Genomic DNA, 71,237 nt, shown 5'->3' on the forward strand with positions numbered 1-71,237 from the left:
TTCCTCTGAACTAACTGAATGCTGTCTGTATGTTGGATTGGAGTAAGCTTGTCGGCCCCTTCACCTTGCTTCCCTTGATTAAGCAGATCTGTTCTTTCCCGGTCAACCCCTTCACCTTGTTTCCCTTGGTTAAACAGATCAAAAGAACCTGTGCTTTCCCCGGCGTACCTTACACCCCCTCAGAAGCTGCTAGCCGGATGGTTAAAAACAGCTTCCGTTGGAGCCAGAGACAGCTACAGCTACAGCTGAAGCTGAAACAGGAGCTGCCGGTAGCAGAGCTGACCTACATGTGGATCGAGGAGTGCTGAACAAAGACTTGAGGCCAGTGGGTAATCTTTTTACCATAGAGGGGAAGTATGTATATGATTTTGCTTTATACCATCATGCTTCTCTGTGGCCTCCTGGTTACTCTTGTGAGGAGGACTTATTGGGCCTGGAAGCTTTTGATCAAAATATCAAAATGGGGATGCTGGTTCATGGGTCTGTTACTTTGGAGTTTAAATACATGCTTTGATTCTTCTGCCTCCTATCTAGAGAATTCCTTATATCCTGCAGTTCCGAACCTTTCAGACATATATATGATTCTTTTTGAAATTATAAATTCTGCCCTCATAGAGAGAGAAACAAAAAAGGAAACAAAGAAGGAAGGAAAGAAAGAGAAAGGAAGGAAGGAAGGAAGGAAGGAAGGAAGGAAGGAAGGAAGAAAGGAAGGAAGAAAGGAAGGAAGAAAGGAAGGAAGAAAGGAAGGAAGGAAGGAAGAAAGGAAGGAAGAAAGGAAGGAAGGAAGGAAGGAAGGAAAGAAGGAAGGAAGTAAGAAAGGAAGGAAGGAAGAACATTTTAGCAGAAACTCAATCTGTGGGCAGAGGAAAAAGCAGAGATCAACAGAGGGGAGCCTATCTAAACCTGAATGAGTTAAGTTTTAGGCAGGATCTTGAGAGAGGCAAGGGATGTAGTTTGTCAGACAGGCAAAGTGAGTATTTCAGGTCAGGACAGCATTTTGCAGAAAGACTTTGGGGTGGATGGGAAATGAATTGGGTCTAAAAAGAGGGAGTAACATGGTCTGCAGAGAGGCCAGGGATCTAGAGGAGAAGTTCAGGATCAAAGGTCAAAAAGAAGCAAGGCAACATGACTAATGGGAGATATGATTTGCATGGTTACACATATATGACCTATATAAAGTTGCTTGCTGTCTTGGGAAGTGGGGAGGGAAGAGAGGAAGGGAGAAAAATTTGGAATTCAAAATCTTATAAAGAAAATGAATGTTAGAAATTGTCTTGATTGCATACAGCAGCAGCAGCACAAGTGAGCTGCACAGCCAAGATGAGTGACTTCAGGGAGGATCAGACAGCAGAGTTCAAGGAAGCCTTCCAACTGTTTGACCAAACAGGGGGTAGAAAGATCTTATACAGCCAGCATGGGGATGTGATGCAAGCCCTGGGCCAGAGCCCTACCAATGCTGAGGTGCTCAAGGTCTTAGGGAATCCCAAGAGTGATGAGAAGAATGTGAAGATGCTGAACTTTGAACACTTTCTGCCAGTGCTGTGGACCACAGCAAAGAATAAGGACCAAGGGATATATGAAGACCATGGAGAAGAGCTTTGGGTGTTTGATAAGGAAGGGAATGGCACAGTCATGGGGGCTGAAATATGACACGTCCTCGTTGCCGTGTGTGAGAAGACGACAGAGGAAGAAGTGGAAGTGTTGGTGGCAGGGTGTGAGGACAGCAATAGTTGTATCAACTATGAAGAGCTAGTCTGGATGGCACTGAATGGCTGAGATTTCCATGAAGAACCTCCTAACTTTCTCGGTGTGAAAATCATTCTCTTGCCCCTGAAGCAACTAATTAACACTTTCAGGGTTACCAACATTCTTACTTCCAGCCCCCACCATATGTCTTCTTTGGCCTCCCTGCTTTCACCAAATAAACTTTCTATCTGCTCCTAAAAAAAATAGGAAAAGAAATTGTTTTTATATGTAATTGGAAATATAAATACCATTAAAAATGAAATGAGGATAGGGAAAAAGCTTGTCTATTTCTCTTGATGAGTGAAATAAGATTGAAATGGGCAATTGACACCCTCGGTGGAAAACCTTTCCACATTTCATTCCCATTTCCACATTCCCATTTACCCCGCCTTGAAGGCGACACCTGCAGAAAAGCCAGGACAACAATGCTTGGGAACAGAGCTCCTAGGACAAGGTCCAGGAAAGAAGCAGGATGACCTAGAAAGAGAGGTCCAATCCCAGCCAGATTCCCACAGGGGAAGAGTCAGCTGGGAGAATACTGTAACTGCCTCCCATCTGATAGGCATGCCAGATAAGCTGAGATAATGAAGCCAAGCTACACTCTGCTTTTAACCCTCTGCCCATCTTCGTTCTATGGAAAGCTCTTCATGTTGCTATTCAGCACCTTTCAGGAAACAAATGTTCCTTCTTCTGGGAGAAAGATTATCCCGGATAATGAGGCCTATAGAAAACAAAGACGATTATTATTTCCACTCAAGCAACACACACCACCCCTTAATGGCAGCTTGGTGAGACTTAGGTGCATTAACAACAAGATGAGAGATGCTCTGTGGTTCTTTATGGCCTGTATCAACAGATGCTATGATTCATAGATTCCCTGTGGTGGGAGAGGGTTTCACAAAGCAGCGCTGGAGGAGAACATCCCTCCTGGTCTCATCCTTGAAGAGAAAACCATCTGTAAGGATGTCTCATTGCCTTACTGATTGATGGAGAACCTTACAAGACCATCCTTTGCCAACACTCTTCTGCTAGGCTGTACTTCCTAGGGAGAGGGTGCCAAGAGGTCAGTATTAAAAAAGGCCTATTCTGTGTACCCCATTTCACCCTATGGCAGGATCCAGGGGAGATAAATATAAGGTCTCTTACCCTCAGGGACCTTCCACTCTAATTAGTGACATAAGAAGGGGAAAAGATGAACCTTAAGCTTTAGAACACAGAATTTTGGAAGAGATAAGATTAGAATGAGGAGCAACTTGTCAGAGCGTTAAGACCCTGCTTTAAATCTCAGCTCTACCATTTACTCTGTAGTTTTTCTTTCATCTGTTATATAAGTGGGTTTGATTAGATGATTTGGAAGGTCCCTCCCTATGCTAAATCTGGGGACCTGGGTAATCAAGGAGTTAGTACAGAGAGGCCTCCAGGATGGTAAAGAGAAAAGAACGGAGTTTAGCACTGAATACTTCATGAAGGAGCTAAGTTTTAACTGACATCCAAGAAAATGGATTCAATACTGCCTGACTTTTTATTCAGTGTGTGATCTGGGACAAGTCACTAGCTTCCATTAGCTTTCGTTTCCTCTTCTGCATAATGAGTACCTTTGCACTGGCCATCCATCATACCTGGCAGGCTCTGACTCTACCTTCACCTTATAGATTTTCTCTCTTCCCTTAAGATGCATCTTAGGTCCCATCTTCTGTATGAAGACTTCCTGATTCTCACTCCCTACCCTCAATGGCTGGTGCCCTTTCTTCCAAAGTAGTTTGTATTTAACAACTTTGTGTATATGTGTATATATGTGTAACATGTCTATTGATTAATTTTATTTTAATGTGGTATATATCTTTATATGTACTTGTTTTCTCCCTCATTAAAATGTAAGTTCATTGCAAGTAGGGATTATTTCATTGTTTCGTCTTTGTATCACTGCAGCCTAACACAGTTTCTGGCACATAGTAGGCACTTAATAAATGCTTATTAATGATTAGTTGAAGAGCAGGTTGGATTGGATGGCCCTTGAAGCTCTTAACAATGCTGTGATTTATTGGAAGAGATGATTAGGGAAGATTAGAAATGTACATCTGACCATTCGTCTGATTGTCTTACGATTATCTAGCTTGCTTCCTTAGGGAGATTGTTAACTTCTTGAAGACAGAGACCATGTCTAAGACTTCTTTGGTATCCTTCAAAGCCCTGACCAATGTACTGAACTGAGAAATAGCATTCAGTAGACATACAGCTGATGGCTGGTTTGGAAAGAGAAAACATGGTCTTCATTCTTGAAGCCCATTCATTGTAAGCTGTAATAATGAGATCATAGCTCACACATACAAACACATACAACACGTGTAACTTTTTGGTTTAGCACTTTTCATACTTTATCACACTTTTTTCTTCACAATGACAATGAGACAGGTAGTGCATATATTAACATTCCCATTTTATGAGGAACTGAGGCTCTGAAGAAGGAAGTGAGTTACCCGAGGTCACATAGATGATTAGTGGAAGAACCAGCAAACAAATCTAGGTCTTCTGATTCCCAATCCAGCATTTAGCAGAGGAGCTGTGTGCATGCATGTGCGTATGTGCACATGTATGTGCACATGCACACTCTCCCAAAACTATTTAAAAGAACGACTGATACAAATATGGCAGACAAAGTAAGCCAAATGCGGAGAAGAAGCAATGTTAAATTAGCATGAGAAGAGATCGGTCATTTCCTAGGAAAGGTGAGTGTAGATCAGGGTTTGCGAAGAAGAAAATAAATGTTTGTTCGAAGATAGATTGAAGTGAAGGAAAGAACAGAGTTTGGGATGGGAAAGTGGGTGACCTCCCCCTCCCCAGGTCAGAGGAATTGGGCAGTAAAAGTTAGAAGAATCTTCAGAGATGGGAAGTAGTTCAACAAACAGGAAATAACCAATAATAGTGGCTTGTGTTGACATAGTGTGTTTGAACAGAAGAGAGTCAGCAGCTCAGAAATGAGGCATCTTAGTTGTGTTAACAGTTGTATTTGTTGTCTTCATTATAGAGTGCATGACGGGGACATGACTGAAAGCAATTAGCATGCCTCTTGTTTGTCTGCAGATCATGTTGAGACTGGAAGTCAATTTCCACATGAGGGCAGGATGCCAAGGCACCAATGAGTTTTACACCATTTCTAACCAGAAGTTGGCTGTGAGCTCAGTGCTGGCAAACACCAAGAGGATGCCATAAGCAAGTCCTCCTTCATTTAGCAATAACCCGCCTCCTTCTACTCACCCATAAAAACTGAGGGGACCTCCAGCTTCTCAACCATAGTGTCTCCTCTCTTTCTACTTTTACACTCAGCATTTCTTTTGGCCATCCTATTTCATCCCACCATGTCTCGTCAGTCCACTGTCACCTTTAAGACAGGGAGCCGAAGGGGCTTCAGTGCTGCCTCTGCCACCACCCCTACTGCTGGACGTTCCCGCTTTAGCTCTGTCTCCATGGTTCGTTCATCAGGAGGCCATGGAGGGTTAGGGAGGATCAGCAGTGTGGGGACTGGCTTTGGCAGTCGAAGTCTCTACAATCTGGATGGGTCAAAGCGAATCTCCATCAGTGGGTCCAATAGTGGCTTCCGGAGTGGATTTGGTGAGAGAGTGGGTGGATATGGCTTTGGTAGTAGCATTAAAATTGGACTTGGTTTTGGAGCTGGGGTTGGGGGTGCTTATGGGGGTTCTGCATTCCCTGCCTGCCCACCTGGTGGTATTCAAGAGGTCACTGTGAACCAGAGTCTACTGGCTCCTCTTAACCTGCAAATCGACCCCACCATTCAGAGGGTGAAGAAGGAGGAACGAGAACAGATCAAGACCCTTAACAACAAGTTTGCCTCCTTTATTGACAAGGTAAGATACAAGATTTTGTTCTACTCAGTAAGGCTGGATGAATGCTACAAAAATGACCAGCTGTATCCCCATGGTACTTGGCTACTGAGCAAACTTCTATTGATTCAATAACTACTAATGCTGCTTCCTTTTCTCGGGAAGGTACAAAAATTCAAGTTCATTCATTTAATAAACAGTTATGGAGCACCTACCATATACTTGCCTCATATGCTACTGGGGCAATGCTCCACTGTCTTCCCATCCCACTACCCCATCTCACCATTTAGTCAGTCTATGGAACTTGGTTTCAACTATTTCTGGGTGAAAATCATATGATCAAGATAATGGGAATGGCGGTGGGAGTGTTTGTTGTATGTAGAGCATGAAAACTTCCACAATGTAGAAATATTTCAGGACCTTTGCCCATTGGGGAGAATCAGCTCAACTGATGTACCTGAACTTTCCCCAAAGAATCCAAACAATGCAGTTTCTCCCATAAGCCACTGGGTTCCACATTGGTACTTTCATCCCAGCTCTGCCAAAGTTCTGGAGTTTTTCTTCAAGATCTTCTCTGGGGTTGTGACTAATACATTTTCTCCATGAAGATTTTAGGTGGAAGCTGTCCATCTGTATGGATAGTGCACATAGAAACACTCCCGGCCCTCACTTCACTATACTTAACCTTCTTTGTATGTCCTCCAGGTAAGGTTCCTTGAACAGCAGAACAAGGTGCTGGAAACAAAATGGACACTGCTCCAGGAGCAGGGTGTGAAGACCGTGAAGGAGGATAAAGATTCACTTTTTGAAAGATACATCTATAACCTCCAGAGACAGCTTGACACCATAAAAAGTGGAAGGGGGAGGCTTGATGCTGATCTGAGGAACATGCAGGATGTTGTAGAAGATTATAAGAACAAGTAAGTGAAGACTGTGCTTACAGCCAGCCAACTGGGCACTGTCTTTCTCCTGGGGGAGACCAGAGGCATGTGGCTACAAGATGATGCCATAAAGACTTGAGTAGATCATCCCTATAAGTTTGGGACAGCACCAATGGTGGCTCAATTCTGGGCAACCTTTCTACTAGTCAGCACTGATTGTTAATCATGACTAGAAAGGTGCATTGCTAGTACTACCAGTATTAAAAAATATTAGATAATCTAATCACCATTTTATTCTGACTTTGGGATCCATGAGTGGATTTTGTAACTTTAGCCCATGGCTTCAAAGTTTTGTGGAACATGGGTTATACCATTAAGAGAGTTTTCACAGGTACAGTGGGAAGGGTGCTAGATTTGGAGTCTTGCAGGTAACAATCTTGGTTCTACATCTTGAAACATTTAGAACTTTATAAAACTCACTTGCTGTCTCCACAATTGAGTTCTCTAAACTCTAAAATCAGGGGTTCAAATTAGCAACTCTTTTCTACTTCTCAATCTTGTGGACACAGAAGACAATGAGAGGGCAATGGCTGACATTGATGTATGACAATAACAAAACAAAAAAATTTATACAGAGCTTTAAGATGAAAAAGTGCTTCACAAGATTGTTCTCACTGTATTCCTATTACTCCAATTTTCCAGGCGAGGAAACTAGGTAAAGTGACTTCCCCAGGGTCAAACTGCTCCCTAACCTGACTCTAACCCTAACCCTAACTCTAGCCCTAACCCTAAGCCTAACCTGACTCTAACCCTCGCCCTAACCCTAAGCCTAACCTGATTCTAACTCTAACCCTAACCCTAGGGTTGAACTCAGATCTTCCAGACTCCATATCCAGCTCTCCACTGCGCCACTCAGCTGTGTGGTACGACATCATGGAGGGATGTGTATTCTTTAGAGAAGGAGGTCTCCAGCCAGCTTTGTTTTGTCTATGTTACAAAGGCCACGGGGGATTACTTTAAGGTATCTAGTAACCGCAGTACATTATAACAACAGTATATTCAAGTCTTCCTTCCTGTGGCAAAGGGATCTAGGAGGCCATCTAGTTTGACCTGTAGAAATACCTTGTATCAACCTCAACAAGTACCTGTCCAGCCTTTTTGAATCCTGAGGAACAGGGAGCTCACTATTTGTATGGCTTTTGGCAAGGAAACTTCTCCGGGCCTCAGTTTTTTCATCTGTAAGATAGGGAGGTGGACTAGAGGACCTCTGAAAGTCTCTTCCAGGAGCAGCTGGGTAGTGGAGTAGATCCTGGGGTCAAGAAGACCCAAGTTCAAATTCAGTCTCAGATAGTTCATAGCTGTGGGACCCTAGGCAAGTCACTTCATCTGTTTGCCTCAGTTTCCTCAACTGCAAAATAAGGACAATAGCAGCATCCACTACCAGGTTGAAGATCAAACGAGACGATGTTTGTAGAGCGCTTAACACAATGTCTGGCACATAGAAGGTACTTAATACATTCTTGTCCCTCCCTTCCCCCACTCCTAAGCTAACTCTTTCAGAGAGCTGTTACTGTTTTTTTTTCCTTATATCAAACAGAAACCTGCCTTTCAACATTTTTCCTTCATTGTTCCCAGTGCTGCCATATGAAGTTGAGCAGAAGTCCAATCTGTTTCCCAGATGAGTCTTCTCTCCACTAAGCATCCTTGGTTCAGTTCCTTTAACAGACACTCAACGGAAGTCCCAATTCCTTCCCCAGACACAGCAGGCACTAAGAGGAGAGACCATCCAAAGTGAAAATTGTGCAAGGAGGGTAGATTTCAGCAGGATGAGAAATCACACCTGTGCTTTTAATCCCACGAGCTCCATGAAAATCCTTTCATAAAGGAAGAAACAGGGGATATGTGACTCATCTGGAGTCTCAGATTAAGCTGGCAGCAGACACGACCTGGTTATCAGGCCTGCTGACCCTTCACCCACAGTAACAGTCTGCTGAATGACGCGCAACACCTTCAGATCAGGTCGGTCCACCATCTCTCCTCTTTTCCAACAGGTACGAAACTGAAATTAACAGACGCACTGCTGCTGAGAATGAGTTTGTGGCCCTGAAAAAGGTGAGAGTCAGAATCCTATCTTAAAAAAAGAATAAAACCTAAATTGCTCCTTGAGCTCTAGGGATCCCCTTCCTACCCTCAATACTTGGGAAGCCAACAGATTGTGTAATCTCTTGCATCTGGCCAGATGCCCACTCTTCTAATTGTGTCGGGCACAGCTATACTAAATCAACTCTCCCCCTCTCTCAGTTCAAAGGATGCCAGTGTTCACATTGTGCTCTCTGTACTGTCCCCCCCACACACACACACTATGGAACTCCTTATAAAGGGACACTTAGAATTTTCTTTAGGCATGCAGCCTGACTTCTTTCTTTTCTTTGCCACCTGATTCCTATGAGGTTATGGACCCAGGCCTGTGGCTAAGCATCCAATGGTATCTTTTCAGGATGTTGATGCTTCCTATTTGAACAAGAAAGAATTGAATTCTCGCTTTCACACCTTGACAGATGAGATAAACTTTCTCCAGATGTGTTTTGAGATGGTAAGGAACACTCGTGTGTGTGCATACACACACACACACATATATATTCCAGGTAGAAAAAAATTTGTTTATATATATGTATATATATAATATGTATGCTTATGAATATATGCATATACACATATTTCCTACCTAGGGATGAAGAAGAAGAAGGGAGCATGCTTCAGGAAAAAAGTACTGACGTCAGGGAACTTGAGTTCAAAGCCTATCTATCCCTTTATTAAGTATGCGACCTTGGATACTAAGTCCCTTGGACAGCTTTCTGAGCCTCATTTTCTATTTTTTCTTTTTGGAGGGGGAAAGGCAGGTTGATTGGTGTTAAGTGACTTGCCCAAGGTCACACAGCTATTAAGTATGTCAAGTGTCTGAATCCGGATTTGTACTCAGGTCCTCTGACTCCAGGGCTGTTGCTCTACTCACTTTGCTGTCTAGCTGCCTCCTGGGCCCCATTTTCTACAGATGTAAAATAGATTGGACTAGTTGGCTTCTAAGACCATTCCAGCTCTAAATCTCTGATTCTGAGATCCTAATGAATGAGGCTATAATCCAAATGAATACCCAGGGAACATTATCTCCTCAGTACAGATTGTCTAGCACTTTCCAAGCAGGTACTTGAGACATCCCGGAGAGGATACCTTGAGCCCCTCCTGGACCGTGTTCTAAGTACCTTTCCCTCAAGGTAGGACAATTCCCCAGATGTCAGAATACTGGACATCATTCTGGAGAACTCAGATCCTAGCTACTTCTTCTAGTCACTGGCCTCTGGAAGAGTTCCACTCTAAGCCTCTTTCAGTAGTTAGGCTCCTGAGTGAATAAGCAGGAAAAGAGATGCAGGGCATAGACAGTCTTATCCTGAACATTTTCTGAGAAGAAAAAACCTTCAAAGTAGGTAAAAGCAAGAATATATGGAAATCCCTGTAGTTTAATGCAAATCCTGTTCCCTTGTGAATCTCAGGACCTGTACATGGAAATTACCCTTAAGAATGGGACGGTGGGCACTTTTGTTTTAATTCCAAGAGTGTTTGAAGTCTATCTCCTCCTAATGACAACAATAATTGTAATAATAAGAATAATAAGAATGACATTTATTACCTTAAACTATCAAGTGCTTTATATCTATCTCATTTTAGCCAATGTCCCAGAAAGTTTCTCTGAGCATTTTTGAGACAATGAAGGGACTAGAAATCTTTTTTTAAAATTTTGTTTTATTTTTAATTTATGGAACACAACAAGCATTTCTATAACATGGTATAATAAAAAGATGATTGCACATGGAGCTTCAAATGTATTACATACAACTTACTATTCCTTTTAAACTTATAATAGTTATCATGTAAATTTCATTTTTTTCTTCCCCCCCCCACACTTGAGAGATGGCTACCATTAGACACAAATGGGCATAGATATGTACAATTGCTCTATATATACTTTTATTTATAAGTTCTTTCTCTGGACTAGAAATCTCAAAGGATGACCTTCTGATAGAAAAGTCGTTGACTTGGCATGCAGAATAAGACATATTTTTTGTACATGGTCAATGTGGAAATTTGCATGACTGTATATTTGCTACAAGGATTTTCTTTTCTTTCTTTTTTTAAGTAAGGAGTGGTGGGAAGGAAAGAAAAACAGAATTTTGTTCATTGAAAAAAATTAAAATTGAAAGGAGAAACACATATTCTTAAACATCTGTCATTAGATTCTCTAGTCAAGACTGCGTGACCATCTGTCAGGAATGTTATAAAAGGGAATATTGCACTAGGTTTGAGGACCTCTAGGTCCTTTCTGGTTATGAAATGCTAAGACTTTGGGCTTTCTGGCTTGGCAGGAGTCACAAGAAATGCAAACTCACATCTCAGACACTTCTGTGGTGCTTTCTATGGACAACAACCGACGCCTAGACCTGGATAGCATCATTGCTGACGTGAAAGCCCAGTATGAGGACATCGCCAATCACAGCCGGGCAGAGGCAGAGTCTTGGTACCAGACCAAGGTGAGTAGCAGATGCTTCAGGGTTCTAATGCTTCATGTCCCTCACAGCTTCCATAATAATGAAGCCACAATACGTAGATGACTAATCTAACTCCTTTGGAATCTGGGACCCCTGACTTCCATGACAATGTTGGAAAATATTCTCACCAAAGGCAACCAAATGAGCCATCCTCATTGGGTTCTGCAATTCAGATATGAGCAGCACATAACTATCCATGATGACAGTAGATTGTCTTAAAGTTATTGGGAGCTAGACTGCTATGGGTAGGGGCACTATATCATACATGCTGTGTGAAAGCATAGAGGAAATAAGGACATAGCTTATGGCCTGCTAATAAGTCTGGTTAAAGGGAAGGAAAGGACGGAAATGTGAATCAATAAACCAATCAACAGATACTTATTAAGCACCTACTGTGTGCCAGACACCATGCTAGGCAATAAGAATGCAAGTGTATTTTTAAAAGGCCCACTTGAAAAAAGGGTAACAGTAGGGAGTGCGTATGATGAATGAGTGGTTATAGCTGGGAAGAGATAACCAGAGAAAATGGGAGCTTTCCCTAACATCCATCCTTTCTAGACTTTTTCCTCTAGCAATGGTGTTTGTGGCTTTCTTGTCATTCCTGAATCTGACCTTGTCTCTCTGTGTCTATGTACAGGCTATGCTCATTTCTAGGAGAAAGGGCTGTGTATTCTATTTTTATCTGAGTCTTAGAGAAAGTGTGCTACAAAGCAAAGAGTGCTGGATGTAGAACGAGAGGATCTGGGTTTGAATCTCAGTTCTACTACTTACCACCTGTGTGACATTGGGTGTCCCATTCCTCAACTCTAAAATGAAAGTGTTGGTCCCTTCTAGCTTTAAATTTATGATCCTATGATCCTATTGATGCCCCCCTCCCCAAAGCTCCTCATACAAAGAGTGCTCAGGGCAGGGATGCTGGCTGACAAACTGACTGTTGTGTGACAAGACTGTGTCTTATGTGACAAACTTCTCTCATGGCTTTAGTATGAGGAACTTCAGGTCACAGCAGGACGCCATGGAGATGACCTCCGCAACACCAAGCGTGAAATTGCTGAGATGAATCGGGTGATCCAGAAGCTGAGAGCTGAGATTGACAGTGCCAAGAAGCAGGTAAAGTCTTAGCTGCTCCAAAAGAACCCCTGGCCCACTGGTCAATAATAGGCACGAACTGAACCTCGGTGTAGCCCCTAGGGCTGGATCTCCAGGGCTGGTATTGTCCATGCCACAGGTCATCCCTAAAGAACAACACTAGAGTGGGTAGAAGTCACTCATAGCCACTGTTTCTCCTCCCCCCTGAATTGTACAAGGTTCTCAAGTGGGCTGGGGAAAATCTCCAAAATATTGGAGACCGTATCAAGTCATATTTAGTCTTTCTTTTTTGGGCAAATGCGACTCAATTCAAAACAAGCAATAATTGACCACCTGCTAGACTAAATGGAAAAAAAAATTGCCTTTGAGTATTTTATATTCTACAGGCAAGTCACAAAAAGAGCAGATTTAATATTCCCATAAGCTCCTGCAAAAATGTTGTTTTTTTTCTGGAGTTATCCTAGTCTGCTTATTGGATTTCCATTCAAGAAGCATGAGAGGCTTTGTGAACTAGCCCTCCTTCACTCAAATCAAAGTCAACTTCAAGTTATGTCATCATTTCCCTGATGTCATGGTCCTCTTCAAGAATGAAGGACAAACACAACAAAATAAACAAGTGTGCTCTGCTGAAATGAGTGTGAGCCTCAGAAATGAGGGACCCAGATTGCAATCTCAGCTTGTCCATTAACTTGTTCTGATATCTTGGTTAAGTCATTCACCTCCCTAGGTGAATTTCCTCAACTGCAAAACAAAGAGTTTAGCCTGCTGTTTTTAAAGGTCTCCTGTAGCTCTGAAATTTAATTATACATGCCCCCTGTTCTCCCCCACAGTGTGCCAATTTGCAGACAGCCATCGCTGATGCTGAACAACGCGGTGAGATGGCTCTCAAGGATGCCCGGGCCAAGCTGGTAGACCTTGAAGATGCCCTGCAGAAAGCTAAACAAGATATGGCGCGTCAGCTTCGGGAGTACCAAGAGCTGATGAATGTCAAGTTGGCCCTGGATATCGAGATTGCCACCTACAGGAAGTTGCTGGAAGGAGAAGAATGCAGGTAGGAGAACCTAAAACCTCCTTTGTCCCCAAGGAAGGCTGGACATCACCTGCTAATGCCTGGTGACTAAACAGAGTTTCCAAGGATTCAGATCTCTGCAGCCCTTCTGGAAAATGCCACAGAATGAATACCCATGTATGCAGGCCAGTCAGTGACTAATAGCAATAGTATGTTTTTTATTTCCTTGAGTCCCTTCTAAGGGAAAAAGCTGGGGCTGAGTTCTGTCCTTGATGCCAGGCTGATCTCTTCTTAGCTCTTCAAACCTGGTTGCAACATGGCACAGAATCCAGGCCTCACCTTAGGCCTAATCACTGGCTCTTGGGAAAGGAAAAAAAAATTTCTCCTGGTTGTCTGACAAGTTTCCAGATGTGGGAGGCAGCAAGTATGGAAAGAACAGTGAGATGGAAGTCAAGAGACATGGGTTCCAGCTCAGCCCCTGCCACTGCTACCTGTGTGGCATTGGGCAAATCACTTTCCCATCCTCGGCTTCAGTTTCTTCATCAATAAAATTAGGTGGGTCCCTGGGGATGGTGGAGTGATGACACTCTAGAATTCTAAGCCCTAGTCTCTGAATGGAGGCTGATGCATAGGAGCTCCTTAATGCTCTCATACAGGACCACCCCCATTACTAAAATAAGGGTGTAAACCACCTCAAATCAGGTTTTCCAGAAGGAAAGGGAGCTGTAGTGTGCCTAGTTAGTCTGGTGAGAGTGTAGGTATAGAGACAGAAGGGACAACCTTCTGTGAATGTGCAGAGTCCATCCAAAGGAACAGTGATAAGAAGAGGTGACCAGAGGAAGGAAGAGATAAGGGGAAGGGAGGAGGGAAGGAATAAGCATATATATAATATATATATGTATACACACACACACATATGTATGTATTTATATATACGCACACACACATATATACATGTGTATATATGTGTGTGTGTATATATAATATATACGTATGTATATGTATATATTATATATACATATATATATGTTGAGCACTCTATCAGCATTCTCCCCTATAATCAAAGAAATCATAGGCTGTTTTTGTTTTAAATGAAATAATGGGCTCCATTATATAGGAAGCGCTTGTAATTTACTTTTAGATTTTGTTGTTGCTCAGAGGGTTCTCCTAAGATATTATAGCAGCCTGAACATTCGCCAAGTACCCGACAATAGCTCATTATTAAGACAAAAAGTTCCCTCCTTATGTGACAGGTTTCCAGAAGTCTTACCTTCCGCCTTGATGCCAACATATGACTAATGATCCTTTCCGTGAGATGTTTGACAAGTTTTTATGAAAATAAAATTCCATTGCCCAAATCACAGCCTTTCCTTTTATGTCTTCAATCCACACATTATTTCAATTATTGTTTGATTATTATTATAATTTTAATTGTGATTACTATTATTTGGATCATTCTAGGAGGCTGCCATTTGCTGAACACAAGATAATAACCTTTCTCTCTTTTGTTCTTCTCAGGTTGAGTGGAGAGGGAGTTGCACCAGTTAATATCTGTGAGTATAATCTCTTTTGATATTGCAGTAAATTCCAATCCTTTGCACCACTCTAAGAGATGGTGGTGGAGGCTATTAGCCGGTTAATTAATTTGCACAGGGGTTTCATTTTGCAATATTGTTGCTGCCCTGAAGGTTAGGAGGTTTTGCAAAAGTCAGTATGCTGTAGGTGCCATGCAGAGAGGTGGGAAGAATACTGTCTTTGGAATCCAAAGACTTGGATTCTGCCCTGATCCAACCACGATGAACCTCGGTTGTGTCATCTGTAAAATGGGACTAACCACACTTGCCCTAGAGGTGCTGTGAAGATCACATACAATAAACTGTTTATAAAGTGCTTTATAAATGGGAAAATACTAAATAAATGCTACCCATCATAAGGGATTATGGTATAGTGGAAGGAGTGCTATATCTGGGGTTAAGAAGACCTAGGTTTAAATCATACCTCTGACACTTATCAGTTGTGTGACCATAGGCAATTCACTTAATGTGAACCTCAGTTTATTTGACAGTAAAATGGAAATAGCAATACATTTAGGACCTAACCCCCACAGGATTGTTATGAGGTCCAAGCGAGATAATGTTTGTAAGGCACTTTTCAAGATTTAAAGTGCTATCTAAATGTCTATTATGCCTACTATTATTTAAATAGACTTACTATTTTTAAAATAATATCATTTTAATTATTTAAAATAAATATTATTTATATCATTATTTAATAATAAATAATTATTATTTTTAAAGTAACTGATTCTTTTAGCACCAAGACGTCTTCTCCGGAATCCTTTGTGCCACCAAGGAGCCTCAGCCTAGGGCTAGTTGATGTAGACACCTTCCAGCCTAGAATCAAGCTAATAGATGAGTAAATATCTGAGGTTCCCTTTTAGCCTGGACCCTATAAGATTCAGTTCCAGCTTAGATCTTTTTTCCATAGAACTCAAAGTGAGGTTCAAGGATTTTTAAAACAAGAGGCAACTTGGCCTCTGGACACTTGCCCAAATGTCCTTAAGGAGTGGACTGACTCTACCTCTGATTCTGATTCTGGTCATCTCTTTTTCCTTTGGCAGCTGTGGTCACCTCTACTGTCTCCAGCGGCTATGGCAGTGGCAGTGGTGTTGGCGGCACCAGCCTGGGTTTGGGTGGGGGTACCAGCTATTCCTACACCACCAGTGGTGGGCACAGCCTGAGTAGAGGGCTGGGGAGCACTGGTTTCAGTGCTGGCAGTGGCCGAGGCCTGGGAGGTAGCTTTGGCGGTGGCAGTAATTCCAGCGTTAAGTACGTCTCCACCACCTCCTCTAGAAAGAGTTACAAGCGTTAGATGTCCTCCATCAATATCTCTCCCAATTTCACTTCATTGTGGATTTTGGTATTACTGCCCATATTCAGGCATCATCTCTTCACTTGCAGGTGCCTAGGTCTTTTGGTATTCTTTTCTCTTCCTTGCCAGCTAGTCAAGCCATCCATCTACCCATTTGATATATTTTCGATGCTGCCGAGGAGCTGGGAGTCACAATCACACCTAGGTCTCCAACCCCTAGCTTAGCCATTGGCTCTCAGATAAGTCTTATCCTACTCATAGACACTTAGCTCTGCTGTCCAAGATACAGCTGTCAAAGCCTCTCCCAAGACTATTCAGTTCAACCAGCCTTTGCTATGTGCAAGAAACAGTGCTGATTCCTGGGATGTCCAAGTCCCATTTCAGCTTCAGAAGATTCCTTTAAGGCTTTTCTACATGTAAGAAGATAGGGGGATTTGAGTTCTGATGCCATTTCTCCAAGGTCATTTCCATAAATGCTTTCGGATGAGTTCCTCCCCTAGGAACAGTCTGTCTTGCTGATATAACCGATGTCATTTTTTTGGCCACCCTATCCTATGGTGTATATAATCTGCTCCCTGAGGGCATTAACTCCTTCCTTTGCCTTCCAGGAAATTGTCTATTAAAATTCATGTATAACATATATAGGCTCATGGATTCTGTTTGGTTAGTAAAAGGCACCAAGGGAAACTAAGGTGTGGGTCGACTGCTCATTCTAAGGCCCAAGGACGGACTAGATAGTTGATATCCTACTTTCTCTTCCAATACATGAAAGGTTCAGAAGGGTTACAAGAAGGGTTCAGAAAAAAAAAAAAGCAAACAAGGTTAAGTGACTTGGCCAGGATCCCACAACTAATAAGTGTCTGAGTTGAGGAGAGAGAAGTGAATGGGCAGAGAAGGGCAGGGGGTGAGGGGGGTGGTGGGGGGTTATTTCTGGCAAAGGGAATGATTGGTGTAAAGGTCAATCTTCTCTCTTATTCACATATTCCTCATTCTACACTTTCTATCTTCCTGATTGCCATTTTTCACTGAAGATGGCATTGTCCTAGATGGGAGACCCTGCTCCCATTTCATGATGCCTTCCAGGTTAAGGGCAGGATTCTGTTCCCCTCCCAAACAGAAAATATGTTCCACAACAGCTGATGTAGGGCGGCCCAGCCCTCTACTCCAGAGAGGCAGCAAAGGGACAGATTGTTCCAAGACAGCTTCCAACACGCCAGCAGGAGTGGAGAAATAATAGGCCAGGGAGAAGAGTTAAAAGCCATCCCCAGGGGCAAAGTTTTCACAAAAGAGAGAGTTTAGGTCCTTAATTGTTAGACATATCCTGGAATCTAGCAAATTCCTGAGTTTACAAGTTTCCTAGACCCTTTCATTAGGGCTTGGCCAAGGGTGTGGCTAAAATGGAATAACCTCCAGGATAGTGGTAGTAGTGATGGGGAGGGGGCTGTAGTCAAAATGGTCTCAAATAGGAAGCATTTTCAAGGGCCCCTAGTCTTGGGTGGCTGAAGGGGTGAGAGGGATTTTCTTAGGACTAGGGGATAGGAAAAGAATTGACACGAGGAGAATATTAAACGACCAAGGGCCAAGGGGATTGTATGTGTGTGTGTGTGTGTGTGTGTGTGTGTGTGTGTGTGTGTGTGTGCGTGTGTGCGTGTTGGAGATAGGGGGAGATACAAGACATACAGCACTAAGGAACATTTTCAAATGTTCTTTCGATCTCTGTGAGTAAAGAGCTAAGGACCAGGAATAAAGGACTAAGAACAGAGTGTTGAAAGAATGCAGAGAAAGAACAACAAAAAACAAACAAAACCAAGTGCTATAAAATGATAATGGCCAAACTTGGCTTCAAAGAGGAGCTATCAGAAGGCCTGTCTCTCCTTTCTTGGTAGAGGCCGGTGATCATGGATGAAGAACACGGCATATAATGTCAGATTCGGTGGCTCTGTTGGTCAGTTTACTGGACTGTCTTTCTTCATCTGTTTTGTGTTCGTTGTTATAAGGGATGGCAAGGAAGAGATATTTTTGAAAACGTATGTTAAAAATGATATCAATAAAACATTTTTAAAAGAATTAGGGGTGTGAGAGATAAACATCCAAAATGGGGAGGATCTGGTTGCATCATAAAGATGAAGGAGTTATGGTTACAAGAACTAGGAACGGCGAAGAAATTTACTGGACATGGCATAGAATAATGTTAAGTGTCAGAAATCCCCAGGTCTGGTCCTGCCTCTGGTAGGTGTGTACATGATTGCCTCAGTGATTATTAGTGGGACATGAAAAATGGACCATAGCCAGACATGCCAAGGAGATGAATTCAACCCAGTGGTCTGTGATCTTCTCTGGCCAAGCCCAGTTTCCAAAGGAAATATAAGCCTGGAGTTCTAGAAAGCAAGATTGAGGAGGATCTCTGTTCCTTTCTTTCACAGTCCCACTTCTCAAATCTCTCTGTGCCCGCTTCCCTGATGGCTCAACGATCTGTCAGCATCAAGTCCACTGGTGGCAGCCGGAGCTTCAGTGCCTCTTCGGCATCATTGCTCCCAGGCTGCCGGACCAGCTTCAGCTCTGTGTCTGTGTCCCAGGGAGGGAAGACTGGGAGCCGTCTTGGGGGTGGCTTTGGGACCAGAAGCCTCCACAACTTCATGGGTGGCAAAAGGATCTCTGTCAGTGGAGCATACCGCTCCAGCAGAGCTGGCTATGGGGGTGCTAGTTGTGGTTTGGGATATGGGGGCATAGGATACAGGGTTGGAGGGTATGGGTTTGGAGGTGGAATGATGGCAGGATCTGGTGGCATCCATGAAGTTACAGTGAATCAGAGCCTACTGGCTCCCCTCAACCTGGAGATTGACCCATCCCTCCAGAAGGTTCGGAAGGAAGAGAAAGAACAGATCAAGACTCTCAACAACAAATTTGCTTCCTTCATAGATAAGGTAAGAACTTGCTTCCCCTGATAGGAAACTCCCTGGTGGTCCATTGGTTGATCTGTAATTTTTATGCTTTTGCTGGGGGTGCAGGTTGGGAAGAGAGAATGAGCAACTATGGCCTCAACCCAAGAAGCTCTATTCCATAGATGTTTTACTCAGCATTCTTCAGTCTTCCAAGCAGTAAAGCAGAGGACAAAGAATGTTTGGACCTCCATATTCATGAACAATGTCATTAGGTTGGCAATATGCTCAGAAACCTCCTTGACCCATAACCAGGTCATTTCTTTCCCAGTGGATGATGACTGAGAATGAGATGACTTTTTAACTGATGGGAACTCAGACCAAATGAAGCTAAAAAAATAGAATGAAATAATTACAAACTTGGTCTAGGGTGAATGTCTGTCTAAGGACAATGGGGCATCTGTCTGGTGATTCAAGAGGGATGTGGAGGATGGAGGTAATCTACGCTTTTAGTCCTTCTTTCATGGAGTAATAGCTGTTTTGAGCCCCAGAACACACTGGTTGGTTCCTTGGGCATTTCCTCTAATTCTGATACATGATCATCTCACCTTCCATACCTTGTCTTTTCCTCAGTCTCCATTTAACACATGGGTTGACTGATCACCTTCTGATTCAAGAAATAGCAGAGACAATGATCTGAATAATTCAGCTCTTCTAAACCTGTGGTGTGGCAGAAACTAAAATTCAGGAAATCTGGGTTCTATTCCTCAGCCTGCCTCTCTAGCCATGTAACCTTGAGGAATTTATTTCACTTACATGACCTCTGAGAATTCTTCCATGTTTAGAAGTCAGTAATTCTATAAAATATTTGTGTCATTTGCCAGGGTCATTGTCTGGGAAAACTATGCCAGGAACACTGCCATAGAAGTGGTTTTGAACTTTTTCATCTTGTGACACTGCTCATCTCATCCTGAAGTTTTCCTTTTGCTTCTACTTTCAGACTTCCATGGTATCTGAGAAGAGGGGGTTAGAACTCTAGTTGGTATGGGGAGAAATCAGGATGTGGTCATGTGATTCTATCATTATTTGATAAAAAATGGACAGTGGGGCATGTCAGATGTCATGGTAATGAAGGAATGTTGATTAGCAGCAAAATATAATAAAGAGATCCTTGGTCGGTAGACCCACATTCCATTTTTTGCTGTCCCTAACTAAATATATGACCTTGGGTGAGTCACTTCTCTGTCTTTGTGCCTCAGTTTACTCATCTATAAAATGAGATGTTCGGAAGAAATGGCTAGGGCCCCTTTATCGTCTAATCATTTGAGTTTAAATGGAGGGAAAGTCCCACGGCCTTGACTACCAAAAATACAATGGAGCTCCAGCCACTTTTGTCTCCTGACCCACTGTCATTCTCACTATGCTTGGTTTGAGAAATGTTCTTTAGAGGTAAGGGTAATTAAAACCTATCTTCTAAACCTCCCAGGACAAGTCCTGAAAGATTGAATGATGCTGGAAGTCATTGCTTACATTGGTTCAAGATATTAGGATCTTGACTAAATCTAAAAAGTCAAATTAGTAGCATAAAATTCTAGAATCTTAGAGCTGGTAGGGACTTAAGAGATTATCACATTATTTGGCAGATGAGGAAACCTAGGAGTGAAGTAGGAGAGTCACTCACTAAAGGATGTCCAGCTAGCTTGAGAAGGAAAACAGGTACTGGAACTCGATTCTCCTAGCTCCACTATGTTTCCACTATATTTCGCCAAAGCTGCAACTAGGAATGTTGGTACCTGGAACAAATTGAGTTTCAGGAAGGCGAATCCCTCAGAGTCTGAGACTGTGCCCCTGAGAGGGTCGTAGTAGAAAGCAAATGGGCCTCTGGGAAAGATAAGTCAATTGAGGATCTTCAATCAGTTCAAGTCTGCATTCTTACACTCCCTTAAAGGGACTGTCTTCCTTCCATTCAGCTCCTGTGGGGTCCCAAATCACTCTGGCTTTTATTGATTGGCCAACAGTAGGTCCCAGGCCAAGCCCCACTTGCTTACTGTTTAGGTCCTGATTGCATGAGAGTGAATGTAAATAACAATTGTTTGTTTTGGCCAGAAACTCTGAGGGTCTTGCCCTCCCAGATTGATTTTCTTTTAACTCGGTAAAGAGGTTATTCTCTGTCTCATTTCTCACTTAGCCTTAATAACTGAATGGATATTACCTCCATCAATCTGAGACCTGTTAAAGACCTTAGTTTAGAAAGGTCAAGGTTTCCCACTGCATTTAGGGCCATCTCCAGTCATCCTGATCTATATCTCACCACTGGACCCAGGTGGCTCTGGAGGAGAAAGTGAGGCTGGTGACTCTGCACAGCCCTCCCTCACTTAAATCCAATTCACTTGCAAGTCATGGTATCACCTTCCTGATGTCATGGTCCTCTTCAAGAACAAAAGACAAACAACAGTAACAATGAGGGTCAACCATCAGAGAACGATGAGATGTGAAGTATAAGTTGTTCCCTCACCACAGCAGGGAGAGAGCCCACATCCTACCGTCCAAGAGTCCAGCAATTGGGGCAATGTTCCAGCTGATTAACCCTGGTTTTAGCTCTATATCTCACTTTCTCATTCCAGCTTCCCTGAATTACAGGGATAACTGATTCCATGCAGATTTGGACAAAGCATATATAATATGAAATTAGATACAATTTGGGGAATAAACTTGGTGTATTCTTCTTTCCTTTCAATTGTCTTCTACTAATTTGGTGAAGTAAGACAAATGTCTTGAGGATTATATAAAAGCCCTGCTTCTCTTGGGTAATCCAAACAGCTTTGATTTATTCCATTGCCACTTCTCACATTTATAACTTCAGCTAAATAAAGGTTTTCCTATTTCATCTCCCAAGTGGACCCTGCCACCAAAAAGTTGTTTGGAGCAGAGAGGAGATCAGCTTCCTGATCTTCAGCATTGCCACTTGGCTGATAACACTAGACAATTTTTTTCTTTGCTCTATCTGCTGAAGGGAGGTTGTTGTTTCTGAATACTTAAGGTTCTCTTCTCTCTGGGGAATACAGGTTCGCTTTCTGGAGCAGCAGAATAAGGTCTTGGAGACCAAATGGAGCATCCTCCAGGACCATAAGACAACCAAAGCCAATATTGAACCCCTGTTTGAAGCCTATATCAACAACCTAAGGAGGCAGCTGGAGGGCCTGGGTGGGGAAAGAGGGAGGCTGGAAATTGAACTGAAGAGCATGCAGGACGTGGTGGAAGACTTCAAAAACAAGTGAGTGTGAAAGGAACACAAGCCCATTCTCATCCATCTCCTTGTCCTGAGCACCTCTTATGCCTAGTATATTCTAGATATTTCAGAGGAGACTCAGAGCTAGAAGATACAACTCCTGCCCTCAGGGATTGCCCAGCCATATGGGAGAGGACAGAGACACTCCAGAAAAATAATACAACAGAGTCAGGAAGCTGGACAGAGCTCTAGACAGACATCATTAGGAAGGAGAAAGGAACTGAAACTGGTTTAAAATAGCATGATTACATTATTCCCATGCATTTGCCCCAACCCTAAATGCCTTATGAAACCATCTTCTTTGCATTGTTAATGTAGCTACTGTTCACAGAATCCAATTTTGGGGAGCATGGAATAAAAGGATGTGAAGCCAAATCCAGAAGATGGGAGTTGCTGCCCTTAGGCAGCTCTCAATTTGATGAAGGAAATGACATATACCTAGAATGCACATGTGCCCAACACACAGAGGCAAAGTTGAAAATAGTGTATCCCAATATATTCATGGCTATAATGAAAAGGAATTATCTTATTTTGTTTTAATTCTCTTTTTTATTAGTAACAATATTTGGAGAAACAGAGAGAGACATAGTGTTGTGTCTGAAGTCAGAAAAGAGCTGGGTTCAACCTACCTTCTATATTGATTAGTTATATTGACCTTGGACAAGTCATTTAATCTCTATGTACCCAGATTCTTTGAATGGTGAAGTAATAATTTTGGAACCATAAAATGCAATATAAATGTTAAAAGCCATTTAAAAAACCATGGCCCATAGCTAATATATGAAATCTATAAAATAGCTAATGCTATTTTTCATTCATCAAATTAATCAAACATTTATTAATTATTTTAGTAACAATATACATTCACATCTATATCACCTAATGGTTACAAAGTGCTTTTAACATATTACTTCATTGGATAGTTGTCTTCAAGTATTTGAAGGTATGTCATATAGAGGAAACATTAGACTTATTATGTTTGGTCCCAGGACAAAGAGGAGGAATTCATTGGTGGAATAACCAAAAAGGTTAATTTAGGCTTGATTTCAGGAGGGAAAAAACAACTCTCTTAACAATCAGATGTCTCCGAAAGCAGAATGAATTTCCTTGAGAGGTAATGGATTCACTCTTTTGGGAGGTCTTCAAGCAGAAGCTGTTACTTGTTTGATAGGTTAAAGTAGGGATTCCTTTTAAGTTTGCGCTTGGATTCAATGATTGCTGAGGGCCCCACTGACTCAAAGAGACAGTTATTCTCTGATCTTGACAACAAGGTGTCCCTATTGTTGCCGATCCCATGAGGTGGATGGGCAAAGGTTAATATTCCCATTTTATAAGTAAATAAAGTGAGGCTGAGACAGACAAAGACAGAGACAGAGATAGAGAGAGATTTGTGCTAAGAAGACACGGAATAATGGGGTGGAGAGAGCCTGGTTCCTTGATGGATCCTACTTATAAATCAGATTAGGAGTGAGGGGAAAGACAGTGTTAAATGCAAAGGTTGAGGAGAGTATTTTGGATCGATGAAGCAGCTGGACAGAGCTGTAGCAGACATCTAGAGGTCCTGAGGGGTTTGGGCAGGGTATGGGAGCAGATGGCCCTGAGGTGGTCAAGAGTAAGAAGGTGGGCAATATAATATTGTGGAAAGATTACTATGGTTAGATTTAAGATCTGGATCCGAATTCCAGTTCTTCCACTCACTGCATGACTTCGGTGATTTCACCCCTTCAGGACCTTAGTTTCCCCATCTATAAAATGAGAGAGGTAGAGTAGATGATCTTGAAGGGCCTTTCCAACTCTACATTCTATGATCTTTGAACATCCTCTGTGTTAACAGATGGTAAGCGAGTCATAGATAGTTCCAAAGAAAGAGTTATCCAAAAGTCATTTCTGTTGAACTTTTGCATAAATTACAGATTTATCTTCCTAATTTTGCTCACTTTAGCCTCATCAGTGTTAGATCTAGAAGGCACTTTTGAAAGTTGTCTCGTCCAACCCACTGGTTTTATGGAGGACACCAAGGAATAGAAAAATGAAGTGACTTGTCCCAAATCCCACAGCTGTCAGAGCCAGAGCCAACAAGAGGCCTTTTCACTTTGCTCTCACTTCCCTCAGGAGACCATGCTTAGGGATTGGAAGTCAAAGCCTAGAGCAGAGTTAAAGGCAGTGGGAAGCTTGTCCAGCATTAAATATTGGCCATTTGATAACTTGAGAAGAAGATCCTCTAATGCCAAAGAATAATTCAGAACTGATGGTCTATTGTTTTGCAGGTTTGGGTTAAATGATGTCCATATTTGTTACTTTCTTCTCTGGGGACTTGTTGGGGGTCCCAGGCCAGAGTGGGGCTGGGGCGTGTGGGGCAGAGAGCAAACAAAGAAGAAATCTTTGGGGCCCATCCTGGCTCTAAATTCCAATGATACTGAATTTAAACTGAAACATGATAGGAGACAAGAGCCATTGGAAGAAAGGTACTGGGAACCTTGAAACTTTAGATTCAGGAGTTTAGAATTAGTGGAGAGGTTTGATGAGGAAATGAATAGAGAATGTGAACCAATAGAGAACCAAAGAAGAAAGTACAGGAAGATGCTTCATTAAGTCCCCAAGTCTGAGAGAGCATCAACTGCTTGCTGAACATACAGTACGAAAAATCAGGCTGGGGGTCAGGATGTATCAGGAGAACTATAAGCCAGACAAGAAGACAGATATCTTAGCTTTCAGCGGGTGTTAGGACCCAGTAAAGTAACTGGAAACTTCTTTCCTCACAATCCAGAATAGTTGACAGGTTTTCTAGTTGTCACTGGGTTAGGAGAAGTGCCTAAAGGCAGAGGGAGAGCCCAGATGATTAATCTTTAGGGTAATGCATTTAATCATCCTTGAGTCAGAATTAGAAGAGGCCTTACAGGTAGGTCAGCTCTTCACTCATTTTACATATGTGGAAATTGAAGTTCAGAGATGTTAAAAGATTTGCCTAAAGTTACATAGGTTGTAAATGACTGAGATTTGAACCTGCATTCATTCTCTCTCTCTCTCTCTCTCTCTCTCTCTCTCTCTCTCTCTCTCTCTCTCTCTCTCTCTCTCTCTCCCTCTCTCCATCCAGCATTCTTTCTGCTGCACAACTCCCCCTCCTTAACTCCACCTTGTGATTTTGGGGAAGTGAATGAACCCATAGGAAGCCTCCACCTTGCCCTGAGAAGAGCCAGTAACTCACAAGATCCTTGTGTAGACCTCAGGGAAGACCCAAGAAAGGGAGAGAACAATAGGTCTCAGCTCCCTTTCTTGTCTCAGGTGGAGGAGGTAGGGGGTGGTCCCTAGACTCAGTCCACAAAGATGTGGTAAAGTGACTGGGAGCCAGGGGACAGGTAATTCCTTCTGTGGGATCTTGGAAGGCTGCCAAGAGACATGCATCTCAGTAAGAAAAACAATATAATTAATCTTTCTGACATCTCCCAGTGAAAGGGAACAGAAAGGGGGATCTCCTACCTCCCTTATGTTGAAGTAAGGAAACTAACCCAGAGACATGACATGTCCTTACAAATGTCTGATGTCACAGAAAATCAGGGTGGAGTGAGAGTTAAAGTCTGGTTTCTCTGGTCCAGAACAATGGGGTTCATTGGCTGTGGTATAATCTTCTCCCCACCCGCTCTGCCTTTTTAAATTATTTTTTTCTTAAAAAGAGGCCTCCTCTGCCTAGTGGCTTAATACCATGGAACTTTACCAAGTTGTTTTGACACAGCCGTGACATACTGCTTACCTGAAAAGCTTCCTTTTCAGATAGTCTGACAATTCTTATATTGTCTCTCCTCAATCTGTTCTCCAGATCAGTTGTTTTTCTACCAAGATATTTCTTTTTTTCTAGCTTTAAATTTTCTTGGTGCCTTATAATGTCATTTGATTTTTCTTCCTCAATTCAAGTTTCCAAGGAGTTATTTTCTTCCTTAAGATTTTGTACTTCTTTTTCTAATTGGTTAATTTACTTTTCATAATTGTCTTGGATTGCTTTTATTTTTTCCTAATTTTTCCTCGATCTCTCTTATTTGATTGTTGAATTTTTAAAAAATTCTTCCAAGAGCTCTTTTTGGGCTTGTGACCATTTGACATTACTCTTTGGGGTAGGAGTGGCTTTTTTTTACGCCTCACTATCTTCCTCTGAATATGAACCCAGATCTTCTTTTATGCCAAAGTAGCTATCTGTGATTAAGTTCTTTTTCCTTTGCTTACTCATTTTTATTTTGTTTTATTTTAGTAGCTTATTAGTATAATCAAATTTTAATCCTGAGTTGTGAGTAATGTTGCTCTAGGCCTCAGGTCCTCCTTAATGTTATTTTCTGAATTCTGTCTGGGGAGTGATAACTTTGTTACATATTTAAAAGGAATAGAAAATTGTACACAATAGATTTACAGTTTCACGTCTAATAATCTTTTTTATTATCACGTCGTGGAAATGCTTAAGAACAAATTAAATAAATATATTTTTTAAAAAGAAAAGCTCCCTTTTCCTTATGCTCAGATTCCCTGATCTAATGCAACTTAACATCTGGTTCATTCCAACAGATATGAAGATGAAATCAACAGACGCACAGCAGCAGAGAATGAGTTTGTGGTGCTCAAGAAGGTGAAGGGGAAGAGAAAGATGCTCTGATATTGACTCTGGTCTGCCCAATGTCATTCCCATAGAGTGGGAAATGCCCAATTAGCTCAGATTTTTCCAAGGTGGAACAAGGGAGGAAACTTTAGATTTGACTCCACAGCTCTGGGGAGGTGTGGAGAAAGGAGAGAGGTTTTTGGCATGATGGGGGAAAGAGAGCACCTGCCCAGGACACAAAGAGAACAACACAAGGGTAGAAGCAGAAGCAAAAGCAGATTGATAGTGCTCTGTACAGCAGTTCTGGGAGGACCAAAATGGGTTGTGAAGAAGCAAAGGCTGGGGGCTTAGTCTCAAAGAGGAGATTGTGGGCCAGCATTGTGAAGAAGAGGAAGGAGGCCATCGAATGAAAAGACTAGCCTATGGAAAGGTCTCAGAGGCCAGAGAGGTCAAGGTAGTTTTCTTATACTGCAATCATATGAAGAGGACTTACTTGGAGCAGAGGTTCTTAACCTTTTCTTATGCCATGGACCCTTTTGACAGTCTGGTGAAGGCTGCATACTCCTTCTCAGAATCATGCATTTAAATAATTGAAGGAAACTGTAAATTTCAATTAGAGGTTAGTGAAAACAAAGATGTATTTTTTCCCTTCTAAGTTCATGGATACCCTGACCCCAAGCTAAGAAGCTCTTGACCTAGAGAGAGCACCACAGCTGGTAAATGTCCAGTAAGCTCAAATCTTTTTGAGGTGGAACAAAGAAGAGAATTCTAGATCTTACATATCCCCTCAGGGACCCCTAAATGATATCATGCAAATGATCACCAAGCCTCACCCCCAGAATTCTCACCCCTAAGCTACACCCCATTGCCTGGCATTTGAGAACTTACTCACCCAGCTAAGTAGAAGTAGTTCAACCAGACTTGTGGGCCTGAGGGGGAAATTAAAATCTGGGAAGGACAAGAATTAGAATAATTGTTTCCAATTTTGCATTTCAGGATGTAGATGCAGCTTACATGAACAAGGTGGAGCTGGAAGCCAAGGTTGATGCCCTGACCGATGAAATCAACTTTCTGAGGGCTTTCTATGAGGCGGTAAGGAGGGCCTTAGTCCTTCCACTCCATCTCTCTCCCCTTTTCATTTCACTCTCATCTATCTCTTGGAACTACTTGCTGGTTTGACTCATGGGATATGGAAAGAGCCACCTCCTCTCCTTCCCCTTTGGGCCCACCATATCCTGTATTCACAGATTCGTTCTTCTTCTCAGGGAAGGTCTTTTTAAAAGTTAGAGAGGAAAGTGGTTCATGGCTGCTGGTCATTCTCCTAAGTTTACAATCCTGCTTTCAAAATGGAGGACATTGCAAGGTCTGGGGAAGCCAACCTGTGCCCTCTCATATGGTGATTTCATTCCCTCTGCCATCCATGGCTGTGATTTAACAAGTTGGGAGTGGGCAACCACAGTTATTCATTGGCATCAATCTATAGTGAAGAAGGAAGGTACCAAGGGAAAGGAGGGGGGCATGAGAGATTGAGGCTGAGGAATCTGGAAAATTACCAGGACCAAGGCTATCCTTTCCTCTTCTCCCAACCTATAATATTTTGTGTTCCTTTAGTCTCCTTATAGGCATAGACAAGCCTGAGGAGATGAGGGATGGATGTGTACCACTGAGAAGATTACTTCTTTTGAATTTAAATTTTAACTAATAAGTTCTCTATCTATGTGTATATGTATATGCATATGTATATATATATATATATATATATATATATATATATATATATTCTTCTCCACCTCTTTCCCAGAAAGCCATCCCCTACAACAAAAATTTAAAACAGGAATAAAAAAGTTTAGAAAAACTAGCCTATGTAAAATTGTATGCAGTATTCCACACCTCTAGCTCCTCACTTGACCAATGAAGGGAGGGAGGTACATCCTTACATCTCTTCTTTGGGTCCAAGCTTGACTGTTATCATTTTACATCATTCAATTTCCAGTTGTTATTTTCATTGTTTTTGTGAGAGCAGAGAGATTTCTAGATGATGTCGCCTAATTCGTTTAAACCCACCAAAGATAGTGTTCCCTGAATCTGTAGGGCAATCCAAGTACATCAACCAGAAAATACTTACTAATCCCTGCTTCTGGATATAAGCAACGTACTTGTTGCTTCGTTGTGCCTGTAACGGATTTAGGGCCAGTGATTAATTAACAAATCAACTACTCAAAGAAATTCCGGTGGTATAGTTAGTAATAACATCCATTTACATAGAATTTGGGGCTGCAAAATACTTTTCTACGTCATCTCATTTGTCAAGACCTCTTAAGTTGGGTAGTGTAAGAATTACTGCAGATAACGAGATTCAGAGTGGTTAAGTGGTTAAGTGACTTGCCTAAAGAGGTGTAGCAAGTAAATGATACTTAAGGGGAACACAAATGGAGGTTCCTGTTAGTCCAATATTCTTTCTACTACTTTGTGCTATGGCTCAAGGAAAGAAGATAAAAGTGTGACTTCCAGTAGAAATTGGCTAGGCTATCTTTGCATCATAGAATAGTGTTAGCAGTTGATGATTTCATTGCCTTACTCTGCTCAGTGATTTTTCTGCTTTCTGTTGCCTCTAACTGTGAATAAAGCCAAGGTCTGTCAAGTCGGTTAAGCTCACCTATCAGAAAAGACCAAATTAAAATGTTTAATTTCCTATCCTAAGACACATATGAGGCAGATGGTCACCAAAATTGGAGAAAGAGGAGGTTCTACTTAGGCTGGTGTTTTGCATCTGAGTGAGAAGTGACTTTCCCTACCCCTGAACCACTCTTGTTTGAGCCTCTTTTGTAGCACGTATCGTATTCCCACCTTATGGTCAAGTTGCTTATGTGCTTCCTATTTCACTTGCTAAATGGTATAAGAGTTTTGCAATTTGCTCAATAAATGTTTTTTTTTTAATAAATCAATGACTACACTTGTGAGAATACACCTTACATGTTAGGACAGAAATGCATTTCAAAAACAAATAGGAATTTCTTTTAGAAAACCCATTTAAGATTATGCACACTATTGCCCTCTCTCATTAACATTGATAAAAGAATCAGTTATCATTCTATTCATGTAGGATCATTGATTTAAGTTGAACAGGACATTTATAGGCTATCTAATCCAATCCCTTCATTTTATAGAAAAGAAAAATGTATCACAAGGTGACTTGTCCAGGGTCACACTCTAAGTGGCAGAATCAGAGTTTAAATCCTAGGCCCTCTGATTCCTTTCAACTAAAGAGGCAGCTCTCAGATACAATAACTTGAAGGTGCCCATTCGATGGTAGATGCTATTCTAGAAGCTAAAACACAGTCCTGCAGTCTCTCAATCTCTAAAGGAGTTTGAGAAAATCTCTGTCTGTCTCTCTGTCTTGTTCTCTTTTTCTCTTTTTCCACCTCCATCTTTCTCTCTCTCCTCTCTTTCCCCTTCTTTGTCTCTGTGTCTATCTCTGCCTGACTCTTACACACACACACACACACACACACAAACACACACACACACACTCCTCCATTCCCATATTTCTATATTTGGGTCCAATCACAGGAGCTGGCTCAGCTTCAGGCTCAGATCTCAGAAACATCAGTGGTCCTTTCTATGGATAACAACCGCAACCTAGACCTGGACAGCATCATTGCTGAGGTCAAAGCTCAATATGAGGACATCGCCAACCGAAGTCGGGCCGAAGCAGAGTCCTGGTATCAGTCCAAGGTGAGGAGTTAAAGAAGAAATAGGTTGGAGCCAGAAACAGCCACTGTCCAACTCATTCCTTGGTTTTAAATATCCTTTTTGGATAGTAGAATCTACTTCTGGGAAATTGGGAGAGATAGCAGGGATGCAAAAAGGAGGCAGTCACTCCTTTGGGGGATCTCTCAGTCTGTTAAAGGAGATGGGACACACACTGAAGACATGGAGACAGACAAGGTCAAGGGGATGAGAAATTACTCAACTAATCTCTAGATGTCAACAGTGGTGGATGGAAAGAGGAGGAACAAGTGAAGGAGTTAGGCTTTCCAAAAAGAAAAAGAATATGGAGCAAGATTTTAATGTATAAGGGACACAGGTCTAAATGGAAAAGACAAATATGCAGGCTACATGGAAAAGAGAATATCATGGGTAAATTTTTTATATGGTAGGACAAGGACCAGATTTGACCAACTGGAGCAGAAATTCTAAATCAGGGAGTCTTAGGAGATTATCAGGGCAGGTGTGAAGGGATGCCATAAAGACCAGGGAGATGACTTTGAATCTGCTATCATAAACAATAGGGAACAGCTATGTGGCCTTGAGCCTGGAAGGGATGGGGATCAAGATGGTACTTAGAGAAGATGGTAGAACCATAACTCTGGAGTGAAAGATTGGTCATTAGGAAACAAATGAGGATGTTACCATGGCAAGCTAGATGTGTGGTAAGGATGGTCAAAATTAGAATAGTGGTTGTAGAAATGGACAAAATGGAGGAGGGCTAAGAAATAGTACAGTAGTGCTGCAGGATACGGTAATGGTTTGGGTGAAGGAAATATAAATGAACCAGTCACCAATATGACAAGTCACAGACTTTGGGGGTGCCAGAAAACCTTAGGATTCTCATTTCTCTTCTCAGTTATTCCTTCAACGCTACCAATATTTGTGTTTGCTTTTTTTTTTCACAGTATGAGGAACTGCAGCTTTCTGCAGGTAGACATGGAGATGACCTCCGTACCACCAGAATGGAGATCTCTGAATTGAATCGGATGATCCAGAGGCTGCGTTCTGAGATTGACAGTTTGAAGAAGCAGGTATGGTGAGGCTCACAGGAGTCGCCTTAGACATTATCCTGACTTCTAAAATACCTGTACCTAACTAAATGAGGACTTAAAAACTTCTCAGAAATAAGATCCCACAATTTCAATCCCATAATTTCCCTCCACATCCTGAGATATTAAGACATTTTTCCTAAGAGTAAATAAGTAGGTGGCACAATGGATGGAATGCTGGACTTGTGGTCAGGAAGAACTGAATTCAAGTCTGCCTCAGACACTCACATGTTTTGTGACCCTGGGCAAATCACTTAACTGCTCAGTGCCTCAGTTTCCCCATAGGAATAATAATGCCTTCCAGGGTTGTTGTGAGTAAATAAAATAATGTACTTAAAACACTTTGCCTTCCACAAGGTCAATACCTAAATATTCAGGTTGATGCTGTCACTCTGACTCCCAAAGGTTCTCAGGATTGGAGAAGCCATGACTTTTCAATGTCAGAAAGTTCTTCCTGAGGTCCAACCTTAATTATCTTGTTGTAATTTTATTTTATATCACCATATCGTATAATTATAGAACCAGAGGGGATTTTAAAGATGATTTTATCTAGCCCATTAGTTTTACAGATCTAGAAACAGACTTAGAAAACAAAAACATCTGTAAGACCACATGGCTAATCCTTAATAATCTGTGAAGTTAGGCATTTTTAAAAATCATGTCATCTTCTCCAGTGTGCCACTCTTCAAGCTGCCATAGCAGATGCTGAGCAGCGTGGGGAGCTGGCCCTTAAGGATGCCCGGGCCAAGCTGGCTGAGCTGGAGGATGCCCTGCAGAAGGCCAAGCAGGACATGGCCCGCCAGCTGCGCGAGTACCAGGAGCTGATGAATGTCAAGCTGTCCCTGGATATCGAGATTGCCACCTACAGGAAGCTGCTGGAGGGAGAGGAGTGCAGGTGGGTAATCAACTTTTCCCTATCCGAAATCTAAACAGAGGCATCATCATAGTGTGATAATTCCACAATAAGGCTAGAGAGCCCCCCAAAACATTAAGCAATTTATTTGAATTTCCAGAACTAAATCAATCAATAAACATGATGTGTCAGGCACTGAGCTAAGCTCAGTGGTTCCTTAAAATAAGTGAGCTAAGGGGTACAAAAAGAGGCAAAAGACAGTCCTTGCCCTCAAGGAGCTTACAATCTAATAGGGAAGACAAAATGCAAATATATACAAAGCAAGTTATATACAGGATAAATAGGAAATAATTGACAGAAGGAAGACATTAGAATTAAGGTAGGTTGAGGAAGGCTTCCTGTAGAAAGTGGGATTTTAGTTAGGAAGCTAGTGAAATCAGTAGTCAGAGAAGAGGAAAGAGAGTGTTCTAGGCATGTAGGACAGCCAGAGAAAATGCCTAGAGATGAGAGATGAAGTGTCTTGGACAAAGCCGTTGCTGCTCCTTCCCTATCCCTAAAAAAGTATCCACCATTCCCTGGGGAAGTGCCCCTCTTCGAAATGATTTAATCTAGCTCACTTGTTTTACAAATCCAGAAACTGAGACCTGGAGAACAAAAACATTTGCAAGACCATATGGCTAATCAGAGGAGGAGCTTATCCTTAATAATCTTCTGTGAAGTTAGACATTTTTTTTAAAATCATGTCATCTTTGCCTGGCTGCCAAACCCTCAGGCTCATTTTGATCACAGGGCCCTAAAACCATATTAAAAAAGACTGTTGCTCATGATCATTCATGGCATTCCAGGGATGGTTGCTTAGCTCTTGGACATTTTTACACCAGCCCTCAAGATTACCCTTTGTTACATGTTCAAGGGAATCCACACTGTGTCCCCAGCTCCCTCTTTGAAGCAGTGCCTACCTTTGGAGGGTGATCTATGTCATTATTCTAGCTATCCATTCAGAGAAGGACCTATACCACCTGGAGTTACCTCGCAACTTGTAACTCTCACTGCCTATGCCATTAAGGGCCATTTCCTTTTCTCAGTCTGTCTCTGTCTCTCTCTAGCTTTTGCTTTCATTCTTGTTCCCTCTCATTCTTGCTGTTCTCTTATTTCTCTCTGTCCCTCCCTCCTTATTTTTCCCTGCCCTCTCTCTCTACTTCTTCAGTTCCTCTATTTTCCCCTCCTTACCATCTTTCTTTTTATGTGAGAGAATCTATAAGCTTCAGCGTACTTCTCTCTGTAGCTTCTTCTCACATTCATGTGAAAGAAAAAAAAAGATAACAAAGTCACTCAATTTCTCAATTAAATAAATGTCTCTCTTCTTCTCCCTATAGACTCACTGGCGAGGGTGTTGGACCTGTGAATATATGTGAGTAATAACTCGAAGACACTATTGACCAATGGGTGATATGGGAAGGGGAACATAGCCTGTGTAGTCTCTGATGGGCTGGAGAAGGCTTTTTGTCAACAGGTGTCAGCACAGGTGAGATGGGCATTCCTCTGAAAAAAATCCCTCTAAAAAAGATCCCACGTCTGTGGGTGCTTCTTTCCAATCAGACAAAGTAATGTTGAAGATTCTAAGCCAGTGAAAAAATGGACTTTGGAGAGGGGTTGGGGAAAAGGAATTGCTCCAGGGCTGACATTCCATACTACTAATGGGGTTATGGAGAGTTGGACGTGACTGAATACCAACAAGAGATGAGTTGGAAATGGGATAAAGTGAGCTCTCTTCTCCTTTTGGGAAAATCTACCAAAGGGCTCAAGTACAAGTCCCAATACCTAATTAGGTTATCCTTGCAATAGTGAATTCACCCCCAAATTGGTGAATTTTTGGCAGATTAATAGATGGAGATCAATCTGAAGGCATGTGTTTCCTTATAATAAGTGTGACTAGAGCCTGGATGATCAATCCTTCATTCCAGCTCTGTCTGAAACCCTGAGTCCAAATCAGTAAGATAAAATTCAATAAGAATTCGATAGTTCAAAATTCAATAAGAATGAGTCCTGTATTTAGAATTGCACCAGTGTAGGATGGGAAACAGATACATGGCTTTGTGGCCTCACATGTGAAAATGATGGTGGCTTGGGATGACCAACAATGACCAAATATGAGCCAAAAATGTGATTTATTGTTGTTGTTTGTTTTTTAGTCATTTCAGTTGTGTCTGACTCTTCATTGACCCCGTTTGGTGTTTTCTTGGCAAAGATACTGGAGTGGTTTGCCATTTCCTTCTCCAGCTCATCTTGCAGATGAGGAAACTGAGGGAAACAGGGTAAAGTGACTTGTCAAGGGTCACCCAGGTAGTAAGTATCTGAGGCAAGATTTGAACCAAGGAAGATGAATCTTTCAGACTCCAGACCCAGTACTCTAACCACTGCACTACCTGTCTACCCAAAAGTGTGATGCAGTTGATAAGGACAAAACAAAGGGAAAAATTCCAGAAGCCAATGTAATCTTAGGTTATGTTATAATAATACTAAGAGATGATAATATAGCACTTTAAAGTTCATTAAATACTTTACACACATCATCCAATGTGAGTATCACAGTAACCCTGTGAGATAAGAACTATATGGTGTTACTATCCTTTTTATACTCTAAAGCCCAGAGAGGTTGGATGTCTTGTCAGTGTCACAGAGCTAGCGAGGGTCAGAATTGGAGTTCTAGCTTAGGTGTCACTTATTGTGATTTGGGCTTTTCCTGGATCAGACCACGTCTGATGTAGTGTAGATGTTTAGACCATATGGTGTAGACCATGTCTACACTATTCTGTAAATATATCATATTCAGTTCTGGCCATCATGCTTTTTTAGAGGGGTGGTGGCAAAGTCAGTTAGTGAGGAGTATGGAAATCATGTTGCTTTGAGGAATGGTTGAAAGAACATTGGGCGTGTTGCCTCAAGAAGACAAGCCTTGGAGAAAGACCCAAGCTCTTTTTTAAAGGATTTTTCACATTGAATGGGGAGAAGATGCATCCTGGTTTGTTTCAGAAGGTAGAACTATGACCTAAGCACAGAAGTTCACCTCAATAGAATAAAGAAACATCTAATAATTAGATCTGTTCAGAGGGGTAGCATGATGTAGTATATTAAAATCCAACCTTGGAGTCAGGAAGACGTGGGTTCAAATCTAATTTCAGATACAAGCTGTGTGACCTTGGGCAAGTCACTTAGCTTCTGTCTGCTTCTGTTTTCTCATCTGTAAAATGGAGGTATTACTATCACCTACCTTCAAGGGCATCAAATAAGGCAATGTGTATAAAGCACTTTGCAAAGCTTATATATATATACACATAAAAATATATATGTATATATATGTATATGTATACATATATATATATATGTATACATATACACACATACATATATACATACACACACACACATATATATATACACACATATACACATATACACACACACATATATGTATATACAGTGTGTCCATAAAGTCCGTGTGCAATTTAAAATAGTTGTAACTATTTTAAAATAGTTGTAAAAAAGTTATAAAAATATTGTAAAAAGAATCTGTAAAAAGCAAAAGAAAGAAGAAACACTTAATTTTTTTTATTGTTCTTGTTAATTTTCAACATGCCCACCATCATTACTAATACAAAGGATAATGCAATTCTGTAGTTCGTGGAAAACATTTTCAAGCTGATTTTCAGTAATGCCACAATCACATCAGTTATCCTAACTTGCAAGTCTTTTTTAGATTGAGGTTTGGTTGAATAAACATTAGTTTTCACATGTTCCCATAAAAAGAAATCCAATGGAATCAAATCTGGCGAACGTGGAGGCCAAGAAAATGGTAGATTTTGGACAGCAGTAGATTTTAGTTCGGCCAACCAAAGAGCACAGTTTACTTTCTCTTCTAGGGAAGCCATGGGTCAACAGTAATCCTGAAAAATAAGTCATTTCTAAGCTGAATTTCTAAAAATAAAAATAAAATAAACATAAAATTTCTAAAGACAAAAATAAACTAGATACAGCAAGCTTTCTGATCCTTGTTACAGATTCTTTCTATCACATATAGTTACAAAATTACAATTACTTTAAATTGCACACGGACTTTATATCCTATATGTGTGTGTATATATATATATATGTACCATATATATACACATGTATATGTATATATATACACACATGTGTATGTCTGTATATATAATATGAAATATATGAAAAGCTTAAATGTAGATATGTCATTCTTGTTTTTATTGTTAGTATGGTTAACTATCTCAAGCTTTGGAATGGGATAATAGTATTACCCTGCCGACCCCATGAGGCAATTGTATAGAATGAGATGCTAAATGTGAAACCATGTTGATAATTGTAAATCACTGTACAAAGGTCAGGCATCAGCATCATCTGGCTGTACCCATTTCTTCTCAATGCCTCTGTGTCTCTCAGCGAAACAGAAAACTTGAATAGTCTATTGAGACACTTAGGAGAGAGGTACCAGGGAAAAGGATTTGGGATGTGGAGAGAAAAAGCAATGACTAGGCATGAGATGTGAATCCATATGCAAATGAGAGGCTTTTTCTTGTCTTTTTCTCCCTGCAGCTGTGGTCACTTCTAGTGGGGGCACTGGATATGGTGGAAACAGTGGCATCTGTGTGGGCGGAGGTGGCCTCAGCAGCAGCCTCTGCTATGGAAGTGGTGTTGGAGGCTTCAGCTCCACCAGTGGCCGCAGCATGGGGAGCAGCAGCTCCAGCATGCGCATCATCTCCAAGACATCATCCACTAAGAAAAGCTATCGGAGCTAAAACTTCTCTACTTCACTGCCCGCCCTTCCCCAACCCAGCTTCCCAACCCTAAGGCCTGATACTCCGCTAAAGACCCAGAAAGAAATTTCTTTTGTACAGTCAGACATGGTAACAGGGGGCTCATAGGTCTTCCAAGGCCGTCTTGTCCATCCTTTTGCTTCCAGGCAGGCCCTCACCAAGACCATTCCTCAGATGACAAACGGTATTTGTTTTCAAAGTCCTCCAGGGTCCAAAAATGCCTCCCTTAGGGTCTACTAACCCTCGGGGCTAAGAAGTCCTTCTTTATATCTAGCCTGAAGCTGTCATGTTGTGTTTCCTTAAGTCATTTCTCCTTTTTATTGGGGGGGTGGTGTTAGAAACTGACCCTGGTTTATCCATTTCTGGGTCTTAGCAAGAATTGATATCCCTTGGATTAGGAATTTCATATTATTTGACTTTCATTGCAAAGTAAGCAAAATTCCAGGACATTCTCTCAGAGCAGAAATAAAAAACAAAAGGAAAAACAGATGGCAGGGTGCCTTATAGCCAAATTCATCACCACACCTTGCCTCCTTTGCCCCAAGTCCATCACCGTCAGTGTACATTGGCCCAAATTACAACGGTTCCCCAGGCTCCTCTCTTCCACCAGTATTCCACCTCCAAAATCAGGATTTGGGAATATAGTCAGTTTTCAATTATCCACACTAATAAGCAGGTAATAGGACAATCTGCCTGAATGTCTGGAAGGCAGTAAATGATATTTCAAGGCAGATTCTATATTCCACTTTTGTTTATCCTTAAACTAATATTATAAATGATTTACCTTATGAAAGATTAATTTATGGGGATCAAATACTTCCAGGGACTGCTAGGCTGGTATGAAACATTTGACAATATATAAATGGAGAATCAAATTGTCATATATTAGGGATCTTCCTGTTTACATCATCACCACCACCACCTCACCTCTCTTTACAGTCTGATCCTCCAGTAATAGGGTTTGGGGCTAGTGGTTTCTGTTCCTTGGAAAGTTTTCTTTCCCTCCTTAAATTCTTTCTTTCTCTCTCTCTCTCTCTCTCTCTCTCTCTCTCTCTCTCTCTCTCTCTTTCTGTTTCTGTCTGGCTGTCTTCCTCTCTGTGTCTGTCTGTTGGTCTTTCTGTCTTTCTCTTTCTTATGTTTTCTTCCCATTCTTTCTCTAACTCAACTTCTATCCTTTCTCTCCCTTCTTCTCTACTTTTGTCTACCTCCTTCCATCCTCCTTCTCACTCTGCTTGAAGGTTCAAATTCTATTTCCCTCTGTGTCCTATTTGTCTCTTTCTCTCCAGTTTGTTCCTGGATGACAGATCTTTTGTTTATTTAATTCTTTTGTTGGTATCACAACTATCTCTATTGACTTGGACTTCAAGATGCAACCTGCAACCCAATATTGGCCAGACTAGAAGGACTTTGAAACAAATACAGCAACTTACTCATCCCACAAGTAAGGTGTGGTCCAAAAAGAGACAACAAACTTAGGGCTCAGCATAGGCTGGTGCTAGGCATCACTGAAAGGTGATGCTGGCCACTCCTCATCCCTCACAAGAAATTGGAATCTAGGAAGAGGAGATAGGAGAGAAGGTTGGGAAAGTAGGACCACTTCCCAACCCTCTCTGTGATTGGTGCTCATAGTGAAACTTTATCAGTTTGTATTGTGAATTCCCAAAGCATCAAACACCACCCCAGTCCAAGCCCAAAACAATAAGAATGTAATTCTCAAGACCAGCAGAAAAAGCTTGAATATTTCTGCATGTTTCCTGTTCCTCCACTTGTATAGATTCCAGAAGTGACGGTTAACAGAAAAAAAGCCCCCCTTGTTTCAGGTCCTTCTCCTGTATACCCCGCTCCAGGTCCATTTGCTCAGAGAGCTTGAATAAAAGGCAGTCAAACTGTCTGGTCTAGACTGATTTTTGTCGTCATGTGCTCTAATGCTAAATGCACAATCTGGAGTCCTTCTCCTAAGTAAGGCTCCAGACTCAGATACCTCTTACCACTTCTGCTATCTTGCCTCCCTGTGTCTGTCAATCTTAGGCTGGGTCCCCCTGCTTTGGGGAGGGAAAGCCTCCTTTCTTAGTTCAAATGGGCTTCCTCCTATTACTTAAGATCTCTGGTGATTCTCATCTTTGCATTTCCTCCCAGTGCCTAACCTCATTTCCTCCTGTTGTGAAAGGATCTTAGAATTAATTTAAAAAAAAAAAAACCCTTTTCACATCTATTTCTTATTAAACACCTTTGAAGTGACTCCAAGCCCTTCAAAACACTAAAGCCCTCTGATCAGGCTCATCACACTATTTCTGGCACCCACTATACGCATTTCTATGGCATTTACTTGGATAGAGGCAGGTTCCTTCCCAGACTGTAGAAGAATGATCCTCCTCTTATACGTCCCCCAATCACTATCAGAACTCCTGCGATGCCTCTAAGCCTAACACATTTTCTCCTCCACCAACTGTGGTTAAGGTATCCAAGCTGTTAAAAATATGTGATCAGTTTTAGAGTTGGAATAGACCAATGGTATCATTTCACAGATGAGGAGGAAACTGAGGCCTAAAAATGTAAAGTGACTTGGCCAAGGTCATACAGGTTGCTCCAGCAGGGGCAAGATTCCAACCTAGTTCTTTTGACTCCAAATCCAATGAGCTTTCCTTTACACAGCTGTTAAATTTCCATGGCTTTCTCCCAGAGAAAATCCAAGGAGTCTTGACCTGAATTGGCAGAACATAATTTTCCTCATTTAACATATGAGAAAGCCCAAAGAGGTTAAGAAACTTATCCAAGGCCACCAACCTGGTTATTAGTAGATTGAGGACTAGTTGCTGCGTATCCCAGCTTCCAGCCCAGGGCTCTTTCCATGACGCTGCCTTGGGAGAGAAAGTCATTGTTATTTTGTGGTTGTCTGTAACATCCCCTCAGTCATTTCAAAAGTATCTGTGTGGGAGCCACAAAAGGTTGATTCCCCCTTCCCCATCAGAGTGGAAGCTCCTGATGGCAGGTATCAATTCCATTTCTCTTCCTTCTGGTTCTTCTCCAAGGTCCAGGGCAGGCTTCTTATTTTTATTTTTAAAAGAGAAACTAAGCACATGGGGAAGAAACTTAGAAATTGGCTGAATTTCTTCCATGTAGAGCATGAGAGCTGAATGGGCTCTTAGAGTCCATTTTCATTTACAGATTAGTAAACTGAGTCCTACTTGGAAGGATTGGTCACACAACAAATTAACAACGGTAGCAAAAATTCAAGCCTAGAGCTTATGACTCTCAGTTCCAATAATTATAGGATTTAGGGCTCATTTTAAAAATGAGGATACAGACCCAGAGAGAGGAAGTGATTATGGCAGTCAGGACTCAAACCCGAGTCCTCTGCCTCCAAATCCTGTTCTCTAACCACTGCATAGTGCTACCTTTTGCTTCTCTACATGCCAATTCTCCACCCCACCTTCATGCCCACCCTTATAATTCGTCACATGTAGTAGAGGTTCAGGGAAGGTGTGGATAATCTGCTTTCTGGTGTGCAAAGTGGAGGGGCAGAATTGGGGAAGGGGCTATGCTAGTGAAGGGACATGCTGCCTCCAAGCCTCAGGCTTAAGCCCTTTGGGAGCCCAAGAGCCTGAGGAAGAGGAAGAGAAGCTCCCAAGTGGCCATGGTCTTGCAGAAGACCATGAATGGCTAGGCTACACTACCTTTACCTTGAGGCCTTCCCCAACCATTACCCATTGCTTTCAGAAAGATCTGAGGTATGGTAGAAAGAGCTACAGGACCATGGTTCAAGAGACAGGGACATGGAGTAAGAATACTTAGGTTCAATCCCCGCTCTTCCACTTACCCCTGTGTGTCCTTAGATGAGCCATTTCTCATGAAGCCTCAGTAAGCCTCTGCAAAATAGGGTGGTTGGACAAGAAGATTTCAACTATAACCAGAGAGACATGTGGAAGAAGGGGAAATGAGAGTCCTTACAAAGGTTTGGAAGTCCAAAAAGACTAGCTTGATGGCAAAAATATAGGATGTACAGGAACCAGCTAGGACTTCTTTGATCTGCTCCATCCCCCAGCCATTACAGGTCCTGTGCTACCCAACAGGACAGATCTGTCCCCAGGGTTCATATCCTGAGAGTTCAGAGGCTCAGGCCACTGCTGCTCCTTGCCTCTCTTCTTCCTGATCTAGAAAAACCAAAGGTTGTCTTTCTGGAGCCCCCTCTGCCTCATTGCTATTGAAAATAATTGTGTCATTTCAAGGGATCTTAGCATCTCCCACTTTGCTTCCCTAGTCTCTAGGTAAAACCGGGAGCTTCCATGGCCCTGGGGCAGTTTTAGGGGAGATGGGCTTGGCCCACGGCATTCCTAGTTGCCTAAGGAAAAGGGCCAGGTCTGGTCCCTAGTCAAAATAAGTCCTAGGGAAGTTCCAGGCTCTCGCCTAATCTCTGAGCTGCATGAGCAGAGTGAAGCTTCACTAAAAGGCATTAGGACCAGGGCTTATCTAGAGAGCTATACTTTTCAAAGGAAGATGCATCTATGGCCTGAACTCTGACTCATACTGTCACTATCTGGAAAAAGATAAAAGATGTCCTTTGGGCAATAGACTCCAACTTGTCCCCATCTGATGTGGAACTTCCCAGCTCTTCCCTTTGTCCAGGCCAACTTACTCCCCCATTTTCCCTCCATTTCCCTTTGCTACCATATAGCGGATGAGAAGGTACAGATTCATGTGATGAGGAGTATCTGAAAAACTCTCAATAAAGTGTTTTTTTTAAAGAAGATATATGAGAAGACATCTCTCTCCCCTTTACACACACACACACACACACACACACACACACACACACACACACATTCTTTTACAGAGGTGAGAAGTCTACAGATGTGAAATATTGCATATAATATCAGGGGTTTTTTTGATTCATTGGTTTTTCTCTTCTTTTTCTTTAAAAATACTACTTGTTTTTATGACTCTCTGAGGGAGTGGGTCATACAGGTGAAAGTGTAAGTGATATAAAAAACAAGCTACACATTGAAATTCATATTAAAAATAAAGTTTTTTTTCTATTCAAGAGAGCTTTCTCACCTTCTTCTAGTAGGCTGAATACTTACTGACCCCAGTAGATCCCAGCTCTCTTCAAGGTCCTACCTCACCATTATCTTTTTACCTTTTCATAGACCCTCTTTATAGACATCCTTGTTCCTTGTTCCTTGCTCCCTCCTCAGAGCTCAGAGAACAGCTAAAAGCTACAGCCAACCCCATCAGAGCCATCATAAGATAGAATCCCATGGAAACCCATGAACAGAACAATTTTCCAAACCAAAACTAAGAAACCAGCCATGACATAGAACTTCCCAGCTTATGTTTCTATAGCTTTTTAAAGTTTCTTCATGATGACCCTGTGAGGTAGAAAGTGGGTTGTTTCTCTAATATCCAGATAAGAAAACTAAGGATGGGAAGGGTTATAACTATAACCACACAACTAGTAGTGACCAAAGCTATTGGAAGAGGTGGTACTCAAAGTCAAGTTGCCTTAAGCTAACCCAATCTAATCCAATCTAAAAAGCATTTATTATGTGTCAGTAATTAGTAGCTAGGTGGCACAGTAGAAAGAGTGCTGGAACTGAAGTCAGGAAGGCCTGAGTTCAAATTCAGCCTCAGACATTTATGAGCTGTGTGACTCTGGGCAAGTCACCTGATCCTGTTTGCCTCAGTTTCCTCATCTGTAAAATGAGATGGACAAGAAAACGGCAAACCACCCCAGTGTCTTCGCCAAGAAAACACCAAATGGGGTCATGAAGAGTCAGACACTACTAAAACAACTCAACAGCAACAACATCCCCAGTCATTTAGAAGGAACATTAGCTAAGCCCTTGGGATAGGTTCTGGGTCTGGAGTCAGAGGATCCAACGTCAAATCTTGGCTCTATTCATTACTCCCTGTGTGACCTGAAATAAATCTCTTTACTCTCTGAAACAGAGTTTCTTCATCTATAAATGGAGAATTAGGTACTCTAACTCCTTCCAGCTCAAACTCTTATGAAATATACTACACTTATGAAGTAAAGGCAGCTGGTGGCACAGTGAATAGAGCTCTGCGCCTAGAGTTAGGAAGACTTGAGTTCAAATCTAGCCTCTGACACTTACTAACTGTGTGACCCTAAATCACTTAACCTCTGTCTGCCTCAGTTTCCTCATCTGTAAAATAGCGATAATGATAGCATCTACTTCCCACAGTTGTTATGAGGATCAAGTGAGATAATAATTGTGAGGTGATTAGCCTGATGTCTGGCACCTAGTAAGTATGATATAAACATTAGCTATTATTATCATTAAGGATTGGCAAATGTCAATCCTAACCTGGGGAATCCTGAGAAGAGAAACTAAGTGTATTACATATCTTTTAGACCTGATTCCCACCACGTTGCTATCTGCTTTCCATTGAGCTCATGGCCCCGGTTTCTTTTTATTTAGACATATAAGCCAAAGGTTTGTCCACAGCCCTGCATGTTCTTTCTGTACTTCTCATTCCAAGGGCATCCCTTAGCCAGCCTACCTTCAGGTAAGCTGGCTAGAGATCCCTTGGTCTTTATGCCTGGGACCTCTAGAGTAACCTGTTCCCTTTGCAGTATCTGGGGGGGGGGATATTTTGGGTCTCAACAGTTTGGGTCACAACTGGTTTCCTGGGGATGTACCAGAATGCTTTGGGAAGGTTATCTCACTCAGATGAAAGTCACTTTCTTTGGGACCACTTGGATCTGGGAAACTACAGAGGAGACCTGTGTCTCAAGAATTATTGAAACCCCCAAAAGTATCATTAGGAAGACAGACAGGGCATACCGGGGCATATTTAATTCTCCCTGAGGTCTAAGGGAAGCTGAGGCATATAATCATCCAGTCTCCATAAAGAGCCAGTCTCCCACTTCCTCACTTCCTATAAAATGGGGGTAAATGTCCAACTCTCACTTTCCTTGGGGCTCTGCATCCACACATCAAACACACCTGTCTAGTCAGCCCCCTTCACCCCTCTCATAAACAAGGGAGAGGGGACAAACGGGAATTTTATATGGTTCATCCACCCTGGCCATTGGCCTCTCCTCTCCATTCCTAATTATTCAGCTTGGGCCTCAGCAGTTACCAATGCCCCAAGCTCATAAAAGTGATTTAATGGTTATTTAGGGTTTAACCTAGCCCAGCAATCCAACCCCCAACCAGATAAAAAGTGGGGGGAACACTCTGTAGTGACTTGATTGAGATTTGTGCTGGTGTCTGGTCCCCACTGTTTCTTCCCTTAGACACTAGTCTCTTGTATCTCTGTTGCCATGTCTTGCCGCTCCTTCCAGATGGGCTCCAGATGTGGCAACCGAAGTTTCAGCTCCTGCTCTGCTGTTATCCCTCGAACAGTGACTTATTCCTCTGTGAGTAAGGGGCCATGCAAGATAGGAGGCACAGGAACCCTCCGATGGCTGGGCTGCTTTGGCTCCAGAAGCCTGTGCAACGTGGGCTGCGGGAAGCCCCGAATTGCCTCCAGGTGCAGCTTGCCCAGCTTTGGCTATCGGGTGGGGGCAGCCTGCGGACCTCCCCGCTGCATCACCCCAGTCACAGTCAATGAGAGCCTGCTGATCCCTCTGGAGCTGGATATAGATCCTAGTGTACAACAAGTGAAGAGGAATGAGAAGGAACAGATCAAGTGTCTCAATAACCGGTTTGCTTCATTCATCAACAAGGTGAGAAGACTGAGGCAGGGAGGGCTCCATATCCTGGGTAGGGAGTCCTCATTAGGCTCTATCTTATTCATGCTCCTAGAGAAAGCCTGGTTGACTAAAAACCCAGATTCATCCTCAAATAATCATAACCATCGCTTCCTTTCTCTTACCTTGATTAACTCATAAGGAAACCAGGGCAAAGAGGCCTGGTCAGTCATAGTCTAATTCTTCAAACAGAATATGTTGAGCACCTACTATGTGCCAAGCATTTTCCATGTGTGCTAGGGAAAGTAGAGACCAGTGGGAATCCAAAGATGATCATGAGAGTCATGGCATTTCAGTGAGAGAAGTGCTATATTTGGAGTCAGATAATCTGGGTTCAAATCCCAGTTCATTTTTCATTCAGAAGGCATTTAAATGCCTATGATGTGCCAGGCAATGTGCTAGGTGTCAGGTTATAGAAACAAGTGCAAAACATATAAAAATACAAAATGTACAAATGTACGGAAAGTAGAGAATGGGAATTTACATCCTATTGGGGGAGAAATAATTTCTATGTGAGTAAGTAAATACAAATTATGCTCCTCCAAAATTTCATGGAGGAAAAAGGCACTAGAGATGGAAGGGATCAAGAAAGATCTCCCAGAGGAGGTGTCAGTTGAAGTAATTTGCCATTTACTACTTCCCTGAACTACAACCTCTCTGAACTACAGTTTTCTGTTCTATAAATGATGGGTTTGGACTGGGTGGTTCTTTCTAGTCCTAAATCTATGTCTCCAGACTCCAAGAGCACATCATAGCAGTAGAGTTCAATGCCATCACCCAACCAAGGCATGCAAAACCCAGACCACAATCTATGAGAGTTGGTTTTCCATTATCCATGATCATGGGGCTGGGGAAGATGTAGAGGAATACAAGATGATGGTGATAACATTATCTTACACTTGTATTTTTTGCTGACAAAATACTTGTACACCGGTTCTCTTATTTGAATACCATAACCAGGGGAGATTGGCAGGAATTATTATCCACATTTTTCAAAAGAAAAACTCCACAGATAATCCAATGTATTAAGTGACTTCAGCCTAACCTTAAACCCACACCCAGAGCTACTCACAAGAAGAATTTGCTTGTGTATGTCAACCTCAGAATGCCTTCACTCCTCTTACTCTCACACAATACTAGTCCTTCCTCTGCCACTAATACAATGTTCTCCCTCTTCAACTCCACCACCTGGCTTCCCAGGCTTCCTTCAAGTCCCAGCTAAAATCCTGCCTTCTACAGGAAGCCTTTGACAACCCCTTTTAATTTCAGTGCCTTCCTTCTGTTGGTTATTTCTTTTTTTATCCCGTATCTAGCTTGTTTGCATAGAATTGTTTGCATGTTGTCTCCCCCATTAGATTGTGAAGAAGGGCAGGAACTGGTTTTTGCCTTTCTTTATATCCCTAGCACTTAGCACAATGCCTGGCATGTAGTAGGTGCTTAATAAATGTTTATTGACTGACTGATGTGATCTTGAGCAAATCACCTCTCTGAGCCTCATCTATAAAATGGGGTTGGACTAGATAATCTATCAGTGTTTCCAACTCAATTCCAACTCTAACATCATTTAGAAGTGAAGTGACTAGCTCTGAAATTATATAATCATCAACTCCTTTTATGATTATTTGCATGTATTTGGGGAAGTTTTTTCCCAACAGAGAATTTTAAGCACCTAGCTTAGTGCCATGAACATGTATAATAGGTACTAAAGAAATATTGAAAAATGAATAAATGCATAAATAAATGAATGGATTAGTAAATGAATGAAATGCTCTAGACAAGAACTATGATTCTTTCTTTTTCAAATAGCCGGATAAATGGCATTCCAGTCAGTGGATTACCACGTTGCTTTTCCTTCTCCCTTCCTGTCTCTGAACCTCCTGAGACTTTAGAAAACATTGAGTCCAACCCCTTCATCTTATGGGTGGGGAAACTCACACAACTAGCAGCTATGAAAGGCAAGATTTAGATTGAAGCTTTTCTGACTCTAAGTCCACCACTCTAGCTATGATAGTCAGTCATGTCATCTCCCTATTTCTGGAGCTATCATGGCTTAATGAAAGGAACCTTAAGAAAAGTGAGTTAGGATTCCAATAAGCTCCTAACCTTCCATATAGCCTTACCCATAGTAAGGACTTAATGAATCATCTGTCTATCTATCTACCTATCTCTATCCATCTGCTCATCTGTTTACCTATCTACTTATTTGTAAAATGGGGGTAATAACGCCCACCTCACGGGTGTGTGAGAACAAAATGTGAAGCTTAAAGCACTATCTAGATGTCAGCTGTTATCACGAACATCATCACTACACAGGAGCAAGCTATAATGGAAAGAGCGCTGGACTAGAAGTTAGAGATATGGGTTCTGGTTCTGACTCTGCTATCAGATGGTTGTATGCCCTTGGCCAAGTCACTTGACTTGACTTGATAATCATAAACAATGGAAGTGGGGTGTGGGGTGGGGGATGGGAAGATTGGGAAAGTCCTGGGTAGCACTTGGGCTGTGCTTTTAATGATGTTTGGGTTTCTACAAGAAACAGGCAAGGAAGGAGTCCCTTTCAGACATGGGCTAACAACCATGTTCTCTTATTTGAAGAATGGGAGGATTATATTATATGATCCCCCTTCCACTTCTAACATTCACCTGGTTTATACTCATACTTGTGGATCTACGGTGGCTCAGAAGACCCAGGAAGAACTGCCCCCCCAACCCAAACGTCTTCCCTGGGGGTCCTTTAACCTAGGATTAGTGTCAAGTATTCCTCCAAAATCCTCCTCCATTGGTTTAAAGATGCATGGGGAGGTCAGCACTGGAGGCTTCCTTGAAGATCACTTCACATTTCACTTTCTAAATCATGACTAGACCTGTATAACAAACATACAGCGTATATAATACATATACTAATGGGTATTATAGTTATCCACACCGGTGTCTGCTCTTCTGCACCATGATGCGTCTGATCTAAATTTGGCATCTTGCTCAGCTCCTAGCTGAGTGGTATCTGATAGGCAGAGTCCTCCAGGGCCTCCCTGATCGATCCCGAGTGATCTCCTGGCTATTTGGTCGATAGGTGCGCTTCCTAGAGCAGCAGAACAAGCTGTTGGAGACCAAGTGGAACTTCCTGCAGCAGCAGAAATGCTGCAAGAGCAACATCGAACCCATCTTTGACGCCTACATCAGCACCCTGCAGAAGCAGCTGGACTGTGTGGCGGGGGACCGGGTGAGACTGGAGGCAGAGCTCAGTGGTCTGCAGGATGTGCTGGAAGGCTACAAGAGAAAGTGAGTCTGCCCTCCTTCCTCACCCTGGGCAAGGAAGAGATAGAAGCCAGGGTTTTGTGTAAAAAAGATGGAAAGGGGTGGTATATTTGCTGTAAGCCAGATCCCCTAGCTGTCTTGTCAGTCCTGATTACCTCTTGTGTGTAGGGAGGGTCCTGTTATGTGTATGGAGGGCGGGGGGGTGGGGTGTAAAAGAAAACATGATCCCCGCATTGTGAGCAGTCATGCTGAAAATGATCATGATCTATCTAGCATTTTCAGGTTTGCGAGACACTGTATCAACATTATCTAATTTGAGCCTCACAATAACACTATGATGCTGATATAATATCCATATCATAGACGAAGAAAGGTCTGTTGACTTGCTTATGGAAGTACCTGATGCAGGATTCAAACTCAGGTCTTCCTGATTCTAAGTCTAGCACACTATCTACTATGCCATGGAGCTGATAAAGGCGAAAAGATATATGCTCAGGGTTTAAAGTCAGAAACAGAAATAAAAGCAAAAGGAGGGGAAGAAACTGAGTAGTTAAGTGCCAAGGACACAGAAAGTAATGATGTCAAATAGGATCAGTCAAGGAGAGTTTTCTGAAAATAAAGAGGCTGGCACAGACTTTGGAAGGAGAGAGAGAGGAGGTGGTGAAGACGAGAGGTCAGGGAAGTATGCCAGGTAGGAAGGAGCACTCTATAATATATACCAAGGGTGGGATGAGGATGAAGCATCAAGAATCTTGAAAGCAGTGTCCTTATAGGAGAAACACATGAAATTATATTGGTTAGGTGAGGGAGAGGTGGTAGAGAGAACATTAAACTTGAGCAAAGAGATTTGGATTGGTTATGATGGACTAGACAGAGAGTCACAATAGGTGCTTGGGCAGGAAGCAGTGTCTGAGGAAGCTATGTATAGGATGGGTTGGAGGGAAGAGACATGGGAAGTTGTTTTAATCTTTGGAGCAACATGAAAATCAAATTCAATCATTCTGTCCCAGTATAAAATTGGGTGAGGGTGAGTAGGTCTCAAATCTCATACTGGGGCAATAGAAACAACACTGGACTTGGAGTCAGGAGACCTGGCTCTTCCCATGTGACCCTAGGAAAATGCCTTAACCTCTCAGAGCTTCAGTGTCTCATCTGTGAAATGGGGGCAATCAGACAAACCCACTGAGTTGTTGTGACGCGCATACTTTGTAAGCTGTAATCTTCAATTAAATGTAGGCAACGATGATACCTGTTATTACATGGGTCCAGTGAATTGTCTAATTGACACCCCTCTACCCACCTCTGTGTGTGGAGAGAGGATGACATTTAGACCAGATGATAAGAATCAGGAATTATATAATTAGTTTTCAACACAGAAGGTCACATTCACCAGATTCCCCCCTCTTCTACAGCAACCGCTCAACTCTTTCCCAACTACCAGTAGAAAGAACTGAATGAAGCGAACTTCCTCAGCCCCAGTACTTAGGATTAGAGTTTGTACAAGGAAGAGCTTCCTGAAGAGTGAGCAGGATACTAATGGAAGGGTGGGTGCTGGCTCCATTAAGAAAGAGCTGAGCATTGAAGAAAATTAGATTCTAAGAGACAGAGGGAAGGAAGCATTCCAGGCAGGAGGGAGATGGAAAGCCCCTTAGGATATTCAATTCAGCTAACACTTATGCAGCACATTCTACACACAAGGCTCTGGACTAAGGAATTATCTTCATTGAATGCCTCCATTGCTTAGCAAGAAATCCATCTTCCCAGAACTAAAAGATGTTGTACTGACCAGGAGGAGAGTGAAGAAGAGGAGGGAGTGATGCATTTGGAGTTGAAGGAGTTATGTGCTTGAATCCTCATCCTGATACTATCTTTGTGACCTTAAAGAAATCACTTCATTTCTCTGGGTCTCCATTTCTCCATCTGTAAAACAAAGAAGTAAAACTAGATAATCACTAAGGACTCTTTCTATGCCAAAACCCATAATCCTAAGAAGTCTCCTCCAAATGAGACAAATCAGAAGAAAGCAATTTTCTCTCCTTGACTTTCAGATATGAGGAAGAACTATCCCTGAGACCCTGTGCTGAAAATGAATTTGTGGCCTTGAAAAAGGTGAGGGAAGGCTGGGCATAGAAACTTTCCTAGAACCCTCCAGGCAGGCTCCCCAGAACACCAGGACCCTGGACAGTGCCTAGTAACAATATCATTACTGCTCCCCTTTCCTACCACCCAAAAGGAAATGCAGATTTCTGAACAAATGCCCCTTTGCCTCCTGTGGGCATCCTACGATTAAGGAGGGGCTGGGCAGTATTCATCCATATAATTCCTTTAAATTAAAAATATTTATTAGATGGCTATTGTGTTCAGAACACTGTGTTAGATGATGGAGGAGATAAAGTGAAGAAGCTTATGGTTTGATAGATAATTCTTTCCTAGTGTATTCAGGTCTTCTCATGTCTCAACTTCCTCATAAGGCAAAAACAGGTTTGAGGTAACCTACAAAGTAAGGCTGAAAACTGAGTTGATGCTAAGGCCAACATAAAGGCCCCTTCCTCCACCCCCAACCCACTTTGTCTAAGATATTCAGATAATTGAAGGCTGGCATGTATACACAAAGAGTGTCCTAATTTTTTCAGTGATGTGGAGACACTTCAAGCAAGGAAGTTCCAAGTAGGTCAGATTAATTGAAGGTTCAGGGAACAACAGTATAGGTGCTCCTTAGAAACAAAACAAACATAAAACTCTCTCCTGCCAAGTCAGGATAGAGTGTACCCTTACTCCCCTCCCTAATGCTCACAAGCTGTGATATATGGAACCCATATTGCTGCTGATTCCTCCTCCTCCATTTACATCATCTCCCTCATTCCTCCATCGACTAAACAAAGCGATCATAGAACTCTGCTCAACAGCCTGAAAAAACTGCTCTGATTAGTGAAGGATAGACCTTAGCAGAGGGAGGGTTTGGAGACTCTCAGCAATACCTGAGAGTGTCCTTGCTTTAGGATTTCACATGTCTTATCTTCCTTCAGGATGTAGATACAGCCTTTCTGATCAAAGCTGACCTGGAGACCAATGTAGAAGCTCTGGTTCAGGAGGTCAACTTTCTAAGAAACTTGTATGAGGAGGTAAATGAGCCCATGCTACGGTAATCTATGGACTGAATGTGGTTTCAGCCTCTAGCCTGAGAGTTTGGAATGTGGGGCCGTGGATAGATTTCAGGAGATCTATGAACTTGTATGGGAAAAAGGCATGTCTTTATTTTCACTAACTTTTGGTTTCCTTTGTAATTCTATATATTTTATGCATTTTAAAATATGATTTTGAGAAGACGTCCTTAGGCATCACCAGATTGTCAAAGGGGTCTGTGATACCAAAAAAGGAGCAAAGAACCCCTGCTGTAGCCAGTGAGAACGTTTTCAGGCAAAGAGTTCCAAAACTTTTATCTCATTGATATTAGAACCAATGGATATTGGGGAGTGAGCCTCCTAGAAAAAGAATCTCCTTGAGTTTCAACCAGAAGTCAGTGGGTCCCTGAGGGTCTGGGCTTGTGTTTTTTGCTATTTAAATATGAACAAGATGATGATTGTTTGTGAAGAAGAGAGAAGGTGAATCGATGAGAGAATACTTGAGGAAGAACCAAAAATGTAGCCATTAAATCATTTGGGGAAACAACTTCTATATAGTGTCCACAGTTCGTTCTCTTCCTTCCCCCGACTTCCTGCCATGAAGACCTCATTGACTTTCTGTCTCCCTCCTTCATTTGCCAGGAGATCTGCCTGCTCCAGTCACAGATTTCTGAGACCTCAGTCATTGTGAAGATGGACAATAGCCGGAACCTGGATGTGGAAGGCATCATCGCTGAGATTAAGGCTCAATATGACGACATCGCCAGCCGGAGCAAGGCTGAGGCTGAAGCCTGGTACCAATGCCGGGTGAGGATAGCCAGCGGTTCCTCTGTCCTCTGTGGGAGGAAGGAGGCAGGGCAGAGGGCAAACTTCCCCTAAAAATAGCAGAAGGCTAACCGATGAGGTGCCAAGGTCCCCCTAAAGTGACAGTGTACTCTATAAATCCCAGACAATGTTGTTTTGGGCAGTTACAGGACTGAGTCCCAGAGAGGCGTGTGGGAGGAAGATTGGTTCAACAGACCAGACCCATCATCAGGGAGCAGTGGGTGCCCAAGCTTTATTTACCCTGAGACTCACTGCAAGTTCCCAGTCCAGTTCCAGCTTTTAAGTTGCCCTCAATAAATACCACTTGACAACGATAATGATACTACTGGACTATTGCTGTTGGGCTACTTGCTGAGCGTGGGAGAGACTGGCAGAATAGAATGGTTACTAATGGCCAAGCAGAACTAATGATTAATATGGCCACCAATTTGTGCAATCAGGTAATTAGACACCGAGAGGGTAGGAAATGAGATAAACATTTACACAGTGACCAATAGCATATTGGAGGAGGAGGTTTACACATTGAGAAATGCCTTAAAAGCTCTTTCAATTATCCATTCTGTGGTTCACACCAGCCTAAGTTTCATTCCAGTTTGGCTCCTCCCCATTCCCTTAGGATGCCCTCTGCCAGGGCATATTCAGGGGATACAAACTCACTTCTATACTCATTTTCGATTCAGCTAAACAAAATTAAAAGCTAAATCATTCTCCTAGGGTATAAAAAAAGCAAAAACAGTGAGTTTCAGAACCAGAGAGAAATTGCCTTTAGGATTATCTGATATCATCTACACTACTGTGCTATTGTATCATCATCTGCTAAATTTAGGAAATTTAGGGTGGCCTGAATCTCAAGTCAGTTAATGTCAATTTAGAAAACTAATTCCTACCAGTCATGATTCAGATACTAGATGCAGAAAACAAACTTTTTTTTTAATTGTTAAGAAGTTAAAGCAAGAAATGGAGAGTTTTTGTTTTTTAAGTGAAAGAATCTGAACAGTCAGTCTAATACTGGGTATCAGTCTTCAAGTCAGTTGGCCATATCTGAACCTGAACCTCTGTTCTATGTGCTTTCCCCTCCTGGTCATTCCCCCACTTCCAGCCCTGCCAAGGAAGGGGAGAGAAGGTGATGGCAGTCTGGTGGTGATTCTCTTGGCAAGTCTGATAGTAGAGATAGGCTGCTCAGATGGAGTCAAGGACAGGGTGAAGATCAATGGATAGAACTCTGGATGTCAGTACTCAAGTTACAAGAGGAATGGGACAGAAGAGAATCAGGGGGCTATGGATTAAAGTTTAGAAGGAAGGAGGATAGCACCAGAACTAGAAGCAAAGGTGCAAAATGTCAGCTACTCTAGTAACAAGCCTGGGAGAATGATCTGAGGTAAAGTGTGGACAGAAGACAGATTTCCATGGAGGGAGTAGAGAATCTGATTTGGGGCAGCCATTGAACATGCAAATGACGGGACAGAAGGATGCTGGATAAGGGTGATACCACTACTGGGGTTAGCCCAGTTTGGGGCCCTGGAGATTCTGACTTCTTCTGTACCCTGGTAGTATGAAGAGCTGAGACTGACAGCTGGAAACCACTGTGACAGCCTACGGAACAGCAAGAATGAGATCCTGGAAATGAACCGAGTAATCCAAAGACTACAGCAAGAAATTGAGAATGTCAAAGCTCAGGTGAGGCCCTGGGGAGATCCCAAGAGCTCTAACCTGAAACTGTTCTTTGCAGGCAGGAGTATGGTCTCCAACTGGCTCTCCATTGAAAAAAAAAGGTATAGGTCAATATTAAACTCAATCTCTATTATTAACACTTTCTTAAATCTAGAAAGTAAAACAACAAATCAAACCACAATTTGTCATGTTTGTTGATTTCCAAGGTGTAAACACTCACCTCACAATGAAAATTTGACAAAATTGGCTCTCTCTAGCTGGCTCCAATATACCCCTGGTTGCAGTTCTATTCTAAACTACTAGTCTATATTCTACCTCATCTATTCATTTAGGCTCATTCTTTTGAAATCAGGGCCAACAGTCTATTGGAATTTGTAAAGGACTGTCATATAGAAAACTTGTTCTGGGTTGTTCCAGAAGGCAGATCTAGAATCAAGGAATGACATTTGCAAGGAGGCAGATTTTAGGTCAACATAAGAAATAATTGCCTAAGAACGGAATGCACTGCCATGAAAGTGAGTTCCCTGTTACTAGAAATATTCAAGGACAGTCTGGATGATTATCGGTTAAGGTTGCTATAAATGGGATTCTTACATTGAATGGAAAGGTGGAATAGATGGCCTCTACGTTTTCCTTCAGTGCTAAGATTCTTTGATCTTATGATTGTAGGGCTGGTAGGGGTTTTCCAACAAGTTGGAAAATGAAATTAACTCTATTCTTATAAGCCAGTGAAGAACAGCCAGTGGTCATGCATTCATTTCCCCCAAAGCAGCATTTTACCACTTCTAAAAGGGAAATCTCAGATGTTCTTGGAGTGGTTTAATGAGGAGAAATAGTTCTAAATTCCTCAGCAAAGCCAGATGTGGCTGCCATGTTCTCTCTATGGTCCAGGAAACTAGTTTATTCTTGCTAGTGATGCTGGTAACCCCCAACACGCCTCTCTGTGTCCCATTGTAGCGCTGCAAACTTGAAGGTGCCATAGCTGAAGCTGAACAGCAGGGAGAAGCTGCCCTCAATGATGCCAAGTGCAAGCTGGCAGGGCTGGAGGAGGCCCTGCAGAAGGCCAAACAGGACATGGCATGTCTGCTGAAGGAGTACCAACAGGTGATGAACTCCAAGTTAGGGCTGGATATCGAGATCGCCACCTACAGGCGGCTGCTAGAGGGAGAGGAGCACAGGTAAGCAGGGTGATTAGTAAGCAGTTAAATGAGTTAAAGACCCAGCCTCTGGATTTTCCAGGGTTTTTGTTTCTGGCACTCCTTCCTACTGTCTGTCTATTTTAGCCATTTTCATTGGCAGTCAACTATGAATTATTTGTGCTGATCAAGGGCAACAGTGGCCCTGAAAATCTTACAGAGGGGCTTATTGCAAGCCAATTTCTTTGGTTCCTTTCAGTCTGAGAGGAACATAGAGGTGGGATTATAATATGTTTTTTTATCTTCTTCATCCTCTTTCATTGTGATACTTGAATGTCTTTTCATCCTTCCTTTTCTCCCTCGTTCCCAGGCTATGTGAAGGTGTTGGACCTGTGAATATATGTAAGTAGACAATTGTCCTAGGTAATTATGGGATCTTGTAGAGTTGGGGTGTTGGCTGTGTCCAGGAAGTCCTGGCCCATATCTGGTATTTGTCCGTCAAAAATAGTCAGCCCTATGTTCTAGCACTGCCTGTGGATGGAGTCATTTTCTGAGTCCTAGAGAGGAGATACTGAAGGAAGAGAAAACATTGCCCTTGCCTTCAGGTATCATCCACTCTGACAAAGGAGATGAGATTAATGTAGCAATAAGCAGAGAGACACAGAGAAGGTTAGGACTAGGAATCCATTTGTCAGAGCTCTGGACTTCACTGCTGGTGGAATGGGAAGAGATTGGGGGAACAGAGCCAGTGAATCTAATCTGTTGAAGAGGAATATGAAGGAAGGTTGGGAAGGAGAGGAGAGTCAAGGCTAGAAAGAGATGAAGGAAGACTGCCCCAGGTTGGGAAAATGGTCTTGCCAAAGACTAAGAGGCAGGAAGAAAGGTATAGATGATGCATGAAAGCAGGTGTGCTTGGCTAGAGGCCCATTCGAAGTTACAGGAATGGAGATTGTGGAGGAAAAGGACTTGTAGCTCTAGCTAAAGCATTGGAATTTGACATGGGAGGTTACTAGAACTACTTTATATTGTAGATAAATATTTTTCATTCTTTCCCTCCTTTTCCTCCTCACAGCTGTCAGCAGTTCTAAAGGGGCCATCTTGTATGAGCCCTGCATGGTGAGAACAGAGTTCTGCCCTGGGGGCTCGAGTGGCATTCGGAGCAGTGGGGGCTGCAGCTCGGGCACTGTGGGGAGCAGCATTGTGGTGGGCACTGGTGACCTCTATGTCCCCTGTGCCCCTCAGGGTGGATTCAGTTGTGGGAGTGGGCAGAACTCAAGCATTAAGCTTGTGTCTGGTGGCTCATCTAGCCACAAATGCTAACATCCTCTGGCCTGGCTAGGAGCCCCCTGGGTCTTCTCAGCCCTGGATTCCTAATCAGCTTCGAGCATAATTACAAGCTCCAAAACTTCTTTCTGCATTGACCCTTTGTGTGTGTGTGTGTGTGTGTGTGTGTGTGATTTTTTTAAACTTGTGTTCTTTTCCCAATTAACAAGCATATATTTTCTCTTTCTTACCACCACCACCCCCATGAAAAAAGAAAAACGAAACCCTCCTGACAAATATGCATAGCCAAGCAAAACCTATTCCAACACTAGCTATGTCCAATACAATCTGTTTGCAAACTGAGCCCATCTCCCCTCAATCAGGAGTTGGGTAGCATGCTTCATTATTGATTCTCTGGAATTTTTCTTTACAATGTGATTGCCATTGTTCAGTTGTTTCAGTCATGTCTGATGCTTCATGACCCCATTTGGGATTTTCTTGGCAAAGATACTGGAGTGGTTTACCATTTCCTTCTCCAGGTCATTTTACAGATGAGGAAACTGAGGCAAACTGAGTTAAGCGACTTGCCCAGTGTTATACAGCTAGTAAGTGTCTGAGGCCGTATTTGAACTTATGAAGATAACTCTTCCTGACTCCAGTCCCAGCACTCTATCCACTTTGCCCCCACCTGTGGTTGCAATTGTACAAATTGTTCTGGTTCTGTTCCCTTTGTATCAGTTGATACAAATCTTCCCAAGTTTCTCTGAAAGCAACCCATTCATAACTTTTTGTGTGTGGTACGATAGTGTGCTTTCATTTGAAACTGGCCTTCATCGTAGTGAAAACTCCTAATTCTCCATGTAATGCTGTGCACTGTGCTAGATATTGTTGCAGGGGTAAGGGTGGAAAGAGAGGGTTGATGAGATTTGAAGACCTCAACCTCGAAGAGCTGATACCATAACTAGGCAGCTGATAAACAGAGGATGTTAGAAAAATGGCGGACAGCCTCCTCAATCTTTTTGCAAAACAAGATCATCGCACAAAACAACAAATTACCCCTTTTGCTCAGTTCTTTATCCACCCAACTATTTACTCTCACCCCATCCCCACATCCCTGCAACCAGGTGGCTCCCCAATGCCTTATCTCTCAACTAGCCTAGGGAAAGTAAACTTGATGCATATCTACCTAAACCAAAATGGGGAATGGAGGTTCAAGAGAAGCTTTGGGCCATAGAAAGGACTTGAGGATTATTTTCTCCCTTCTGCCGGTTTATAAACTGAGAGTTGACTCTATAAGACATTTTTGGCTTGGCTCAACATTTACCCAATTACTTCCTTTATTCCTGTGTCTACGGTCTCTGAGTACACACTGACTAATGGAGAGAGCGGATTGAGGCAGGCAGGCAGGAAAAGCTGGGAAAAGCCTGATCAGCATCTAACAGTTACTGTGGGTGACAAGTGGATAATCTGCAGACAGAGCAGTATATCCAAGGACATTACACTAAATCTTTTCTCCATCCTTTTTTCCTCCTTCATCTCTGACTGCAGCCTGCTTCTTCCCCCCTCTCCCCACCTCACCCCCAGCAGAAGATCCCCAGAAGACTAGTTTAGAGCATGTTCCCATGGGCCCTCAGGGGAGGTCATGAGCAAGAGCTTTGCCTCCAGTAACTGCCTACATTACCAGTGTTTCTGGAGCCCAGGTTCCTATGCAAAGGTACTCTGATCTGAGACACAGATAAGCCATTAAATGAACTCTTGATCAAAGGATCCAGGGATCAGGATCATTCATCCTGAAAAGAAAGTAAGAGGGGGAACTTTTTGGTTGATTTTTGTGGATAAAGTGCTATTTAAAAGTGTGAAAAATAATTACAGATGTATAACTCCCTTAAAGAGTGGTACGGCAGAGGATGGAGCACTGGGCTTGGAATCTTCATGAGTTCAAATCTGGCCTCACACACGTACTAGCTTTGTGACTGTGGGCAAGTCATTTAACCTTTTTTGCCTGAGTTTCCTCATCTGTGAAAATGAGCTAGAGAAGGAAATGACATATCACTCCAGTATCTTTGCTGAGAAAACTCCAAATGGGGTCACAAAAAGTTGGGCACAACTAAAATGACTGGACAAAGGAGGTGGGGCATTGATCAGGGTGTACTTTTGCCAGAGAGGGGACAAGATAAGAGTTCAGGATCAGCTCCTTCTAACAAAGGTCCACTTAATATCATCAAGTGGACTGAGAGATTGTAGATTGGGGATCTCCGGATCGACCACCCTCCATGGGCAATATTTATAGATCTATGTACAACTTATATAAAATGTGTAAACAATGCCCCAGTTGTTTGCAGTTTGTAGACGTGCCACACAAATTTCTATGGGCTGATATTTTAACTGCTTCATTTATGTGGAAAAAATCCTTATGAAGGCAGACCCCCAGCGTGTGCCACTGCACAGCCCCCCAGCTAATCAGCTCTTCCTTCTTAGCTCCCATCACCATTTTTTATGGGATTAAAGTGTTCTGCCCTGGGAGAAGGAAGTGCAGAAGAGAGATTTGCCACAGGGTCCAGGTCCAGCTATCTCGGAGTCTTTTCTGCTGTAAGCTCCTAGGCTGCTAGGTGGTGCCAAGGATGGAGTTTGGAGCCTGGAGTCAGAAAGACCTCGGTTCAAATGCAGCCTCAGACACTTACTACCTGTGTTGATTCTGAGCAAGCCACTTACCCTCTATTTTCCTCACCTGTAAAATGGGGATGATAACAGCACTGTCACTCGGAGTTGTCACGAGGATCAAATGAGGTAATCTTCATCAAGTGTTTAGCACAGTGCCTGGCACATGATGCTCCTTTTGCAGGAGGGCGCTGAAGGCTGGGAGTCCATACTGGATCCATAGCAGTTCCTCTACAGTGACCTAAGCCTAGCATAGTAATTAGAGCTCTGGATTTAGAATCAGGAACACCTGGATTCAAATCCTGCCTCAGCAGCTTCCCAGCCGTGTGATTTAGGGCAAGTCATTTGTTTCTGTCTCCCCATCTGTAAAACAAAGGTGTGGGGCTCACTGACCTCTAAGGACCCCTCCGGTTCTAAATCTATGTTCCTATAATGTCTGTGTGCCTCAATAGGTCACAGAACTGTAAGGGGCTGTAAAAGTCATCTAATATGGTCTTCTCATTGGATAAGTGAGGAAACTGAGGCCCAGAGAAGTGACGCAACATGCCTGAGGTTGCACAGCTAATGAGAAGCAGGCATTTGGGCTCCAACATCAGAGCTCTTTCTCCTATGTCACTGTTCAATGACCTCATCTCACCAGGCAGCTACTCAACACAGAGCAGTTCCCACCTAGTCAGAATCACCAGAGCAAGGGATATTATCCAGTGGTGTCTGGTTGAGGAATGTGGGTTGAGGAGCCAAGTCTGGATTCTGGAGTCAATCAACAAGCATTTATAAAGCACCCATTATACACCAAACACTGAGCCAAGTCCTGGGAATAAAAAAACCAGCAAAAACATAATCCCTGACCTCGTGGAGTTCACATTCTAACAGGGGAGACAGCATACAAACAATCCTGTGTCTAGAAGATACAGTCAAGTCAAGTCAAGTCAATACATATTTATGAAGCGATCACTATGTGCCAGGTACTGTTAAGTGCTAGGGATATAAAAATCGAAAAAAACAAAAACATGACCCCTGCCCTCATGGAGTTCATATTCTAATGGAGGAAACAACAGGCAAAAAAACTGTGTGCATGCAAGAAATACAGGGTAAATTGGAGATCATTTCAGAGGGAAAGTACAAAACAGTTAGAAAGCCAGGGAAGCCTGAAGGTAGAGGTGTGGAGGGAGAACATTTCAGGCAATGCTTCTTTCTCTGTGCCCCTAGACACTAATCACATACAGAAGTGTGAAAAGTCACCAGGCAAAGCCAGAGGAAATAAATAAGTTCTAGGGATCGGGGGAGATTCCTGCCTGATAACCCACTGAGGACATGTTAATACAGCTTAGGAATGAATGAGAATGGATGAGAGATCAGATGATTCCTGGGATTAGGATCCTTAAACTAAATGGGCAAGCTCCCTAAGAACTTAGCAGGCCTAAGGATCTAACCTTCTATAAAGCACATGGTTGAATGTATACTTAGGGGAAGGAAGAGCACAGGAACAGATGGTCACTTTCTATTGGGATCTCTCTCTCTTTTTTTCCTTTTTTAAAAACACTTCTTTTATTCTGAATTTAACAATACCAAATAAAACTGGCATTTCTAGATAACTAATAGTACAGAAAAAGAGAATTGTACATGAACCTACAGGAAAAAGAAAAAGGAAGAAGCATCTTTTAAACAGCTACTATGTGCCAGGCACTGTGCTAAAATAATTACTTGTAATTATCTAAAGATCCCTGTTATGTTTGACTTGTTTTTCTTTAACTCTTATTGGCTGAAACAGGGTAAGAGTAGTACCTGGACATGCCCTGAGACAGTGATATCCCCCGGATGTGGTTATTTTCCTAGGAAAAGTGTGTCTCTAGGAAGAGCTTATCCAGTCCTCTCCTTCCTCCCTTCTCCATTAGGAGCTGATATATAAGGAGGCAAAGACGACAGTCATGCCAGACCCTGGTATTGCTCTTTGTAATTTTGTTTGGAGTGGGGGGAATAAGAAGCAAAGCCAGGGCTCCTTTGACTGTCTCACTTGACCTTAGGCAGACTATGACCCAAGTCCTCTGACTGGTAGTGTGATGAAGCAAATGAAGGATGTGGAAAAAATGAAATGTAATCAGAGGGACATGGGAGGAAGAATAGAAAGCTGCACTTCCCTAGATCCTGAGACCCCCCGCCCCGACCACCACCAGTCTTCCAGCCACCTCCCCCAACAATCCACGTTCACTCTTTTTTGACATTCCTCTTCTATCTGCTTAGCTTCTGTCCTCCTTTGCCCCCCACCCAATTCTACCCCATTGTTATAGTTGTTCACACACACACACACATACACACACACACACACACACACACACACACACACACACACACACTCCTACCTTTTGACACACCCTGCCTCTCTCCCTTATTGCTCTTGATCTCACCTTAGTGTCTGGTATCATTACTTCCCCCATTCCTTTATTCTCCCTTCCCCTCCTCCAAAGACTTCATAAAATCACAGAATATTAGGATTCAAACTAGTCCAACACCCTCATTTTGCATATAAGGAAACTAGGGCACAGAGAGGTAGATTAACTCACTCAAGGTCACAGAGGAAGAGGAGCAGAGGCGGAATTAAAGACTACCGAGTTCAGTGTTCTTCCAGCTGTACCTTCTGGGTCCCAGTTCTGTCTTGTCTCCTCCCCTCTGGAGACAGGGAGAGTATGGGCAAGCTTTAGAGACCTGTCATGGAGATGGGAAAAGCTACAGAATTCTATCTCTGTGGATGGGAGGAGGTAGAGGAAGGGAGGAGAAGAGGGGAAAATCTAGAAAGCAGAAATCTAAGGGATGGCAGAATAGCCATTTTAAGTCTATGGAGAATACTAGACAGTGGAGACTGACTAGATTTTGTTCAATTTAGTAAATAATGGTTAAACACTTATAACTCATATAAATACTAGGCTAGGTATTGGAGATAGAAAAGAAAAAAATAAACCACCCCTGCCCTCAAGGAGTTTACATTCTACTGAAGGAGTACAAAAGTTACACAAATAAATACATTTCACACCTACACTTATAGCAGGGTCCCTGTTGGCTACTCTTAGGTATATCATACTAAGAGGGGTACATCCATCTCAATACACAGCTCACAAGCCTCAGTTTCCACTGAATCTCCCCCTGATCAGGTCAGAATAAATATTAGTATAGTATAGTATAGCATAACATAACGTGACATGACATGATGTAATATAGTAATATAATATAATATAATATAATATAATATAATATAATATAATATAATATAATATAATATAATATAATATAATATAATATAATATAATATAATATAATAAAAACAAAGCGACAGACTTTTGCTTTCAAAAGGAATAAGTATGAAGGGACGCCCATCAATTGGAGAATGGCTGAACAAATTGTGGTATATGATTATGATAGAGTACTATTGTGAGATAAGAAATGATGAAGGGATTGGTTTCAGAAAAACATGGCAAGACCTATATGAACTGATGCAGAGAGAAGTGAAAAGAACCTGGAGATCATTGTGCACAGAAATAGCAATGTTGTAACAATGATCAACTGACTTGACTGGACTACTCTGATTGGAGACCATTCCCCAGGAGTCATGAAAAATGTTCTTCACCTTCACAGAGAGAACTAATTAACTCTGAGTGCAAATTGAAGTATAATTTTTTTCTCTTTATTTTTCCTGCTTTTTTTGAAATATGGCTAATATGAAAATATATTTTTCATGATTTCACATGCAGACTTAAGGAAGAGAATTTGGAACTCAAAATTTTTGAAAAAAAGTTAATATATTAACAATAAATAAACATTTTAAGAAAGGAATAAGTAACCAAGTGTTCAATCAATCAACTTATTACATAATAAAAATAGCTTAAAACATTTACATAGCACTTATTTACAAATATTTCCTTTGATCCTCACAACTACTCTGGGAGGGAGGCACTATTTTACATGAAACTGAGGCAAACAGAGGTTAAATGACTTGCCCAGGGTCACGTAGTGTCTGAGGGCTTCATGACTTTCAGCATTCTATCCACTATACCACCTAGAGGCAAGTATTACAAGTATTACTTAATACAAGTACCATGCATTAAGCTCCTTCGGAGGCCAAACACCGTTCTAGGCACTGAGGATATAAATATGAAGAATGAAATAATTCCTGTTCTCAGGGACTTTATATTCTATTTGAGGAAACGACAAGTACACATACAGAAGATGAATATTGAGGGAATAAGCACAAGTTAGTTAAATTCAAGGGGGTTAAAGTGCGAGGTGACTAGCACATGTATATATATGTGTGTATATGTATACATGTGTATATATATGTGTGTGTAAATATGTGTGTATACATGTATGTGCAAATATGTGTGTATGTAGATATGTGTGTGTATGTATATATATGTATATATATACATATATATATGTATATATATATATACATATATATATATGGGAGAGAGAGAAAGAGAGAGAGAGAGAGAGAGTCAGGAAAGGCTTTATATGGAAAGTGGTACCCAAACTGAGTCTTGTAGGAATAGAGGAATTGTGTGACACAGAGGTGAGGAGGGAGTGCATTCCTGGAGTACTGCACAGCCTATGCAAAGGTGTGGCATTAGGAGATGGAGTATCATGTATGACGAATAGAGAGATGACCAGTTTGGCTTGACTGCTGAGTCAAGCATCAAACACCTTTCACACTCAAACCTAGTAGCTGCCTACATAGGACTCCTAAGCAGTGTCATTCTCAGGTCCTGATAGCTCAGGTCCTCAAGACCCCTGCTCCCTGTTCCATGCCATTGTAGAAGAAACACAACATCAAATGACCCATAGCAGGATGTCCAGTTATGTATGCAACAGCGGTGTGGGTTGTACTGGTTATCACTCAATAGCATTTTTGCTAAGAACATTTACAGTGGGTGCTAGCACTGTAACCAGGGGGCCTTCTAGGAGGGAATTGCTGTTTACCGCACCACCTACCACACTAACCAGGCAAACAGGACACCAGGATCTGACTTCAGCTGCTGCTTTGTCCTCATCTCCCTTTCTGGTTCTACTATCCAAACTTCAGCCCTCACCTGACCCCTTGAAAGACACTCCTTTCCTTCCCCTTCTGAAATGAATGGGCTGAGAGCTTCTAAGCCTCACACAGACTTCTGAGAAATGTCGTCAGTCAACAGGCATTTATTAGGTACTTGGTATTCAGGCACAATGCTAAGTACTACTATAGACCTCTGCCCTCGAGAAGCTCACATCTAATGATGAGATAACATGTTAAAAAGAAGTGAGTACATACAAGATGTTTAAAGAGCATAAGAAGGCAATCTTAGAGTAGGCTTTGACAGTTGGGGTGGACAGGGGAATACCTCCTGCAGAAGGTGGGACTTGAGATGTTTTAAAGGAAGGCAGGGAATCTAAGAGGTTGAGATGAAGGAGGAGAACGTTTCAGACATGGGGAACAGCCACAGCAAAGGCATACGGACAGGAAGTTATTAATGTGATTGTTGGTAAATCACTTAAAACCTCTTTCTGTCTGCCTTAGTTCCCTTATCTGTAAAACAGGGACATTAATAGTATCTACCAAATTGAGGAGATGCCCATCAATTGGGGAATGGCTGAACAAGCTGCAGCATATGAATATAATAGAATACTATTGTGCTGGAAGAACCAATAAGCAGGCAGATTTCAGAAAAACCTGGAAATATTTACATGAACTGATGCTGAGTGAAGAGAGCAGAACCAGGAGAGCGCTGTACACAGTAACAGCCACAGTGTGTGATGATCAACTATGATTGACTTAGTTCTTCTCAGCAGTGCAATGATCCAAGACAACTCTAAAAGACTCATAATGGAAAATGCTATCCACATCCAAAGAAAGAACCATGGAGTCTGAATGTAGATTGAAGCAGACTATTTTCATTTTTTTCCATTTTTTTTCCTTTTGTTCTGTTTCTTCTTTTACAACATGACTAATGTGGAAATATGTTTTACATGATTTCACATGTATAACCTATTGCCTGCCATCTTAGAGAAATGGGAGGGGAGGGAGAAAGGGAGAAAAATTTGGAACTCAAAATCTTTTAAAAAACGAATGTTAAAAATTGTTTTGACATGCAATTGGAAAAAATAAAATATTATTAAATTTTTAAAAATAGTACCTATCTCTAAGGGTTGTTGTGAGGATCAAATGAGACAATTGCAAAGCACTTAGCACGATACCGGGTACAGATACCTGGTAACAAATGCTTGTTTCTCAGCCTCCCATTGGGTATCTCATTCCTTTCTCTCATCGCCACTTCCAACCCCTTGTGCCCATCAAGGCAACATGGGACCCTCATTATGACCTTGTCATGGTAGAATGACACCCAGAGCCCAGTTTTGCAAGTTTCACCCCCTCATGAGCCTCAGACTATTGATTTATTTGATGGAACTCAGAAGATGGCACGTCAGCTTTGTGATCAGACTCCTCCGGTACCATCTTACTAAATAAGTAGTTTCCTTCTGTGCAAGGAACAGCAAGTGGATTAGATAACTGGATCTTAGAATGGGTAGAGGGGAATAAAGTATAAAACTGGCAAGCTAGGAAGGGGCCAGGTTTTGAAGTGCCTCAATGTGAAGCTAAGGGCCTTGAGCCTGGAGATACTAGGAGCCAGTGTACTTCCCCAAGAGACTCAGAATAAAGACATACATATACCCTTTTGAAAATAAAGATAATTAGGAGTGAGAGAGGGAACTAACTGGGGTGCCGGGGAGGGGGCGCGATCTGGTATCCATCATGACTCAGGAAGAAAGAAAAAATGTTTTTTGTTTTGTTTGTGTTTGTTTATATAAGAGATTGAAATGAAACTGGGTATTTTGACAGGTGGGGGTGGGAACATAGTAAGAGTAGGAGAAATAGTAACAGAGTGAATAACAGAGAAGAGAAATAAAGGTTGGGGAACAGAGTGATACATAGAATAGGGTAAGGTCAATGGCCATTGGGGAGAGGGACAGGGTGTGTAAGGAGGCATGGTGAGTGGGTGGGTATAGCTAGAGGTATGGTGTGGAGCTGAGAGGCAATGAAAAGTAGAAGCTAAGCATACATAAAAAGAACTGGGGATGCTCTTCTACGCATACACACACACATATACATGCGTGCGCACACACACACACACACACACACACACACACACACACACACCAATCTTTAAATCCAGGAGAGATTCTCAAGGGTCTAGGAGTCAGTCTCACTTGAGGTCCAAGGTGAGCTTGTCCTTTATGACCTCTGAAGGTCTTTCCCAGGTAAAGAGTACAAAGCTTCCTTTACAAACAAGCCCAGGCGCGCCATAACAAGTAAGCCTCACCAGATCAATTTCCATCCATTCAGCAGAAACGAGTGCCTTGTCAAATGAAAGGCATTCCTACTGTTGCAACTCTTCCACATCCTCCTCCTCAGCCACTTACTATAGGACTATCCCCAGCCACTGCAAATCCAACCAGCAAAGAGCTGGGTTTCCGCCTCCACCCACCTCCACCTGCCTCCACCTTCTGCTTCCCTGGGGCCACTTCTCCATCTCCCCTTCTGTGTATCAAGGTTTCACCATCATCCCAAGAGCCCTGAGATAGCATCATGATGAGGCAGCAGTCAATCACTTGACGGTAATTCCTGTCAGGTGCTGGGGCTGGGCTCCTACCATCAGATATCTGGGGTTAAAGGCTGACAACAGTCAGAAGAAACTGTCACAGCAGCAAAATCAGTACAGTGTCCCCTCCCCCCTCCTGAAGCAGCAGACGATTGCATTATACAAAGTTGGGAGAAATGATGTCTCACACCTATAAATTATTGCTTAGGACAGCTCATCAGGAGGTGGGAGGTGGGATTTGCTTGACTGGATCCCAATTACTTCTCCCTCCTTCAAACTAGTGAAGGAACTCAGGGTGGGACAGACTAAGAACACTGTAACAAATATGCAGAGATGGACCTTAAAGGACTAGAGGACAGTGGGTCCAGAAAATGCAGGAGCCCAAGCCATTATAATGGGGGGAGGAGTTTAGGGGTGAGTAGTTTATCCAAAAGTGAGAGATTGGAGAGGGGGAGAGAGGATAAAGAGGACGGAAGGAAGGAAGGAAGGGAAGGAGGGTGGGGGAAGGAAGGAGGGAAGAAAGGAAAGGAGGGAGGAAGGAAAGGAGGGAGGAAGGAAGGAAGGAGGGAAGGAAGGAAGGAAGGAAGGAAGGAAGGAAGGGAAGGAAGGAAAGGAGGGAGGGGGGAAGGAAGGAAGGAGGGAAGGAAGGAAGGAATGAGGGAGTGAAGAAGGAAGGAAGGAAAGGAGGAAGGAAGGAAGGAAGGAAGGAAGGAAGGAAGGAAGGAAGGAAGGAAGGAAGGAAGGAAGGAAGGAAGGAAGAACTGTTACTGCCACTCCTTTCCTTTGAGGGTAGTCTCAAATGTGTAGAGACTCAGGCATAGACAGGGACTGAACACCGATTTCATTTTTTACAGGGATCTCTCAGAGAAGGAATTTCCTCTCCCAGTGTAGGTCAGCACCTTCATTTAATTTATGATTTCAGAGTGTCTCAGAGAGGTCTTAACTTGCCCAGGGTCAAATAGCCAGCATGTGTCAGAAGCAGATCTTCACCCCCAGTCTTCTCGGCTCTATCCACTGCACATCTCATACACATAACAATGGTTCAGAATTTCCACCCCCCACCCTCTTACCCAAGAACTCTTGCATAATCATCAAGGAAATTGAGTTCTCTGAATGGTCTCTTACTTTCTTCTGGAGAATGCAGATGAGGCATAGATGCTTTCCCCTCATCAGCTTGGGTCCTTTCCCAGGTGGCCCAGCTTTACATATCCCCCCACCCAAGTGTAAAGAATACAGATTTCTCCTAGGTGCCCGACTGTCCTAGTCAACCCATCACCATGACCACCACCCCTTCCTCATTTCATCTATTTATACTAGAAGATTGGAATTAAATTGCTGAGGTTCCTTCAGCTTCTAAATTCTATCATTCCAGAAGCACATAAAATCTACAAGTTTAGCTAAGTCCCTGGATTCTTCCTCTCCCTATAATTTTTCCTAGTTTTTTTCTTTTCCCCCTTGCTTTTCTTTCTTCTACACTTCCATTTTTAAAAATTACTTCCTTCTTTCTCTGCTTGTCCATTATTCATGAGATCTGAACAATTTATAAGTAAAAACAACTTTATAATAACTTCAATAGTTCTATTTTCAATAAATGGTTGCTGAATTGAATTGATTTCAGTAAAAAGAAAATAGCACTTCACCAGAACAGAAATTTAAAAAAAGTCAGTTATCCAGATTAACATGATACTAACATCTTTAAGTTTGGAAACATTTGTATGATTGACTGAGTATTCCACTTTCCGTCTCAGTGTGTCTGGGCTTCTACCCTCTATAGTTCTATTGATCCTTGTAGATAAGTCAATAATTCAAGATCCAAAAAGCTGTGGAGGTGAGGTGTTGGGGGGAGCAAAGAAAAGGACAGAATTATACGGTCCAGCTAGGCCCCAGAATTTCACTGTTACCTCATATGTCCCCTTCACCTTGTTCCGTGTCACACCAATAGAGGTTCCCAAAAGAAATACTTTTCCCAACTAGACTGTAAGCTCACCAAAGGTAGGCATCATATGAGCTTTGGATCTCCCACAATGCCCAGTATGATGGTTTGCATATAGCAGGCATTTGTTGAACTAAGAGGGTGGGTGAATGAATGAATATCTGCTGAGTGTCTCACATCTGTAATGTATCTACACTGACCTAAGCGAATGTATGAAGACAACCAAAAGGCTTCATTGAGGCTAAATAACTCCATTTTCCCCAAACTCAACCATCTGAAAGATCCTTTTGAGACTTGAATGAATAATTGATCTGCACCCTAGAGATGCATTAATGCAGACTGGTAGCAGATCTCTCTTTCCCTGTGGGGTATATAGACTCTATCTTTCCTTACTGCCTGTCCTCACCACCACCACCCCCCCACCCCTACCATTTTTTCTGATTAGGCCATGACTGGGTAGATACTTTTATTCCTATCCTCTTGCTCAAATCAGTTACCATTCTAACTTTTCAGTGGTTAGCCACACTCACAGAAAACAGCTCTATGGGTTTTATAACTATAGCCCATTAATGTCCCCATAAGGGCAATTGTGGTGGACTTATGGAGAAAATAGGATTGTAATGTTTATGTGTTCTTAATGTTTATGAGTTTGATGTTATAGGCCATAATGAAGATGGGAATAGGTGTGCCTCTGATTAGCTCACTGTTAAAGAGGTTATAGGCATGAAGAGTTTCTGCTAACAACCCAAGCTCATAAAAGCTACCAAATGGCTTTTTTTCTGTTTTTATGGGGCCAAACCTCACATCCCCAAATGCATAAAAGGGTTGAGTAGGACCCACTAGCTCCAAAGGGACTCCTAGCACCAGTTGGCTCCATTGCTCCTTAGTCACTCTTTGCTCCCAACCTAGAAGCCACCATGTCCTGCCGCTCCTTTCGGGTCAGCTCTGGCCGCCACGTTGGCAACTTCAGCTCCTACTCAGCAGTGGCACCCCAGAATCTGAACCGTTACCAGGCCAACTCTGTCTCCTGTCAAAGTGGTGTCGGCTTCCGGGGCTTGGGTGGTTTTGGGAGCCGGAGTCTGTGCAATTTTGGATCCTATTCACCCAGAAGGGTGGCAGTGAGCTCTTACCCCATCCACTCTGGGGTTGGTTTTAGATCTGGTGGCAGGCTTGGTTTTGGGACCGGCAATGGCATTGGTTTTGGATTTGGGCCCAGCAGCGGGTCTTGCTTTGGGGCTGGTAGCAGCATTGGCTTTGGAGTTGGAAGTGGCATTGGCTTGGGGCCCAGTGGAAGTATTGGCTATGGGTTTGGCAGACCTGGTTTTGGGTACAGAGTTGGTGGAATCGGAGGCCCAGCTCCCTCTTCCATCACAGCTGTGACTGTCAACCCAAGCCTGCTTACACCTCTCAACCTGGAGATTGACCCCAATGTTCAGAGGGTGAAGAGAGATGAGAAGGAGCAGATCAAGACTCTGAACAACAAGTTTGCTTCATTCATTGACAAGGTATCTGCATGTTCATCCAGCTGATTCTCGGGGGCCAGGATTACCAAGTGAATGTTAATTTTCTCTCTACTGCAAGAGGCCCTAGTGTTGGCCAAGCCAGTCACCTGTGCTTTCCAGATATGCTTTGGAAGCTTCTTTTGTATGTTTTCAGGGCCAATCTTCTGTAGCATAGGGTACAGACTGAATGGACTCTTAGTTGAACAAGGTGTGAGGCAGACAAAGGCTGAGGTCTTATCTATACAAAATAGGAAAACTGGAAAAGTCAGTCAAATAGGCAAATATTTAGGCAACAGCTAAGTATGGGCAGTATCTTGATCACTAACTACATCTCTCTGTTGTCCTTGTATAAAGCTACTTAAAGCCTGAGAGGTTTGTTGCTGGCCATACTTGTACGTGAAAAGCAGGAAAGTGGCACAGATGATTTAAGGTGCATGGGGTGGCTACCTCCAAAGAGTCTTGGCTCTTACCTCTTGCTCCCCACCTGTCCATACTCATCTATATGGCAAGACCCAAAGGACCTTGGGGATCTGAAGGAAACTGCACTGCCTTAGACTCATAGAAAGACCTTGGGAGTTCTTTCTCTTCTTAGTTCTATGGATGTTATTGAGGATTTCTTGTTTTTCTGAAGCTAGGGCTATGCCTGTATACATAGAGGGAAGTGGGAGACTGAGGCAGTGATTTAAATAATTCAGTCTACAAAACAAATACTAGCTTTAACTCAGTGATCTGGATTTGAAGGAAGTCTTTCTGGGTCTGAATAACCCAGATCATTATATCTAACTTCCTCCTTACTACAAGGTGCAGAGAGTCTCTTTCCCCTTCCCCAAGTGGAATATAGGTAACATTTTTATAGGAGCATGGCTATAGAGTTGGAAGGAATCTCAGAGGCCATCTTATCCAACCCTCTCATTTTAGAGATGAGGAAACTAACACCCAAAGGGATTAATTAATTTGCCCAAGATCACCCAGGTTAGAGCCATCTAAATGGCCAAAGTAGATCATTCAAAAGGAATACAAACAAATGAAAACTTGTTATTTGTGGCTTGAATAAAAGTCACTTTGGACCATGAGCTACAGATTTGTTCCACTTGGGTGGGAAAGTACAGATTCAGCCTGAATTTCTGGGTGGGAATGTGCCTAGTATATTAAATATATTCATGGGCAAAGGCAGTCAACTTAGAACTGTCCCTGCTCACGGCAGGGAGTAGTTGCTGGGTCAAGGGTAGCCTTAAATATCAGATAATC

General features: G+C 42.3%; 3 protein-coding genes and 1 pseudogene across 3 annotated transcripts; all 4 read left to right on the forward strand.

Moving 5' to 3' along the window:
• The first annotated feature begins 1,320 nt into the window (after positions 1-1,320).
• Positions 1,321-1,776, forward strand: LOC118851627 (annotated as a pseudogene).
• Positions 1,777-5,102: 3,326 nt separating this feature from the next.
• On the forward strand, positions 5,103-16,116 carry LOC118851626 (keratin, type II cytoskeletal 75-like). The gene is made up of 9 exons (XM_036761135.1): positions 5,103-5,609; positions 6,291-6,505; positions 8,518-8,578; positions 8,964-9,059; positions 10,885-11,049; positions 12,052-12,177; positions 12,987-13,207; positions 14,684-14,718; positions 15,786-16,116. Exons 1-9 carry the CDS (start codon positions 5,103-5,105, stop codon positions 16,034-16,036), a joined length of 1,677 nt encoding a protein of 558 aa, XP_036617030.1. The 3' UTR covers positions 16,037-16,116.
• Positions 16,117-18,468: 2,352 nt separating this feature from the next.
• LOC118850251 (keratin, type II cytoskeletal cochleal-like) lies at positions 18,469-37,267 on the forward strand. Its single transcript, XM_036759511.1, has 9 exons — positions 18,469-18,960; positions 21,981-22,189; positions 26,753-26,813; positions 27,780-27,875; positions 30,354-30,518; positions 31,460-31,585; positions 32,278-32,498; positions 33,833-33,867; positions 37,065-37,267. Exons 1-9 carry the CDS (start codon positions 18,496-18,498, stop codon positions 37,265-37,267), a joined length of 1,581 nt encoding a protein of 526 aa, XP_036615406.1. The 5' UTR covers positions 18,469-18,495.
• Positions 37,268-44,573: 7,306 nt separating this feature from the next.
• LOC118850337 (keratin, type II cuticular Hb2-like) lies at positions 44,574-56,331 on the forward strand. Its single transcript, XM_036759657.1, has 9 exons — positions 44,574-44,978; positions 48,073-48,281; positions 50,306-50,366; positions 51,284-51,379; positions 52,022-52,186; positions 53,756-53,881; positions 54,833-55,053; positions 55,382-55,413; positions 56,084-56,331. The coding sequence occupies exons 1-9, from the start codon at positions 44,574-44,576 to the stop codon at positions 56,329-56,331; spliced, it is 1,563 nt and encodes a 520-aa protein (XP_036615552.1).
• The last annotated feature ends 14,906 nt before the right edge of the window (positions 56,332-71,237 follow it).

This window comes from Trichosurus vulpecula, chromosome 5, assembly GCF_011100635.1.
Source record: "Trichosurus vulpecula isolate mTriVul1 chromosome 5, mTriVul1.pri, whole genome shotgun sequence".
NCBI classification, from domain to species: domain Eukaryota; kingdom Metazoa; phylum Chordata; class Mammalia; order Diprotodontia; family Phalangeridae; genus Trichosurus; species Trichosurus vulpecula.

Excerpts from the sequence above, each read along its gene's own strand:
- LOC118851626 (XM_036761135.1), top strand. The coding sequence starts at position 5,103 with ATGTCTCGTCAGTCCACTGTCACCTTTAAGACAGGGAGCCGAAGGGGC. Across the intron at positions 11,050-12,051 it reads AGTCTTGGTACCAGACCAAG|TATGAGGAACTTCAGGTCAC; the intron begins GTGAGTAGCAGA and ends TCATGGCTTTAG. Across the intron at positions 12,178-12,986 it reads TTGACAGTGCCAAGAAGCAG|TGTGCCAATTTGCAGACAGC; the intron begins GTAAAGTCTTAG and ends TCTCCCCCACAG.
- LOC118850251 (XM_036759511.1), top strand. The coding sequence starts at position 18,496 with ATGGCTCAACGATCTGTCAGCATCAAGTCCACTGGTGGCAGCCGGAGC. Across the intron at positions 30,519-31,459 it reads AGTCCTGGTATCAGTCCAAG|TATGAGGAACTGCAGCTTTC; the intron begins GTGAGGAGTTAA and ends TTTTTTTCACAG. Across the intron at positions 32,499-33,832 it reads CTGGAGGGAGAGGAGTGCAG|ACTCACTGGCGAGGGTGTTG; the intron begins GTGGGTAATCAA and ends TTCTCCCTATAG.
- LOC118850337 (XM_036759657.1), top strand. The coding sequence starts at position 44,574 with ATGTCTTGCCGCTCCTTCCAGATGGGCTCCAGATGTGGCAACCGAAGT. Across the intron at positions 48,282-50,305 it reads CTGGAAGGCTACAAGAGAAA|ATATGAGGAAGAACTATCCC; the intron begins GTGAGTCTGCCC and ends CTTGACTTTCAG. Across the intron at positions 50,367-51,283 it reads AATTTGTGGCCTTGAAAAAG|GATGTAGATACAGCCTTTCT; the intron begins GTGAGGGAAGGC and ends ATCTTCCTTCAG.